The sequence below is a fragment of the Carassius auratus genome, chromosome 29 (genome assembly GCF_003368295.1).
Source record: "Carassius auratus strain Wakin chromosome 29, ASM336829v1, whole genome shotgun sequence".
NCBI classification, from domain to species: domain Eukaryota; kingdom Metazoa; phylum Chordata; class Actinopteri; order Cypriniformes; family Cyprinidae; genus Carassius; species Carassius auratus.
This window is the reverse complement of record NC_039271.1, coordinates 20,056,969-20,129,057: the sequence shown is the minus strand read 5'-3', so window position 1 is coordinate 20,129,057 and position 72,089 is coordinate 20,056,969. Positions and strand designations below refer to the sequence as shown.

The 72,089-nt window shown below is 39.4% G+C and overlaps 3 protein-coding genes and 1 long non-coding RNA gene across 5 annotated transcripts in view; all 4 read left to right on the top strand.

Annotated features, from left to right (window-relative positions):
* The window catches only part of LOC113048326 (gastrula zinc finger protein XlCGF57.1-like), a 17,028-nt gene extending 5,368 nt beyond the window's left edge, over positions 1-11,660 (top strand). The window contains exon 3 of the mRNA XM_026210098.1: positions 9,945-11,660. Within this exon, the coding sequence (XP_026065883.1) occupies positions 9,945-11,545 (1,601 nt within the window). The 3' untranslated portion in view covers positions 11,546-11,660. The remainder of the gene's footprint in view (positions 1-9,944) is intronic.
* On the top strand, positions 3,961-6,584 carry LOC113048335 (uncharacterized). The gene is made up of 3 exons (XM_026210114.1): positions 3,961-5,317; positions 5,416-5,502; positions 6,120-6,584. Exons 1-3 carry the CDS (start codon positions 4,858-4,860, stop codon positions 6,302-6,304), a joined length of 732 nt encoding a protein of 243 aa, XP_026065899.1. The 5' UTR covers positions 3,961-4,857; the 3' UTR covers positions 6,305-6,584.
* An 11,430-nt stretch (positions 11,661-23,090) lies between the features above and the next one.
* On the top strand, positions 23,091-24,379 carry LOC113048341 (uncharacterized). Its single transcript, XR_003276443.1, has 3 exons — positions 23,091-23,259; positions 23,638-23,784; positions 24,072-24,379. It is a non-coding gene; the product is annotated as an uncharacterized LOC113048341 (long non-coding RNA).
* Positions 24,380-56,998: 32,619 nt separating this feature from the next.
* Positions 56,999-62,554, top strand: LOC113048339 (uncharacterized). 2 transcript variants are annotated; one of them, XR_003276442.1, is made up of 6 exons: positions 56,999-59,260; positions 60,176-60,226; positions 60,445-60,682; positions 60,825-60,983; positions 61,125-61,217; positions 61,611-62,554. XR_003276442.1 is itself a non-coding variant. In XM_026210117.1 (3 exons), exons 1-3 carry the CDS (start codon positions 60,771-60,773, stop codon positions 61,944-61,946), a joined length of 642 nt encoding a protein of 213 aa, XP_026065902.1. In that variant the 5' UTR covers positions 60,697-60,770; the 3' UTR covers positions 61,947-62,554. The 2 variants fall into 2 exon arrangements, 1 of the variants encoding a protein (XP_026065902.1); XM_026210117.1 differs by lacking the exons at positions 56,999-59,260; positions 60,176-60,226; positions 60,445-60,682 and having other exon boundaries at positions 60,697-60,983.
* Positions 62,555-72,089: the final 9,535 nt, after the last annotated feature.

Here is a 72,089-nt window from a genome sequence, read left to right as displayed (position 1 = left end):
GAAACGTCTCTCGAGATGGGCAATGAGACCATCCAAATATGGATCCATCACCTAATCAAACACATGAAAAATCTCAGTAAATTATTAGTGTAAATAAAACCGTGCAACAGCTATATTTAATTAAGATCAATAAAGTCAGACAAAAGCCACATAATCATACCTGTGATTGAAACCTTTGCCAGTTGTCCTGTCTGACTCCTGCATTACCCCCTCTTCTCCCACTTTCCTGTTCAGCAGAGATGCAGAATGCACACAGTCCTGAAGGGTCTTCCAAATTTTGGGTCAACTTACTCAGGTGTGAGCCAGGTTAATGACCACCAGAATGTTTTTGCCCTTTATTAAGGCCAGGATGACAGGTACCTGGAAAAAATAAGCATATTGACTCACTCATGTGAAAATATTAATTGTGGGAACCTATATAAACAAAAATAAATAAACAAGATAAAACATAGCAGTTGAGTTACCTGCTCTTTGATTGCCAAGAACATGACGTGCTCCTTCTGAAAGAGCTTAGAGAGGCGTGCCAGGTGAGGGAGCACATCAGCTTGCAGATGTTAAAAGCTTACACTGTGAGTACAACTACCTCGCGTGAATGTCTAGCTGTCTGCACACAGATACATCTGTGGTCTCATCCATCTCCAAGCCTGTGGCTCGTGACTGAGAAATATCCCTCAATATTGGGTTTTCAATCACAGTTGCCAGAATTTCAAGCATTTCATCAATTATTCTATGTGATCTATAGTTGGTGCTTTTGCCAATCTAAGAAATGGAAAAGATGCTTGACAAGTAAATGCAGTATGAATTCTTTAATTTTATGCAATAAACTTTCTATTACTTGTCAATATAGGGATCATATAAGACAAATAAGAAATAAGCTAACAATTTACAAAAGAAGCTTACATTGAGCTTGTCAAAATAGGTGCTGCCCAAAAGATCAGCTAATTGCAGGAAGGCTGGATAGTTGGTGTGGTGGGATATTTCATGCTTTATTTACCCAGTACAAGCACTTGAACGCCCGCACCACAGCTTCATGTTGCAGAACAACTGTGGGCTCAAATGATGCAAGGACAGTGTTGCCTGAAATCAAGTGAATCATTTGTAATAAAGAATCAAACATTTTATTGATCGAATCATAATAAAATAAAATGACCTGCTATCAAACTTGGCTGTTCTGTGATGCTCAGATGACATATGTTTGTCAAGATTATCCTTTCTGTAAGACTGGCAGGGAGACTATGAATGGCCGGGTCTGATTTCCTCTCACAGCCGCTTGTTTCTGCATATTCGACAGAACATTCCTAAACCAAAAAAGAACCAAAAAAGAAAAAAAAACAAAAAGAAATCTTAAATAATTTAATTTTCATTCTTTATGTGCTATCTATCTATCTATCTATCTAATATATATGTCACATAAATTGGTTGTCTGGGAGGGTAATGCTTTGTAAAAGTAAAAAAAAATTGAACATATGATATCTCTTAACGCGTATGATCACACTGGTGTGATTAGAACTTTCAGGGCATCACGTCATCAACTGCTGAATTTAAATCCTCTTTCGCGCTTTGACTGGCGCAGAGACAGATCGGACGCGCCGGTCATATTATTATCAATATTCAGTGTTTTCAACCATATAATGCTTATTTTAGGTTTAAGACATTTAAATACACATAAGGACTAGCAAAACCATACATTTACAGTTTGTAAAATAATTGTATTGTAAAATACAAACTGACGCTGATGTTTATGGAAACGGCAATAATGATTCTTACAAATATAATCTGACTTAATGTTTTTATTGATATTGTAACAACTAGCAGTTGTTCTATAACGTGGGCTGACAGAGCTAAACTAGACTGTTATACTGTTACTAATCTAACGGCTAGCAGGGTGCTAGCAGGCTAGCAGGGTACTTCTGGCAATTGAAGGAGCATCTGGGCACAGTCCATCAACTGGCCAGGGAGGCTCTAGAGGATGCTGGAGCCCGTCAGAAGTGTGCGTATGATGCCCGGCCCCACAGGCCTACCCTTAGGCAAGGGGACAGGGTGTGGGTGTCCCCAGAGAAAGCGGGGGTTGTCACCCAAACTGACTCATCATTGGCAGGGACCTAGGGAGATTCTTAGTCAAATTTCAGAGGTGGTCTTCCAGGTCCAAATGCCCGGACGGGGTATATGGGTGGTGCTTCACAAGGATTGGTTGGCACCGTACCACCCTCTGGCCCCAGCTCAAATTCAGCGTGAACTAACATGGCGGCGCCCATCACCCAGTATAGATCAACTAACACGGTCTATATAAAACTGCTTAAGTTACCAAATATATTTACTTGCACAAATTTCAGAATTGGAATATCAGATATTACATAATATAGTAAGTATGTTTGCAAATATTTTGAATAAAACAGGAAGAAAGAAACAAAAGCGATCCATGTGTCATACAGATCTATTGTGGCTCTGTTGTCACGCATCGCGATGGAAACCATAAGGTGGTACACTCTAAAATAATGGTTGTCCAAAAAAACTCATGCTGGGAGCTCAGCTAGAATATTTTAAACTCACGTGCGAAAGGGTTAAAAAAATTTATTTAAATCTTTTTAATATGTGTTAGATGAGAACCCAGAATGTATTTACTTACTTACCAAGATCAGTCTTGTACAGCCAAGGGGAGTATTTCCCCTCTGACAGCCAAGCTGGGTCAAAACCTGTCATCCGGTGATGACTGGACTTTTGATGAGTGTCAGGGGCAGGATGCGCAGCACTTGGACTTGGAGAAGGAGAGTTACTCCTGCTGCTAGTCGGAGTACAGCGAGTGTTGCCATCTTCAGTTCCCTGTGAGCATTTAAAAATGCTAATATCTTTGTCTGGTTTTGTTTCTGTTTGACGCAACATTTTCCGCGTGTGTGTGTGTGTGTGTGTGTGTGTGTGTGTGTACTGTAGGGGTGCTCCGGTCACAATCGTTAATGCGCACCTCATCAGTAAAGCCGGTTCTCTAATCAGTGGTAAATTCCATCAGGTGCGTGATTTCACATGTTCAGCTGTTACTACACAGAGCCGTTGTTAACGGAGAAGATGTGCAAGTAAATGCTGAAAATGAACGTGGATTTCTCAGTTAACAACGGGTCCGTGTAGTAACAGCTTCTCTATGTGAAATCACGCATCTGATGGAATTTACCGCTGATTAGAGAACCGGCTTTACTGACGAGATGCGCATAACGATCGGCCGAGAGCACCCCTAGTGTACTGTATATGTTTTTAAAATGACACTGCTTTTAAAATATCTTAACATCAGTCAGACACGCATTATAATATGATAATCAAGTATTATTTAATGATAGAACTTTAGTAATTAGAAATTAAATTTTGATTTGGTTACCATGTATGAATGCATAGATATTTTAACTGAGCATTTTAACTGGACTGGTGCTGGTGCTTTGTTGGTCATTTCAGTTTTTCTGTAAAAAAAAAACTGTTAAAAACTAACAATTATAAAACTTAAAATATTATGATAACAATACTATTTCTATAATAAGCACATTATAAAACACAAATGGGATGTTCACACCAGACGCGACTTGCTCTAATAAATATGCGGACGCTTCAACATTGAGTTTTTTCCATTAATTCGCGCATGAAACACACTTCACAACTGACACGGATTCTCATCATTTGAGGGGCTTTTGCCAGCTGAGTTCATGCAACATTGTGATTATTTCAATATTGTGATTTCAACCAACATTTATTTGGATTATTCCGCATCATTAGCATGAATTGGGACATTCGCACCACCTCATTCGCCTGAATTACGCTGCAGGTTGTCTATTCGCGTCTTTGCATTGACTTAACATGTAAATCACTCACGATTAACACTTCATTCGTGTCTGGTGTGAACGCACCATAGGGATAAGCATGCTACTGGATTCATAAATATTAATCAGGTTTTGTACGTTCACTCGAGCTGATCTGCTGAGATCAAAACAGGGAAGATAATAGGTGCATGCCAGCCAATAAGATTGCCGTTTGCGCATTAGCTCAGTCTACTACAGGGAGACCCGACAGGTATGAAAAGCTGAAAAAAATCATAGGAGCTCCATTATTTTGACAGGAAAATACAACAAAGTATATGGTTGTACAACACTTATTCTGCATATTTGTGGTTCAACAATAGAACATCTAGTTTACAGAATCTGCAAGTAGCTTATGATGCAATTAGAATTTTACGGAAGAGACCTAGATGGCATAGAGCAACTGAAATGTTTGTGAGCAAGAGTTATCACTTTTAAAGCACTAATAGTAATTATCTAATAATGCGATTATTGTGGATCTATCAAATATAAGGGTTAGTACAAAGCATCGTGCTAGGCTCTCCGATGCGCAGCAAGAGCCATTAAACACAGATACAGGGAATGAGTAGAGTCACATTTCCAGCTAAATGACTCCCGACACATGTGGCAAGGACTAAGGACCATGTGTGACTTTGGAAATAAATCCTCTGCAGAGGTGAGAGCAGATCCGTCACTGGCTGACGAGCTAAACACTTTCTACGGCTGCTTTGAAAGCAATCTAAGCAGTGCGAGTCTGCCGATCAGCACGTCACGAAGCAGCAGTCAGAGCAGCGATCATCATGTAATCACTTTGTCAGAGGATGAGGTTCGGAGGGCGCTTAAGCGAGTGAATGTTAGGAAAACAGCAGGGGCCGGTTGCATAAACATAGTCATTATCTTAAGACTGTGTCTAAGAAATAGTCTGACTAACTAAAGTCACTGAAGAAAGACCATTGCATAAAATAAGCTCACACCTATCTTTATTAAGACAGTCTAAATCGCAGTGATTTGTGGGAAAAATAAGACGCTAAACAACTTAAACAAAATGGCCGACAGTTCGCGCTCGTCACAGTTTTCCTTTGCGGAAAATATTTGTATATTAGAGGAATACAATGCTGCTAAATCGACTCTAATGAACAAATTTAACGATTACAACGGCAATAGCAAAAAACACAAAGCTTGGACAACAATTACGGAAAGAGTTAACAGTGTCAACCCATCTGTCAACCGATCCGTCAAAGATGTTCAAAAACGGTTTAAAAATATGGTTCAAGAGGCAAAAAAGGAAATTTTTAAGCGAAAAAACCCAGCAACGGGGGGAGGACCATCTCCTGAATTGAAAAGGACAACGGAAATGATCATCGAAATATACGGAGACGAATCTCCGATGTTTTGGGGAATCCCGGGGGGGAAGGAGAGCGGAGTATCCGGGCGGACGTTACCCACAGCGGTGAAAGATACACAGTCTCATACCGCTGTCACATCAACCCCGCTTGGACAGTCTCGTGAGTAATAATGTTTCGATGGTTATTGTTTTTGCTTCATTTTAAACACTGTAGGTTACTGCTCTGTTTTAGATTGAGTAACACTTATTATCTTATAGTTGACTGCGAGGTGACACTGACATTGGTCTCTCAAAATGACGAAGCTCCTGTTACAAGCCAGGATGACCAAACAACACAAAGTGAAGGTAAGCTATGCTTTCAATCTTTAACCCCTTTACTATTCCTCACAACAATGTTTTTAGTTTAAAACAGATTAAGTGTTTAAGTAAGCAATAACGCACAAGCGGCTGTGCTGTAGCCTATTTATTTAGTCACGGCTGAAGGCACGACGCGAAGCGGACTTATTCAAGATGCAGCAAAGCATCGAGTAGGCTACTTTATTGCTTAAAACGGTTACGATAAAATACAAATATTATAAAATACAATAAGTGGACACAGGTTAGGGGAAATCACGTGCTGTGCAATCACTAGGCTAGTTGCTGCAGGACAGTGTTTTCAGATTATATATAATCAGACTACTTTTGTCAATAAAGACCATTTAACCTGTTCAATGTTTCACACATTTTCTGTGTGTTCACATAGCCTGTGACGCACAAAAAAAACAGAAGTCTATGCAGTGTCCCAGTTTACATAGCTAAGTAATTGTTTTGTGTGTTTTTGTCTAAAATGAATGAACTACAAAAGGGTGAAGTAGCATGTAGTGCATTTTATCAGAAAAAAAGTACAACAAAAAATACAGTGCCTGTTACTTTTCAAATTTTGCTAATGTTGTTCTTGTTCTTTTTTAAATTTATTTTTAAAGATGACGATTTGGACAGCACCCAAATGGCACCTGTGGGAAGTGGCTCACACACCGAGAGACAGAAAGATGCTCCAAGCAAGATAACCATGAACAATATACTTGAAAAACAATATCAAATATTAACACTGGAAGAGACTAAACTAAAATTAGAAATACAAAAACTAGAATTAGAGAAACTAAGCTAAAGTTGGAGCTACAAAAACTTGGACATGAACTATAGATCTCATCGAACATTGTCCAATAACTAATCAAACAATTGTCTATTTAATAAGTACTGGTATTTAATTTTGAATTTACATATGTAATGTTTACATACAGAATCTTTAGAGATATTTAAGAGATTTGAAGAATTTTAGTGTAAGTTAATGTGTAGTGATTTGAAGATTATATCATATTTCAGCTGATTGTACTGATACTATGCATCAAATAGTTTGTAAGTATAGTCTCAATTAATAAATTATAATATGTCCACTTAATTTAAAAGTATAAATTCTTTCATTGTTCTCAATCAAACTGAGAAAATGTTTTCTACAACCATCTGTCGAATGTAACGCCCAGATCCATCTTCCCCTCCTGCCTCAGTAATCTCCAAAGTGGTTTCTTCACAAATTTGGTCATGCTCCAGTCTGGGAGTGCAAGATCTCTATTAAATGGAAAATTATATTTTACTCATTTAATTTAAAATCATTGGGGAATATGTAGCTAGGAATTTTAATTACAGTTAAAAGCATATTTATTACCTTGCCATGCTGTGCAAAACAACGCATGCACAGATAATGTTGCAGACTTTTTCTGGTTTCATTTTGAGCTCTGCATGCAGACAATGAAATCTTCGTTTCAAGACTCCAAAACACCTTTCAATAACATTTCTTGTTTTGGTATGGGCTGTGTTGTACCGAGCTTGAGGCACACTGACTGGATTTAAGAAAGGTGTGAGTAGCCAGGGTTTTAGTGGATAACCAGAGTCACCCAAGAGCACACCATGCAATTCTCCTCTCTCAAATGCATCATGAATTTGGGAATTCACTAAAATTCTAGAGTCATGGGTGGATCCTGGCCAACGAGCAACACAATTGAGCACTCTTAGTTTGGCATCACAAATAGCCTGCACATTAATACTGTGATAGCCTTTCCTATTAACGAACAATGGCTCATGAGTTGAAGGTGCTTGAATCCTAATGTGTGTTCCATCAATGGCTCCAACTACATTTGGAAATCCTGCAATGTTGAAAAAATAAAATAAAAAGTGGAAGTCTTCCTGACAGTGCACAGGCAACCCGATGAATAATTCTTGATGCTGTAGACTTGTGTACCCCAATTAAGTCTGCAGCTGTGTTTATAAAACATCCTGTGGCAAAGAAGCGTAGAGCTAGACATACTTGTAGAAGTGGAGAGATGCTGAAATTTCTTGAAGTTTCAGGCCTCAAATGCTCCTCCAAGTCAATTGCTAGTTCTTGTATTGCATGTCTAGGAAACCTTAGCTTCTCCAGCAGTTCCTTTTCAGAAAGGGCTTCTAATGGGTTTGAACGATCTTTGAAAACTCTTTCTCTTCTTATTGCCCTTTCATAAAAGCAAATATTAAAATGTGCCATACCGCAAGACAAAGTCGGGCCACATTTGTGAATCTAGAGCACTTGACAGTTTATTCGTTTCCATGGCAACATAGATTGTAAAGGAAAGTTAGTCAAGTGGGAACCAGTCTTACTTTTTTGTCTTAAATTAGACCAGTCTGAAATATTATGCAACTGACTTAAAAAGTAAATACCAGTCTTAAAGAAAAAAATTAGACGACTAACTTGCAAGACTAGTCTTAAATAGATTTATGCAACCGGCCCCAGGTCCTGATGGGATTTCTGGCCGTGTTCTGCGGTCCTGTGCTGATCAGCTCGCTGGTTTGTTTACATCCATTTTTAATGAGTCTCTTGTTACATTGGTGGTTCCCACCTCATTCAAAAAATCTGTCATCATCCCTGTGCCTAAGAACAATAAAGCCTCTTGTCTGAATGACTATCATCCAGTTGCCCTCACGTCAATAGTCATGAAGGTCTTCGAGGGACTGGTTAAAAAAGTAATTTTCTCCTCCATCCCAGATAATTGGACCCTCTTCAGTTTGTTATCACCCAAACCGATCCACTGATGATGCCATCTCTCACATCCTGCACTCTTCTCTCACACACATTGACAGCAATAACAGGAACTATGTAAGGCTGTTATTTATTGACTATAGCTCAGCTTTTAATACTATAGTCCCCATAAAGCTAGCTTCCAAACTCATAGACCTCGGACTGAATTCTTCACTCTGTGACTGGATCCTTGATTTCCTCACCGACAGACCTCAAGTGGTGAAACTAGGCCAGTACACCTCCAGCTCCATCACCCTGAACATAGGAGTCCCACAGGGCTGTGTCCTGGGTCCCCTGCTCTTCTCTCTTTACACACATGACTGCGTGTCTTCGCACAGCTCCACATCCATTATCAAATTTGCTGATGATACTGTGGTTCTGGCCCTCATTCACAACAATAATGAGACCGCATACTTGGATGAGTTACCGGAATGCAGAAATTCAAAATCTGACATTTTCCAGAACACAAAGCACCAGGATCAAATTAATGCCGTGTTTCAGGCGACCCATAACCCGTATTTTCCTAACCTTAAACCTTAATCTAATTACCTGTCATTCACTCATTCACTGCTTAAAATGGCGGTTTCAGGTGGTTTGTCGACGTTGATGCCACCTTCACATAAAATTCAGAGGTATGAAAGGATTTTAGATTTCGTAAGCAAGACGACTATCATAGTGTTGTGGACAAGAACAAAGAATTTTTCATCTTGCATCAAAATTGTATTTATTTAAAATAATTGTATGCATTTGAAAATTAGAGATGGGTTCTGTTTTAATGTACCCAAGTGTACCTAAAATTAGTACTAGATCGAAGTACTCCGGGAGCTGACGCCACACAGCACGCGAAACAACAGTGGCAGCCCCTACGGATAATATTGCCTATGGATGCAGTGTTTATGCAAGTGGTACACGCTGAAAAAAAAAAAAAAAACGATTTTAGGACAATATAAGGTTGCAATAAAATTTATAATCTACCTACAATTTCTTGTGCTCAGGAAGTTTGGTGTGACTTGCCTGGAACGTAAAGCCATATCAATGTCAAATTCTGATAGTGTTTTCTGAGCTCACAGAATGTGGATGTCAAACGTCATGAACACTAAAGTTCTCTTTTACACATAAGTTTATGTTAAGGAGACAAAAGTTACAAAAACAAAGTCGATTATGTCTGTGAAGGTAAACAGCTGGGAAGAAAGTGCATGTGTATATTAGATCTTCATATAAGTGAGAGTAGTTTAATATACAATACATACTGCTGTCTACACTGTAAATATGAGTCAAACAATAAAATAAAATCTGAAAATCATAATAATAAGATTTTTAAATGCTGTAAAGGAAGGATAAATAGTGGACTGTTAACAGCTCACTCAGGGCGGGTCTAAGGTAATACGGTATACGGTTTTACTTTATTGTTGTATGTCTGTATTTATGTAGCACTATGGTCCTGTGAGGCACAACATTTCGTTTTACTGTATGTCCACACATGTAGCAGAATGACAATAAAGATCAACTTAAACTTGAGGATCCAAACAAAAAATGTGTGCAGAGCTCTTATGAGGGTTTTCATGAAGGGTAGTATTTGAGATGTGTCCTTAAGAAAGTTAAGAGTTTACAGTGTTCTGGGATTACAGGTCTAAACGTTTCATGTCTGTTGCTTTGTGCCGTTCAGCTAGTGTTGACTTGTTTTTGTTTCTCTTCACACTAGACCTGATGGCACTGAAAGAGGAGAGTCAAGAACTGAATGAAATGGAAGAGAAAAACCTCATGCCTGGAAAAGAATCTTTCAGTTACTCACAGAACCATAAAGCAGAAGCTAGAAATCTTAATACCCACATGACGATTCACACTCCAGAGGAGCTTTACGCCTGCAAACTGTGTGGGAAGAGTTTCTCACTAAAAGGGAATCTGAAGACTCACATGAGAATTCACACCGGAGAGAAGCCATTCAAATGCTCTCAGTGTGGAAGGACTTTTACACAGAAAAAAACCCTTACGGTCCACATGAGAATTCACCCCGGAGAGAAACCTTACACCTGTAAACCATGTGGGCAGAGTTTCACTCAAAAACAAGACCTTAAAGGCCACTTGAAAATCCACATTGGAGGGAATCTGTTTACATGCCCTCAGTGTGGAAAAAGTTTTATTCAGAAAAAAAACCTTGATACCCACATGATAAATCACAGTGGAAAGAAGACTTACACCTGCAAACTGTGTGGAAAGAGCTTCTCTCTAAATAAACATCTTAAGGCTCACATGAAAATTCACACAGAAGAGAAACCGTTCACATGCTCACAGTGTGGAAAGAGTTTTAAAGGCAAAAGAGGTCTTAATGTCCACATGAGAATTCACACTGGAGAGAAACCGTTCACCTGCTCTCAGTGTGGAAAGAGTTTTAAGCAGAAAAGAGATCTAAATGTCCACATGACCAATCACACTGGAGAAAAGCCTTACGGATGCAAACTGTGTGGGAAGAGCTTCAAGCAAAAAGAAACTTTTAAGACTCACATGAGAATTCACACTGGAGAGGATCCGTTTGTTTGTGATCAGTGTGGAAAGAGCTTCAGATGTAGAGAATACCTCAATCATCACATGAGGATTCACTCAGGAGAGGACTGTTTTATATGTCATCAGTGCGAAAGGAGTTTCACAGAGAGGAATCAACTTGAGAATCATGTAAAAATTCACATCGGGGAGAAGCCTTACATGTGTCATCAATGTGGAATGAGTTTCACAAATGGATTAAACCTGGAGGATCACATGATAATTCACTCTGGAGAGACGCCTTTCACCTGCAGACTGTGTGGAAAGAGCTTCACGATTAAAGGAGACCTTAATATTCACATGAAAGTTCACTTTGGAGAGCAGCCTTACAAGTGTCATCAGTGTGAAGAGAGTTTCACAGACAGGAATCACCTTGAGAGTCATGTAAAAGTTCACATCGGGGAGAAGCCTTTCTTGTGTCCTCATTGTGGAAAGAGTTTCTCACACAGATCAAACTTTGAGTATCACTTAAGAATTCACACTGGAGAGAAGCCTTTCAGCTGCCCTCAGTGTGGAAGGAGCTTCACAGTTAAAGGAAACCTTACACTGCACATGAGAGTTCACACTGGAGAGAAACCTTACAAGTGTCTTCAATGTGAAAAGAGTTTCAGAATTAAAGGAAACCTTAAGATTCACATGCGAGTTCACACTGGAGAGAAGCCTTACAAGTGTGTTCAGTGTGACATGAGTTTCACATATCACATAAGCCTGAAACAGCATTTGCTAAATCATTGTGAAAAGAATTTCTCGTTTTCCTTCATGTGACGAGGTTTTTAAAAAGGATTAATTTCAGCAAAAGTCTGTGTATTCACTCTGAGGAAAGACAATTTAATTGTGATCAATGCAATAAAATCAACACACTTATCCGTATGTGAAGTCATATAATGTGAGAGCCTGTTTATGTTCTTAGTCTGACAATATAAAATGCATATTCTTGAAATCGCAGCTGAATGTGAGTTTGAATGTCCACCTTATTGACCACTTATTTATTTGCATTATTCTATCATATTATTTACTACATCTCTTTATACAGGCTTTACCTTGAGCTTTATTATTTTATTTTATGCATCTTTACTGCAGAGAGAACACCTGACCATCTTTGCTATAGTTAAAAATTTTATATGGTTGAGGTAGACACCTTTTAATTTAGATTATGTAGAGGTATTGCTAATTGTCATAAATGTTCATTAGCTTTTCTGCAATGTCTTTGTGGGATGTTTTGAATGTGCTGTAAAAGAGGGATGTATCTGGGGATCGCTTCAGTTATTCAGAAAAAAACAAAAACCATGACTGTCCACGAAAGTACTTTCCACAAAAAAAGGGCATGCTCATGTTGGTATTGTTTGTGTCAACATATACAGAAGCAAGAAAAGGTTTGTGAGCACTACTGAACTGATTTGATGGCATGTTCAATAAAGACATTACATTCACAAAAATGTTGAAGAAGTAACTACCTGGTTGACCTGGATGACCCACAACTGATTTCTGAGTTTAAAAAGTCTCTTGTTTGTCCTTAAAAATTAAACTGTCCACGATTCTTCAGAACAATTCTCTTGGTCCTGCACATTCTTCTTAGGGTGCTTTCACACTTGGTTCACTTGCCTGGTCTGAACCCGAGTTCGGTTTCTCCCCCTGCCCCCGCTGGACTGTATTCATATTATAATATTTGAGTCTGAACCGCGGTTCGCTTGTGTCATCAAGCCAGCAGCTGTTTACCCTGTTGTTTGGTAACGTCAGCACAGGAGAAGGCGACAAATGCATAACATTACTCTCCGCACTTTTATGTATTATGTTTTTGAACTGTTCGTTTTGTTTATAAACCTTCGGTAGATAACGGCACTTGCGTCTGTCTTACGAATGTACTGAAAATGCTCTAAAGAACGTTGAGTTTTATTGGATCTTAGTGCTGCGTTTGACACAATTGACCACAACATTCTTTTGCATAGACTTGAACACTTTGTTGGCATCAGTGGAAGTGCATTAGCATGGTTTAAATCGTACTTATATGACCGCCATCACTTCGTAGCAGTGAATGAAGATGTATTATATCGATCACAAGTGCAGTATGGAGTACCTCAAGGCTCAGTACTAGGGCCGCTACTCTTCAAAGTGCAGTATGGAGTACCTCAAGGCTCAGTACTAGGGCCGCTACTCTTCACGCTTTATATGTTGCCCTTGGGAGATATCATCAGGAAACATGGTGTTAGCTTTCACTGTTATGCTGATGATACTCAGCTCTATATTTCTTCGTGGCCCGTTGAAACACACCAATTTGAAAAACTAATGGAATGCATAGTCGATATAAAAAATTGGATGACGAGTAATTTCTTACTGCTAAATTCTGAAAAAACAGAGGTGTTAATTACAGGACCAAAAAACTCAGCTTTTAATAAATTAGAACACTGTCTAAGACTTGATGGTTGAAAGGACCTCTACATCCCTGAAAGACAGTGGAGACCAGGACAACAAGAGCCCCAGATACATATCCCCAGTAAAGACCTTGTTTCAGAGGACCACCAGGACAAGACCACAGGAAACAGATGATTGTTCTGCACAATCTGACTTTGCTGCAGTCTGGAATTGAACTACTGGTTTCGTCTGGTCAGAGGAGAACTGACCCCCCAACTGAGCCTGGTTTCTCTCAAGGTTTTTTTCTCCATTCTGTCACCGATGGAGTTTCGGTTCCTTGCTGCTGTCACCTCTGGCTTGCTTAGTTGGGGTCACTTCATCTACAGCGATATCATTGACTTGATTGCAAATAAATGCACACTATTTAACTGAACAGAGATGACATCACTGAATTAAATGATGAACTGCCTTTAACTATCATTTTGCATTATTGACACACTGGGCCCTATTTTAACGATCTGAAACGCAAGTGTCAAAGCGCCAAGCGCAAGTAACTTTGTGGGCGGGTCTCGGCGCTGTTGCTATTTTCCCGGCGGGATAAATGGCCCTTGCGCCCGGCGCAAATCTAAAATGGGTTGGTCTGAAGTTATTCATTATTCATAGGTGTGGTTTGGGCGTAACGTGAAATAAACCAATCAGAGCGTCATCCAACATTCCCTTTAAAAGCAGGTGCGCAAGTTCCATTATGGATTGCTATTATTATGGTGTATTTACCTGGCGCACGCCAGGAGCGGTTCACAGCTGAGGAGACAGCTGATGTTCTTGTAAGAGCAGTGAAAGACAGAGAAGTTGTGTTGTATGGGGATGGGAGAATAATTAGCCTGAATAATTTGTAAGCTAGATTTATGCCTATTTTTTCACATCTTCGTGGCACACCACAATGATTTCCGTCATCTCATGTGTTAATATTTTTTTAGTGTAAGAATTTTTGATTTGCAAAAATAACTGTTGCATCTGTGTAGATTACATGAGCAAAGTGTATGCGCGTTGTGCATGCTATACATTATGGTCAAGCATGCACCCTTAAAATAGCATAATGAACAACGCGCAACGCGCCACTGACTTTAGACTAGTTTTTTCTGGTCAGTGGCGCAATTGTTTAATGGAACAGGAAAATAGCACCAGGGATTGTTTGCGCCGGAACACGCCTCCTTTTTTGCGCTGAACCGCCCAGGGAGCGCAAGTTCATTCACTAGTTTAGCGACGTGCTTCTGTGAAGGGAAAAGCGTGCTTTGCGCGGGTGCAAAATAGGAATGACACATGCGTCGGTGTACAAAGTCAATTGCGCTGGGTGCAAGATAGGGCCCACTGTTTTCCTAATGAATGTTGTTCAGTTGCTTTAACGCACTCTATTTTGTTTAAAGCGCTATATAAATAAAGGTGACTTGACTTGACTTGAAGGCGAACATAAATGAGATGTACAGCTCTCTGCTTGATAGCTCTAAGTAAAGTGAGTGAAAAACACACACAAACACACATTTTCATCAAATAATTTGCGGTTCACCTCCGTGATTTGGTACGATTGCGTTCACATAAGCAGCAAACCATATCAGAGTTCACATGAAGCGTACCCCAGACCACCGTTTTTAAGTGGACTCTGGTACGGTTCGCGGGTGTGCATCCGAATACGGAAGACAGCGTTCACATCATCCAAACGAATCGAACTCTGACATCAATCGAACCCAGGTGCGCACCAGAAGTGCTAGTGTGAAAGCACCCTTACAGATTAATACAATCAAAGTTAAGCTCTTCAAAACTTTATAATGGCAGTTGAGAGTGTTCCAGATTTTGAAGCAAAATGATGTGTGTCAGTCCATCATATAAAGTATTCCACATGACTCCAGGGGCTTAATATATGGAGTACAGTATGGAGTACCACAAGGCTCAGTACTTGGACTGTTGACTTTTATGTTACCCTTAGGTGATATCATCAGGGATCATAGTGTTAGCCTTAACTGTTATACTGATAAAACTCAGCTCTATATTTCTTTACTAGGATTCATTGATCCGATACTCTGGATCGGTATCGTCACCGATACTGGCATTTTCTGCGGATCGGGTATCAGTCAGTTGACATCAATCCAAATTCGTTATTGTGCATGTACTATTCTGTGTTATTGTTGAGACCCACAAAAGGCACAAAAACATTAGAAAGCACTAAGACATTTTAATGGACATATTTCAAGTGTCCTGAAGCTGTTCCATGTGAGGCACATATTAATATTGAAGTCATTAATATCATTAAGTGCCTTGCGCTGCTTATATAACTTTATTTTTATTTTTTATTATATTCCTTTATTTGTATAGTTGTATTTTATATTTGATCTGTATCTGTATTTGTAGGCTCTATTAGTGTTATCTGTATGCACCATGGGTCTGAGAGTAACACAATTTCATTTTTCTGTATGTATGTACTGTACATGTGAAAGAATTTACAATAAAGCAGACTTAACTTGATTAAATTCAAGTTCACATAAACTATGCTTTCCTCTGCGGCTGTCTGTCATCCTCCACATGTAGTGTTTGATTACTACAGTCAAAACCATGCAACTCTCTTCAAGAGCACACAGTAACCGAGGTTACTGACACTTCGTATCAATATCTCTTCCCTTTGTACTAGTTATGTCAAGTTTGTGAATGAATTGTAAATGAAGTGACCCCAACTAAGAAAGCTAGCGGTGACAGCGGCAAGGAACCAAAATGCCATCGGTGAGAGAATGGAGAAAAAACCTTGGGAGAAACCAGGCTCAGATGGGGGACCCGTTCTCTGACCAGACGAAACCAGCTTTGGTTTTTTGAGATCGAAAAATGCAGTTTTACAAATTCTAGAAATGTGGCTTTCTAAGGAAAGATTGCGATCAAATAGCACACCTAGGTTTCTAACTGATGATGAAGAATTGACAGAGCAACCATCAAGTCTTAGACAGTGTTCTAGGTTATTAAAAGCAGAGTTTTTAGGTCCTATAATTAACACCTCTGTTTTTTCAGAGTTTTGCAGTTAGAAATTACTCTTCATCCAGTTTTTTATATCGACAATGCATTGCGTCCATTTTTCAAATTGGTATGAATATATATACAAATATAAAACGTGAAAAGCAACGGTCCTAGTACTGAGCCTTGAGGTAGTGCTGCGTTCGACACCATAGATCATGACATACTCATAGATCGATTACAAAACTATACAGGTATTCAAGGGCAAGCTCTAAGATGGTTTAGATCCTACCTGTCCGATCGCTACCATTTTGTTTACTTAAATGGGGAGTCATCTCATTTATCATCAGTAAAATATGGAGTGCCACAAGGATCCGTCCTAGGTCCCCTTCTATTTTCAATATACATGTTGCCCCTTGGTAATATTATTAGAAAATACGGAATTAGCTTCCACTGTTATGCTGATGATACTCAGCTATATATATCAACGAGACCAGATGAAACTTCCCAATTATCTAAGCTAACAGAGTGTGTTAAAAATGTAAAAGATTGGATGACAAAGAATTTTCTCCAATTAAATTCGGATAAGACGGAGATATTAATTATTGGACCAAAAAACACTACACAGAATCTTGTAGATTACAATCTGCAACTAGACGGATGTACTGTTACTTCCTCTACAGTCAGAAATCTGGGTGTTATATTAGACAGCAATTTGTCTTTTGAAAATCATATTTCCAATGTTACAAAAATTGCATTCTTCCATCTTAGAAACATTGCCAAGCTACGAAACATGTTATCTGTTTCTGATGCAGAAAAGCTAGTTCATGCATTCATGACCTCTAGACTGGACTATTGTAATGCACTCCTAGGTGGTTGTCCTGCTTCTTCAATAAACAAGCTACAGGTCGTCCAAAATGCAGCAGCTAGAGTCCTTACGAGGTCAAGAAAATATGATCATATTACCCCAATTTTACAGTCTCTGCACTGGCTACCTATTAAGTTCCGCATCAGTTACAAATTATCATTACTTACCTATAAGGCCCTAAATGGTTTAGCTCCTGCGTACCTAACTAGCCTTCTACCACGTTACAACCCATCACGCTCCCTAAGGTCACAAAACGCTGGACTTTTGGTAGTTCCTAGGATAGCAAAGTCCACTAAAGGAGGTAGAGCCTTCTCACATCTGGCTCCCAAACTCTGGAATAGCCTTCCTGATAATGTTCGGGGTTCAGACACACTCTCTCTGTTTAAATCTAGATTAAAAACACATCTCTTTCGCCAAGCATTCGAATAATGTATCTTTTTAATTGTGAGTGTAGTTGCATCTGATCAAAGGTGCATTTTTATTCATTACCTTGGGTTAAACTAATTTTACTTTGTTGGATCAGCAGCTATGCTAATGATGTCTGTATTTTGTTTCTATGTTTTGCCACGGGATTCACATCCCGTGGTAACTAGGATTTACACAAGCTCCAGTCTGGATCCAGAACACCTGAGAAGAGATGATGCTGACCCTCAGAGGACCCCAGATGATGCTAACCCTGAATGAACAAACAGAACTAACAATTATTCCTAATTGTGTGACTTAATCATATAATAACTTAATAATATTGATAGTTCATCGTCTAGCTGACTACGTCTTGTATTATTATAATTTTTTAGTTTTTCTAAAATCCTGTCAAATGTGCACAAACTACTAGCTACTACTAAATATTGTAGAAACATAATTTTCTGTAAAGTTGCTTTGTAACGATTTGTTTTGTAAAAAGCGCTATACAAATAAACTTGAATTGAATTGAATTGAATTGAATAGTCCATACTGCGCTTGTGATCGATATGATACCTACGAATTTATGGCGGTCATATAAGTACGATTTAAAATATGCTAATGCACTTCCATTAATGCCAACATTGTGTTCTGGTCTATGCAAAAGAATGTTGTGGTCAATTGTGTCAAATGCAGCACTAAGATCCAATAGAACTAATAGAGAGATACAACCACGATTAGATGATAAGAGCAGATAATTTGTAACTCTAAGGAGAGCAGTCTCAGTACTATGATACGGTCTAAATTCTGACTGGAAATCCTCACATATACAATTTTTCTCTAAGAAGGAATATAATTGTGAGGATGTAGGAATTTAATCAACTATTTTCCTTTCAAATTCACAAAAAGTAAATTAATATTGCTCGTATAAAAGTAAAATTACCACTGAAATCAATAAAAGGTAGACAATACAGGTGCTGTATATACATTAGAATATCATCAAAAAGTTTATTTTACTAAATCTGTTTCTGTGCAGGTGTTTTGAGTTAATTAGCTGATTAGATTGTGGCACCAGGTGTCTTCAATATTGAACCTTTTCACAATATTCTAATTTTCTGAGATCCTGAATTTGGGATTTTCCTTAGTTGTCAGTTATAATCATCAAAATTAAAAGAAATAAACCTTTGAAATATACCACTTTGTGTGTAATGAATGAATATAGTATTTCACTTTTTGAATGGAATTAGTGAAATAAATCAACTTTTTGATGATATTCTAATTATATGACGAGCACCTGTTAATTTCTTTTAGAAAACAGATTTGTTTATTTTCTCCATGTATCTGTTATTCTGTATGGGGAGTTATGTTTGTAAATTGATTTTCCAATAAATGAAAATCTGTTTGTGAATCTGAAAGCTTTAAAGATGATGACACATTTCAGTACAAATTCCAAGCCATGTTTAATTAAATTTGAAACAACCACAAGCTTAATATTTATTGTTTTAATTCTTTAAATTAACTTAAAATTCTTCATGAGTTGAATCTAATCCTTTTTTAGAATGAAGATCAAGATACCTGACTTTAGTTATCACCAGGGCTGGGGAGTAACGATATTCAAAAATATGAAAATACATTTTAAATAAGGGGTAATCAGATTACAGTTACATCTGAAAAGTATTTTAGATTACCAGTGATTACTTTTATTTTTATGTAATTTATTAATTTAATATTTAAGTAAACCGTTTGGGTATTTCAACCAATACTGCGATTTTCTGTTGAAACATAAAACTGCGTGCAGCTCCTAGTGAGTGATACATGCTCATCATCACCACACAAACATTCTCCTAGAACTCACACTTTGCATTTAGTTAACAGATCCACAGATCCATACGAATCATGCATGAAATAAAAGCTTATAAAGTCAAACGATAGCTTTATGTGTTTTACAGATGAACTTGACTTCTTTATTCATTCGAAATGTTCAATAACAGATCATCTTTGTCTCAGTAATCCAAGTTCATGATCAGTTGATTCTTTTAAATCAATCTTTTAAAAGAATCATTTCTTTTGTTGAACTAATTCAGTGTGGGAACCAATTGTTCATGAACTGGACAGGGCTATACTAGTCTCTGAATGAATACATAGACACAAAATTATTTAAAAAATAATTGTCTCTGCAAGTATTCTCGTAAACACATTCGGTTATATCTTAAGTGAACATATACAGTGGAGAAATAAATCTCCTGTGCATTATTATATTGGATCTGTGCACTCGGTCTTAAAGGGGTAACAGCCTTTAAATACCTGCTGTTCCATTAGTGGCACCTGCTGTCAGAGAGAGACATTTGCATCTCATTCGCAAAGGTAAAATCTGACCATTCTGTTTTTACTTAATTTTTTACAAATTTTTATTTAGCCCCTTTTTTGGATAGTAATTCAAATGGTATCCTCTGGTTTAAAATATTTCTATAAGTTATGATATTTCTTTAAGTTGTATGATTTTTTATTTGATTTGATTTCAGTTTGAAGTTAGTTATTTATTTTAATTTCACAAAGAAAAATGCAGCATTTAGTCTTTTGTCTAATAATAAAAGGACACATTTTTATTTATAATTTGTCTTAAATCTCTTTTTGTAAAAAAAAAAATATATATATATATATATATATATATATATATATATATATATATATAAATAAATTGTGAGTTATATAGCATCAGAAGTTTATTAAATCTTTACATCCAGATATGCTTATTTAGTTTTTGCTGATCATGCTGATTTGTCCATACTAGGTTTAGCCAATGTCTATATTTTTTTTACAGGCTAGTTAAATTAATTTTTTTGGCTACCAAAACCTGAAAAATGCCTGCTACCAGGCATTTTGAAATGTTGTGAGCCCTGAGGTGTGTTTTCCAAAAGCATCATTAATAGCTCATTGCTTGTGACCGTGGGAAATGAGCCCTGTCAATTCTGACTCCGCGATTCTTTTGCAACTCTTTTCCACTTAAAGTTTGCTCCATTCATTAAACAAATCTATTGGAAAACTGTGCCAGTTGTTTTGGCTACTTTCATTATGTGTTTGGTGTGTCTGGATTCGTTTTGAAGCTTGGAATGCAGCATGAAATGGCACAGAATCCTATTCATTGTATTCAAATTTAATTTATATTGATTGGAAGATGTTGTTGTTTTGTTAATAGTAAAATTCTGTGGACAATTGATGTTGTTAAAAATAAAATGCAAAGAAAACAACTCTTATGGCTGGTAGATGTCAGAAAGCATAGAAACAAGACAAGCAAACACTCCGTGGGTGGTGTTATTAGTTGCGATCGCTTCACACTTTCTTACATTTAGATACAAGACGGACTTTCTTACAGCAAAATCTGTGACATCGATAGCTTTCTGAATCTGTTTTATCCTCTGAATCCAACCTTTATCATCATATAAATTTGTTTTCTGTATGTGAATTTCTTTTTTAACACTGTCATTGCATCTACACTTGAAAGTATAAAATCTGGCAGATCATCAGTTAGGATGGATATTATTAATGAAATATTCTGTAGGATGTATGAAATAAAAGCTAAGGGTATGTCTACACAATTCATTTTATGTTCCTGCACATGTTGGTGTGGAGGGAAATGAAGAAACTCTTAGAATAAAGCAAATAGTTCTACATACAGTATTGTTCAAAATAATAGCAGTACAATGTGACTAACCAGAATAATCAAGGTTTTTAGTATATTTTTTATTGCTACGTGGCAAACAAGTTACCAGTAGGTTCAGTAGATTGTCAGAAAACAAACAAGACCCAGCATTCATGATATGCACGCTCTTAAGGCTGTGCAATTGGGCAATTAGTTGAAAGGGGTGTGTTCAAAAAAATAGCAGTGTCTACCTTTGACTGTTCAAACTCAAAACTATTTTGTACAAACTTTTTTTTTTTCTGGGATTTAGCAATCCTGTGAATCACTAAACTAATATTTAGTTGTATGACCACAGTTTTTTAAAACTGCTTGACATCTGTGTGGCATGGAGTCAACCAACTTGTGGCACCTCTCAGCTGTTATTCCACTCCATGATTCTTTAACAACATTCCACAATTCATTCACATTTCTTGGTTTTGCTTCAGAAACAGCATTTTTGATATCACCCCACAAGTTCTCAATTGGATTAAGGTCTGGAGATTGGGCTGGCCACTCCATAACATTAATTTTGTTGGTTTGGAACCAAGACTTTGCCCGTTTACTAGTGTGTTTTGGGTCATTGTCTTGTTGAAACAACCATTTCAAGGGCATGTCCTCTTCAGCATAGGGCAACATGACCTCTTCAAGTATTTTAACATATGCAAACTGATCCATGATCCCTGGTATGCGATAAATAGGCCCAACACCATAGTAGGAGAAACATGCCCATATCATGATGCTTGCACCTCCATGCTTCACTGTCTTCACTGTGTACTGTGGCTTGAATTCAGAGTTTGGGGGTCGTCTCACAAACTGCCTGTGGCCCTTGGACCCAAAAAGAACAATTTTACTCTCATCAGTCCACAAAATGTTCCTCCATTTCTCTTTAGGCCAGTTGATGTGTTCTTTGGCAAATTGTAACCTCTTCTGCACATGCCTTTTTTTTAACAGAGGGACTTTGCGGGGGATTCTTGAAAATAGATTAGCTTCACACAGACGTCTTCTAACTGTCACAGTACTTACAGGTAACTCCAGACTGTCTTTGATCATCCTGGAGGTGATCATTGGCTGAGCCTTTGCCATTCTGGTTATTCTTCTATCCATTTTGATGGTTGTCTTCCGTTTTCTTCCACGTCTCTCTGGTTTTGCTCTCCATTTTAAGGCATTGGAGATCATTTTAGCTGAACAGCCTATCATTTTTTGCACCTCTTTATAGGTTTTCCCCTCTCTAATCAACTTTTTAATCAAAGTACGCTGTTCTTCTGAACAATGTCTTGAACGACCCATTTTCCTCAGCTTTCAAATGCATGTTCAACAAGTGTTGGCTTCATCTTTAAATAGGGGCCACCTGATTCACACCTGTTTCTTCACAAAATTGATGACCTCAGTGATTGAATGCCACACTGCTATTTTTTTGAACACACCCCTTTCAACTAATTCAACTAATTGCCCAATTGCACAGCCTTAATAGCGTGCATATCATGAATGCTGGGTCTCATTTGTTTTCTGAGAATCTACTGAACCTACTGGTAACTTGTTTGCCACGTAGCAATACAAAAATATACGAAAAACCTTGATTATTCTGGTTAGTCACATTGTACTGCTATTATTTTGAACAATACTGTATACCATTTAGTAAAGCAGAAGCTAAAGTATACATTAGAACATGTACACAATCAGTATGGCAGATTGGTGTAACCCAAATTTCGACCTCTGTCTTGAGGGCATTGGCTACGTGCTTAAAAGTACAGAACAGTCTGTTTCTGAAGGCCTCAGTTGAACTTTAGACCTTAGAAGACGTCTGCAGAAATAGAAGAAAACAAGCTGAGTATGTACATCATGTATTCAAATTTGAGGTTAATTTACAGTCTTCTGAGCAATGCTCAAATTCCAACAAGCAACAACTATCGGCTGACTGTTCTGAAATAGGGAACTGAAACCAGACTGCAGGGCTCATCTGATATTTTTGGATTAATCATTTAACACCTCTTGATATTTGCTGCAGAGACGGTTTTTAGTTTTGATCACAAGTTCCTTTGTTTCGCAGAGCTATAAGAGGAGGCAATGTACCCCTCCTGGTTTAGCTCAGGTTGAGTTCAGACTGGACCCTTCTAGCTGGACTTAGTCTTTGCTCACCTTCTTCTTTATCTTTGATTCCGGGCTCACTTGAATACTTCGAACTTCTCTCAGGTTTTATTCATCTCAGATATGATTATTATTATATTATTTGTTATTATATGAATATTATTATAACTTTTGACTTTTGATATACAGGTATTGTTGTATACTTTGTATTATTATTTGTAACATCTTGAGTACTTTTGAATATTATAATGCATTTTGTATTACTCTTAATTGGGCAACACCCATCATATATGGATCGCTTTTAAAACTATATTAATTTTGGGATTTGTATTTTCTATATTTAAAGCTGATTTTAATACTTACTAATCTGTTTGTAAGTTATGAGTTTTATTCTCATTTCCTATATTCTTTGAATAAATTTGCATACTAAATTACCACCCCCACCGTCTGACATGGATTGAGAGTAATTTTTTTGCATCACAGATATATTGGGGTGACCATTGAACAGGTGGATTTATATAAAAACAGCTGATGTGGGAAGAAAGGAGAGTAGGAATCGAAGAGAAGGAGCTATCATTACATGTCTTAGAATTGGGCATACTGGACTTAATAGTACTTTATATTGAATTGGTAAGCACCCAATTAGCAAATGTATACACTGTATTCAACAAGAAACAGGTAAACATGTATTACTTCAATGTATGATATATAGTATTACTTCAATGAGAGATATAGTCTTAATTCAGTCAATGAAGAAAGTTAAATACCATGACTTTTATTGGGGAAATCAGTTAACAAGATATATGACTATTTTATTAAGTTTATTTAAGATTGTGAATTAAGAGAATATTGAATATAATAAGGTTGATTTTTTTTTTTTTTTTTCTTTTATATGGCCCTTTTCTCCGCCATCATAGATACTGCATAAATCTTGATCCACACTCCAGTCCAGTCGGTGGTGGTAATGCACCTATGAGCTGGTTTGAAAACTGCCAATAAAACACCAAAGATGAAGAAGAATTTCTGCTTTGTGTGAAGGGAACCTTTAATTGGGTGTGGTGACATGATGTCATAAATCTGCGCCACACTCCTGCATCTGTGATTCTGCTGAAGAAAGGTTTGTTTTTAATCCTTTAAAGAGTTTAAATCAATACAACCCATTCAGATTTAAAGAGAGGTTTTATAGTGGAAATTTATAATGTATGGTTAAAATCTATTTAATAACAGGAATGAACAGATTTTCATAGGAAAGCACATCCACCTGAGTAACAAAAGAGATGCATCTCATTTCACTCTAGTATAGTGTAGCGGTTTGTTTACTGGCGAGTAAGTAATGATAGAGTTACAGAACTTTTAAAAAGTCAGATGAGATATGACTAAATAAAACGCTTGTTAAAATGATTGCGGAGGCCGATATAATTCGGTCAGTGCTCTGTTCTCCAGCTCGTCAATCGTCGGCCCCAAGTTGGTTCTCGACCGAAGGCCGATGCCGCGCTTATCTGTGTGCGCGTGCCCAGTTATTCATCTCTTTTAGCCACACACAGAGAGAGAGAGAAGAGGATAATCCCATCTGTGGCTTTCAGGTAACGTCACGATTTAACTTCAGCTCAATTAGACTAAAAATACTACTTTGTTAATTCTGTGACACTGAAAAGGTAGTAAGGCACGCGGTGTGTTTTATACAGTCTATGGGCAGCTGAAGAGACTGGCTCATTTTCTAATAATGTTACCGTTAACTTGTTTAGACAAGTTTTTTTTTAATAATGTTAACGCCAGTTTAATTGTACAGATAATAGCAAAATTTAATCTGTAAATGGTCTACTTTTTTTTGGATACAGACATAATAACAACAAAACTTTGTGCACTTATAAAATAAAGATAACAAACAAGGTGTGCTGTCTGCAGCCTGTCTCCGCTGATCTTCATTTACAAACAAGTCATTAAAATGAAGTGTAACTCAGTGAATACTCAACGAAGAGACATGAGAGAGATATCTATAAAAGCTTGACATGTCTACTTTTAAACTAAACAAGTGCTGCCGAAAACATATATTCTGAGATAAAGTAATTCATATGAAAACAATGCGATGTCTATTTTTCATGTGTCCCTTCATTATATCTAATTCGACCACGCCCCCGCGCCGGACACGCTATTCAGATTCTAATGTTAAATAAAGTTTTTATTTTTATTTTACTGTTTGCTTCGCGATGAGAGGAATAAGATATAATTCAACCCAAAATGTGATGTGGTTGAGGATTTGACAAATGGATTTCCTCAGAAAAAAGAATGAAGCACTTTATTCAGCAGAGATCATAAACATGAGTAAGTCTCCTTTTATTTACTTATATACTTGTTCTAGTTTTCACATAACGTGTAAACATTTCACTAGTTAGACTAAATGTATAAATGTATAACTGCTCCAGGTGTGTGTTCACAGTGTGTGTGTGTGTTCACTGCTCTGTGTGTGTGCACTTCGGATGGGTTAAATGCAGAGCATGAATTCTGAGTATGGTTCATCATACTTGGCTGAATGTCACCTCACTTTTCACTTTCAGCTCACTCATTAAGACAGTCACTTGCTGCCACCTACTGTTGCCAACAACAGTTTTATTTAAACAACAGTTATGCACAATCCATCTATGAATTTTGTTGATCATGATTTCATTTGATTGTTAATAGCCAGCATGTCTTTTCTTTGAATAAATGTATTTATTAAATAAGAACCTGACACATGAAGACACTGATATTTTTATAAAAAATATTTTGAAAAAATGTTCTTGCTCAAAGTTATTTCAGGGTTTTGATCTCTGAACTGAGAGAACACATCATGTTACTCTACAGTGATTCTCTGTTTGAGGGCATTTACAGTGTATAGGTATAGGGTCCAAACATAAGCTCAAGCCCAGGGTCCCCCACCCACCTAAGTCCTGTCCCGGCTCTATATCTCATTTCTGTTTGCCTTCAGCATCTTTTAGAGCATTTGCAGTACATTCGTAAGACAGGTGTAAGTGCCATTATGTACCGAAGCTTTGTAAACAAAACAGTTTAAAAACATAAATGTATGAAAGTGCAGAGAGTAATGTCGTGCATTTGCCAACTTCTCCTGTGCCGTTGTAACTAAGCACAGTGGTAAAGAGCTGCTGGCTTGATGACGCAAACAAACCGCGATTCAGACCCAAATAATATGAACGCAGTCTATTATAAAGATGGAGTTTAATAAAGAGGGGAGAGAAGACATGAAGACTGGAGAATTATTCAGTCAAACATGAAGAGACTGAGACAGACACTATTACAAAGATGGAGTTTATTAAAGAGGAGACTGAGGTCATGAAGATTGAAGAAACATTCACAGTCAAACGTGAAGAGATTGAGAGACAAACAGGTTAGTCAAGTCATTTTTATGTAGCAATTTATTCAATAATGCTTGTCAAAGCAGCTTTACAGTGTCCAACAGGAAAATATGTTGTCAACTATGGAAGAAGACAATAACGGAGTAATTTTCAGCTGAAATGTTAGTTTCATTCTTTTAAAGTCTTTCTTTCATCATTCTGCATCATGAATCTCTTTTTTTACTACACATAACATGCAAAAAAAATTAATGACGTCACAGATTAAATTATGAAAAACTATGAGTATATTGCCAAAACAAAACAATTACACTGTGTAACTGGAAAAACTGCTGACTACTCTTGTCTTACTCGGGTTCGGATTCATTGAGCGGCTACATGGTGTCCTGTCAGAACATTAGGTCTCACACCAGGAATGTATTTCAAGGTGATTTAGTGTTCAAAGATGTGTGTGGTTCTGTAAATATAAAACAGTATACAAATATGAGTAAACACACATTAACAGATCTTTATACAACAGCATTGTAAATTATATACATGTAATATAGATACAAATACGACTCAGAGCTCTATTAAATGATCGCATTACTGCTCTGTGTGTCTAGCTCATCAGGTGAACAAGCCTGAACATGTTCCCCAAGATGCGTTTTAAGTCAACTCATTGTTGCCTAATATGCAATATAACATTAAATAGTCTATAAAACAAAAAACACAGGAGGATCATACCATTTTCTCTACAAGGAAATTTGTAAACATAATATACAATTTGAATATTTAGGAGGAATGCTGCTGTAGCGGTCATTAATCTCTCTCGTGAACTTGTCATACAATGAATTAAGTAAATGTACTTACGATTAGTTGCACGCACACATATATCCACACAAACCTTAAATGGGCCACTTCTAACTAATTTAACTATGAAATATTAACTATAAACACTTCTACACATCCAGCCTCCATACTGTCTTGGTTCTCACTCTGTGGAAAGTTTTGGAACAGTCCAAATCCTGAACACAGGCGGGAGGGTTTGGAAGAGTTAACTTTCAAGGGATGGCCCTACTTACAGCTGCCCCCAAATTCACAGGGTGAATTTGAACAAGGCCATACTAAGGATTGGAATGTCATTCAGTCAAAGGAGGTAGGCAGATGCTCACTGGCCTTGGGTAAGTTCTGTCTTCCACTATGATCTCAGCTGATCTGACTCTTCCCAGGGAAAACTTGAACAATTCTTCCTACAGGCCAAACTGCGTGAGGTAGCTGTGGATCCACAATCATAACCGTTTCACCTATCCGTAGGTTGTCTATTTCTGACATCCATTTCTGTCCATTTGAAGGCTGGGTAGGTAGTTACGGATGGATTGCCTCCAAAAATGATCAGCTAGCAACTGACTATGTCTCCATCTCCATTGACTCAGAATCCTGGTATGTCATTTGGGGAAGTGAGGTGTCCTGCCGCCCCATCAGCAGGATCAGCAGTAACTGGGACAGTGTCAGCAAATGTCCGAAGATGTGTAACCAAGAGGTTTGGCATTGAGGACTCCCACAATTTCAATAAGAACAGTCTGCAATACTTCTTCAGTAAATACTGTGCTCAGAGTATCACTTGCAGGGCTGTTTTCAAGGACAGAATAGCTGTTTTCGGGGCATTAGGTGGATTGAATGTAAACTTAATTTGATGGCTTGCAAGTTGAGGTTGGAGCTCAGGATAAAGAGCAGTGTAGTAGGCATCCCTAAGTTCCCTTTCACAACCTTTGAAATTCGATCCCTGACAGGATTTCAAATGGTTTCCCCCCGTCGAGCAATGAAGCCAAGAAGGGCCATCAGCAATGGGTCACTGTCCATACTTCTGCGGAGATCAATATGCACTGCATGGGTGATCATACACTTGAAGATGATCCCCCAATCCTTATAATTTAGTCGTCCAAACATTATGAGATAGTGACCGAAGTAATCTATACCTGTCGAATAGAAAACTGGCTGGTGAATTCTGAAACTGGTAGGTGGGAGATCTGCCATCCTGATAGGTTGGGTTGGGGGTTCGGTCATTAGCCCACAATTTCAGCGCATTGGCATTGGTGATGTTTGACTGTTGCTCGTCCTCTTAATACCCAGTATTTCCTCCTGAGCTCCGCAAACACCCTCTCTGGTACAGGGTGATGCAAATGGTCATCGTAGTCTTTAATAATTAGTTTGGTGAGCGGGTTATGTGGGTCAAGGACAATGGGGTGAATGGTATCCTCAACTAATTGACTGATTTGTCGGAGGTGACCACCAACCCAAATGAGATTGGCTTTGATTTCAAGTGCAATATCTCATCAGGGAATGATTCTGCCTGGATCTGTTGGAAGGCTCTGAGCTCAGCTTCTATATAGTCTTATATGGAGTGAGAGCTTTCTGCTGATGGTAGTATAAGAGCATTTAAGTAGTCTGTGAAGTTGCAAAATTGATGAAGAACTGGCAGTGACAGAGCAGAGGTTAAAGGCCACAGAAAGTTGACCTTTTCGGCTCACTGTCTTGACTTACATGAGCTAATGGTGGCATCTCTCTCCAGCAGTCTGGTCTTTGTCAGAGGAATGCTGGGCCTTGGTTCCATTTGGTTTCTTTGTTGAGATCAGAGGCAGACTTTCCTCTTGTAATTGCATCTGCTGGGTTGTCAGATGACTGCATGTAATTCCAAGTATCAGATTCAGTCAAGTCCTGAACTTCTGCCACTCTGGTCCCCACAAAAAACATTAAAGCAATATCAATATTATAAAAGCCTTTAGCAAGGACTTTAATAAAAAAGGACTTTAGCAAGCTGTGCACCTGTGAGTGCAGCACACAGCTCAAGACGAGATATGCTCTGCCATTTTTTGGGAGCAACACAAGACCTAGTTGTTAAAAAGGCCACCTCCACTTTACCTTGAGGGTTCTCTGTTCTTAAGTAAGCCACAGATCCATATGCCTTCTCTGAGGCATCACAAAAGATGTGATGTTGCCTAATACTACTAGAGCAGTCTTGTTCCTTGCTGCAGTGACATCTGTTTAAACTGATATTCTGCAGATCTTACAATTTACTCTCCCAGTGTTTCCAAGAGTTTAATAGGTCCTCTGGCAGCCTTGAGTAATCCCACTCCTTTTATTTGTGCCACAACCTCTGCACTATCACCTTGGCTCGAGTGGTGAAGGGTACATTATAGCCAAGGGGATCATACTGGCTGGTAAGGATCTGATAGATGCTTCACATTGTGGGAACTTCACTGTCTGGTTTGCATCATTTGTAAGAGAGGGTATCTGATTGGCAATTCCAGTACAGGCCAAGTGTTAATTCCTGAGCTTCTTGGTGGCCTTCACTGAGCCAGAGTATGCTACTCGGAGACTGAATGTCAGATGGCAGATGGCTAATAACTGAAGGGTCATTGCTAGCCCACTGTCATAGCTCAGAGCCACCAGATGCTAGAAGGCTACAGAGTTTGTCTACAAGATTCTTGGCCATGTCAGGGGAAGCAAAGATCCGGAGGCACTTGTCCACAAAGAATGATTTCTCCACTGAAACTTGTGTGTCCTCTCCAGGCAGGAAGTGATCTTGAATGTGCTTCTTTTAAGCAAACAAGGCGCAACGTGGACTGCAAGTGGTTGCGAAAGGTAGTACCTGCTATTCATAGACATTGGGATTCTGTCTCTTTGCATGTCTCTCCAGATGTATCTCAGCAGAGGTTTATCTTATGGCAAGTGACGTACCTGATGAAACATCCTGCAGCTGTCACTAATGATGGCAACAGAGCAGTGTTAATTTCGTCAGCAAAGACGACGAAAAATATTCATTAAGAAACATTTTTTCTGCGACTTAGGCTACGTTCACACTGCAGGCTGAAATGACCCAATTCTGATGCGACCTGTATCTGATCTTTTCATGACAGTCTGAACGACACAGATTCAATCTTTTCAAATGTGACCCAGGCCACTTGGGTATGTGGTCCTGAATCCGATTTGTATCCGATCTTTTGAAATGCGACCTCCGTCTGAATGGCCAGGCCACATGTATCCGACCCGTACGTCATGTCATACGCTACAAACGTCATAATTCTGGATTGAAGTAGGCGGTAACGAGAAGATAAACAACAACCATGGCGGACAATGCGGACAAGTTAGCTATCGTACGATAGCACCCACCTGTTGCTAGCCAATACACTCCAACTCCAACGCGTTTCTGCACTGTTATGGGCCACCGCAGACATGTCTTTTCCCATGACAGAGTTAATCAAAGGCGCTCACAAACATAATCGAAGGTGGATCTGGTCATTCGAAAGTTACTGATGAATGCTGTATTAGTGAAGCCATTCACATCAGTATCCCACCACTCCTGGTTGCGACGCCGCACCCACACGTTTCTCTGTACCGACATTGCTAACACTGCTCCACAAAACGCCATGCCCAAAAACCTTGCTCTCCTCCTTCATTTTAAATTTCTTCTTAAAACGAGAAGATTGTAATTGTGCTGGCTCCGTTGGTGAAATAACTTTAATATTGCAAAAAGAGCTCCGCTGTTGACTACACTGTTGTTGACATCCATGTTTAACGTTAGCTTTGACTATCCGTGCACACCCCGTGCACATAAATGCTGTGTTTTCGTAAACTAGACGAGACTGGACTATAATGTTATTTGAGGACTACCGGACATTCAAAATGCATCCTATAGGCTATTGTCTTTCAATGTGTGCGTCCTTGTCACTGGATTGTGATCGGATAAGGGCTGTTTGCTTATATAGTCAGTATAGCAGCCACAATGGATAGACTTATAAACATGAACTATAGCGATCTGAAACAATGGCCTCAGCACCCGAAGGAGTAGGGATATGGTGACCAGACATCCCATTTTTCCCGGGAGTCACAATTCATTGTCGTTAACTTAACCCTTAAGGTGCCAGGGTTTTTTGGAAAAAATGCTGTATTTTGATTTCAAAAACTTATGGCTTCAAAGGACTTAAAGATAGAGATCTACTGTCAACTAGAAAAATGTTTGGCATGATCTAAAGTTTATGTGGGGTGTAAATATACTCATCTAATTTGCATAATATGACATCACCAGGGGCAGCCATCTCGAATTTCATGATATTCAGGAAATATTAGATATTGAATTGATGTTTGTGTGTGTGTGTGTGTGTGTGTGTGTGCCTTTTTTTATCCTCATTCCAAATTATAAGAAAAGAGGAAGCCATCAATAAAACAGTAGAAAATACTAAATTATTACTATATTACAGTGTTGGGTGTAACGCGTTACAAATTAACAAACGTTACTGTAATAATATTACTGTTTTCAGTAACTAGTAGTGTAAGGCATTACTCGTCTGAAAATGGTAATATTATTACAGGTTCCCCGAGCTAGTTACTTGCGTTACATTTGCCAGTAGCACCTTCATCACACACAAGGCACACAACACAGAGAACAGAAGGGAAGGGGAGGAGGGCGTGAATGGAACAGTGATTGGTCTGGGTTTGGCACGAGGTATCATTTACCATCACTGATTGGTCGACAGCCGGCAGCAGAGTGGCACGCTCAGACAGATGGGGAAAAATGGAAGCGTCAACAACGGCAAGCTTTTTTTCAGAGGAAGGTTCCCAGCAACAGAAAGCTAGTTTAGACGGGTGGAGATTCAGTCGTTTTGTAGGAGTGCTCCGATCACGATCGGCCGCTCGTTAATGCGCATCTCGTCAGTAACCGGTTCTCTAATCAGCGGTTTATTCCATCAGGTGCGTGAACCGTATCAGGTGCGTGAAACATATGTTCATACAACCGTGCTAATAAATGCTGAAAATGAACGTGGATTTGCGCATCTTCTCAGTTAATAACGGCTCTGTGTAGTGACAGCTGCTTTATGTGAAATCACGCACCTGATAGAATTAACCGCTGATTAGAGAACCGGCTTTACTGACGAGCAGAAATATAAGTGAGTTGTGTAAACAGTGATTTATTTGACTTCAATTATTTCTTATTAAACTGAAATCGAAAAGTAAAAAGTTTTTTTTGGAAAAACCACATCCTGGTGTTAGTCTTCATATGCTGCTGAATAGTGTTAACACGGATATAGAAAAATAAGGAGTGCAAGAGATTGATTCCTAATGTCAGTTTATTTTTAATTAATACTATAGTAGTTCAGTTCCCTTTACATCTTTAACTACCCGTTAATTTATCAATTGAATGGGTGACCTATCCTCATTAATAGAGCAAACATTTGCCCCCCCTGAGAGAATTGGCAGGAGCCGCCACTGATAAAGACCCTAAAGAACACTCCTCCTTTGTATGTTCTCCCTCCATCTGATGCATCTCAGGCAATCATAGAGTAATTAAGAAAAAAAGATGTAACTAGTAATATAACTAGTAATATAACTAGTTACTTTCTCCAGGGAGTAATAAAGTAAAGTAAGGCATTACTATTTTTGAGAGTAATATGTAATATGTAATATATTACTTTTTTGAGTAACTAGCCCCAACACTGCTATATTACTACACTATATAGTAGTAAAACGCAAGTGAACAGTAGCCTACTTTTTGATCGGTTCATCAGTAATATTCAGGAAATAATAGATATTGAAAGGGTGTTTTAACTTATTTCCAAGTTTTTTTTTTTTTTTGTATTTGATTGTTGACTTTGATGCTTGGAGGATTAAAGGTAGTGAAGGTGGGATAGGTTGAATCCATACAGTCCATACAGTATGGTTAAATCGTGCTGATAGAAGTGTTCTCTCTCACGCTTGCGCTTCACTTCCTCAGTTCTCATGTAACGTTACAGTGCGCGATCAGTTCTCAGCCCTCAAATACACCCAAAGCAGTCCAAATGTTTATCGTGTAGAGTATCTCTCATAAATACAGTAGGTTATGGATTAATTGAACGTGAACAGGTGGGTGAAAACTCAACATGTGTCAGTATTTCATACATGCCTTTTGACTTAAAAGGACAGCATTACAAATTAAATAGCTATCTGTCATTAATGTTAAACAAGTAATTTGCTCACTTTTCACTTAGAGGGATAGTTCACCCCAAAATTTAAATTGTAATAATTTATTCAAGATTTTCCAAGTTCAGTCCTTGATTCAAATTTCTCATAAGCTTAATTGATTTGGTCTAAAGGGAGAAGAATTAATGATTATTTTAATTTGAAAACTACATATAAAATAGCACATGGTGCAGAATGTATCAGTGTCAATCCCAGACGTGTTCGTACTGCTGCTGGCTCACCAGAGGACCCCAGTCGGACTGGTTCTATGGATGTGACGAGGTGGGGGCAATCGGAGCCAAGGAGATGAATGGGATGTACCTTGTCCAGCTGTTGTAGAGGTAACCCTGCAAGATGCTTACATTTCTGTTGCAGGAGACTGACTGGGTGTGTATGTTCTGCCAGATTGAGTGCTTTGGCTGTGAAGGCATTACGGATCTTGTAAGCTTTGCTGGGGTTAACAGTTTGGAACACAGTAAAAGTCACTGCCGCCCTGTGAGTGATCTGGGTATCCTGTCTCACTGTACGAAGTACAAGGTCCTCTGGCTCCCCCACAAGTTCTGCACTGCATCATTCAGAATGATTGGTCCCTTCTGATTCATCATCTAATATGGTGTAAGCCTCAATTGCCACATTGCCATACTTGATCAGAGCCTCAGTCACTTTGAGCAGTACTTTACTTCCCGAGTTCCGAGCCAAGTTCAGCTCATTCCTGTGCAGTTTTATATGTTGATAGATATGGCTTGACCTGTTCATTGACACTGACATCATGTAGTACCATAAGATACTTCAAGAAGCTCATATTCAAACCAATCTGCGAAGTCCACCAAAGTGGGAATAGAGACTTGCAAAGGGTGGGTGTGCCACTTGAAACTTGATCTGAGGTTCACTCAGGAGTCGCGACACATGTGATCTACATTCCAGCTCTACAGTAACTATGTGGCCAAGTTGCTGCAACATACTGACAAGCGAGCACACCTGTAGTCTGAACATCCTGAAGGTCTTTATATCTCCAGTGTGTATATTGGCTCAATCCATCAGCTCTGAGCTTTCACCTTGCACAGCTGGATGTGACAGTCTCTTAGTGGCAGATGGTGGCAACCTGGAGCGTGGAGCTGGTATTGGGCGGTATGGTTGTGGAGTCTGTAAGTTAGTTGCATGCACACATATATTGACACAATCCTTAAACGGGCCATTCCTAACTAATTTAACTATAAAATATTTACTATAAACACATCTACACATCCACCCTCTCACTTTGAAATCCAGAAATGCTGTTGTGTGTGGGGAACCCCGAGGACAAACGCGCACATGCCCTGGAGATTATCACTTGAAACGAAACAATATTCAATCAGAAAGCGAGATGGAAGACTGAAGTCATGGTGCAGCACAAAGTGAAATTGATGTGGACAGCAGAGATAGAGGATCAGCTTGTTGATTTATTTAAAGTTTAAGGCAATTTCAAAGAGAATAAGATCTCTTTTCCAAGAGAGACCTGAGAACAGCAATTATAAAAAACAGATCTGTGATTTTTTGTTTTTTGACCATTGGTCACCTCTAGCTCACTCTGTGACTTGTACAGACCAGTTCCCGCCATCCCCACGACTTCACCCTAACCCTTTTCTTTCTTTTTTTTCATTAATTTTCAGTGAAAATCATTCAAAACACTATCATTGCAATTTCTTTCTGCATATCGTCCACCATGTTTATGTCATGCTATGTGATATGTCGGCAGCCATATCACCCTGGAGCCCTAGACCGGTTTCCCACTGAAGCTAAGCAGGGCTGAGCTGGTCAGTACCTGGATGGGAGACTTCCTGAGAAAACTACGTATCTGCTGGAAGAGGTGCTAGTGAGGCCAGCAGGGAGTTCTCACCCTGTGGTCTGTGTGGGTCCTAGCGCCCCAGTGTAGTGATGGGGACACTATACTGTCAACAAGCACCGTCCTTCAGATGAGACGTTAAACCGAGGTCCTGACTCTCTGTGGTCATTAAAAATCCCAGGATGTCTTTCGAAAAGAGTAGAGGTGTGACCTCGGCATCGTGGCTAAATTCACCCATTGGGCTCTGACCATCATGGCCTCCTAACAATCCACAGATCCGCTGATTGGCTTCATCACTCTGTCTCCTCTCCACCAGTAAGCTGGTGTGTGGTGGGCGTTCTGGCGCAATATGGCTGCCGTCGCATCATCCAGGTGGATGCTGCACACTGGTGGTGGATGAGGAGATACCCCCTGACTATGTAAAGCGCTTTGAGTGCATAGAAAAGCGCTTGTAACAATACAACCTTTGTACTCATCGGGAAGAAGGAGGCGGGAACCGGCGCACAATCAAAATACATTTTAATAATCACAAAATAAATACAAAACGGCGCACCAGTCGTCCGCGAGAGGTTATTTTGTGCAAATAAAAACCAAAACATAAAATAACGTCCCAGGCCTGGTCCTCTCTCGTCCTTCACGGTCGTCACTCCAGTTTTATATCCTTCCATCTCCTACGTGGGACTCAAGACCGGCGGTGGGGCGCAGGTGCAGCTCATCTCCAATCACTACACCTGGCCTCACTCCTCGTTCCCACGCCTCTCGGCCCCGCCCCACTCGCCACATACCCCCATCGCCCCTCGCAGGCCGGGGGGTACCCTCGAGACTGCGCTCTACCCCCCCCCCCCTTCCCTCCGGGGGGGACCACTCACGGGGACCTGTAGGAACCTGGGGGTAGGACAGACGAGGCGAGAGAAAAGGAGATGGAAGGAGGAGCGACAAGGACGAGAGAGGGGAGAAAAAAAAAAAAAAAAAAATCCGGTTCCCAGACGCACTGCTGCTCGGCCCTCCACCAGCTGGGTGATCTCCTCCACGGTGCCCGGCGGTGGCACTGGACGGCCCTCGGCGGACGGCGCGACACTCCTCCGCCGCCCGATGGACGGCGACGGCTCCTCCGGTTTTGGGCAGCCGGCAGGAGTCCCCCGATCCCTGCCCCTCCGGATTCCTTCGCGGAGGCGGCAGGCTCCGGCCCCCTGGCGAACGGCGCCGACTCCTCCGCTCCCTCACGGACGGCAGCCGCCCCTCCATATCGTGGGCGGCCAGCAGCGAGCTCGCCCGTCCCCGGCAACTCGCTCCAGCCCACCGCCTCGAGCGTCCCTGGCGGCACATACCTCGCCAGCTCGAGGGCACCGCGGATTCACCACAGTGGCGAGGGATCTTCAGCAGCGCGTCCCTCCTTCTCCCGGGCTTCGGCACCACTGTAACAATAATAAAGCTTCATATACATCGGGAAGAAGGAGGCGGGAACCGGCGCACAATCAAAATACATTTTAATAATCACAAAATAAATACAAAACGGCGCACCAGCCCCTCGCGGACGACTGGTGCGCGCAAATAAAAACCAAAACATAAAATAACGTCCCAGGCCTGGTCCTCTCTCGTCCTTCACGGTCGTCACTCCAGTTTTATATCCTTCCATCTCCTATGTGGGACTCAATTAATTTCTATCACTTATTTATGTAAAAGTTTTTAGGAAAATGCAAACAATGAAATTTATTAAATTTACATTTGCTGTCTATATATTACTTTACATTTGCTTTAGTCATCATTGAATTATCTAAAAAAAATTATCAAATTGGGGTCTTGTTAATATTTTCTTTTCTTCTGCGCTTACTGATGAAAATACATTTTCTTCTCAAAATAATAACTTCAGGAAAAAAAAGCTTAAACACTTTCTGTTTTTGAGAACGGAAAGCATTAAGTGCTGTTTTTATTTATTTTTTTACATTTCTGTTCAATGAACATAGAAGCTTAACCATACTCTCATTAAAAAATAACTGCGGAGACAGGATTTGTCTAATGTGTTACAGATGAATGGCATATTTGTTCTGTCTTTAAGTAACCAGTTCTCCTGGGTCAGACTGTGGGTTATAGTCCTGCAGGGACTGTTTACTTGATCCCGCTTGTACTGAGTTTCTGAACATTTCTGAACATTCACACAGTGATTTCACTCCTGCCTGCACTGGTAACATTGCGACAGCTTGCTATTATCAAGTGTTTCTGAACCAGTGCTGCCTTGATGTTGCTGAGTTTGAGTGCTGCCTTTAATAGCCTAGATCAGGGGTTTTCAAACTATGGGTCGCAGAGTGGGACAAGGTAAGTCGCAAAGTCACTTAGCCTCAGATGGATTTTGCATTTCAATGACACACACACTCACACAGATCAGTCCAGTGCTTCATGATATAACAACATTATTTATGAAATGTTATATTGTTAGTGAGATTTTTGAATCACAATTAAGTCCGTGATTTAAAACATGCATTGCAGGTTTGGGTCTCTGACAGTTAATTATTAAAAGGCTCAATAGTTTCGCATTATTAAAAAGAAGAAAGCTCACTTTTGCTTTTTGGGTGTCCACAGGTGCATAAAAGTCTTAAAATGTCTTTTAATAATATTCTCCTTAAACATAAAAGTCTTAATGTCTTGCATTTGGATTTGATGGATCTTAAATATTTTTGGTCACATTAGTGCTAAAACATCTTCAGTCAGATGGACCTCATTACTGTCTACAATCATTGAACAGACCAATGATTTCTGCGGTGAGTTACTGTGTCATCAGAGAGAAGCAGTAAGTTAGCAGAATACAGAAAACAAGGTCGTTCAGGTGCGCAGTGAAGCTGTGAGGTAATCGGGTGGATTTGGTGCATCGGTGCACAGGTGTGTCTATTGATTAGAGCTTCCTGTTGGGCGTCCTCGTGAGCGTTCCTTTCAGTCACATCGATCCCTGACCAGGACTGTGATGTTAATCAGCATTGCGGCGTATTGCGAGAGTTTGAGAAATAGTCTTTGTTATGGAGAATGTGAAAAAGAGAGTATTGTAACCAATTCAATTCAAGTTTATTTGTATAGCGCTTTTTACAATACAAATCGTTACAAAGCAACTTTACAGAAAATTATGTTTCTACAATATTTAGTAGTAGCTTATGGTGGTGACTGTCAGTTTGTGCACGTATGACAGGATTTGTAGAAAAATTAATACAAGACGTAGTCAGCTAGACGATGAACATTATTAATATTATTAACTAATAACTATTATATAATGCAGTCACACATGTAGCAATAATTGTTAGTTCTGTTTGTTGATTCAGGGTTAGCATCATCTGAGATCCTCTGAGGGTCAGCATCATCTCTTCTCAGGTGTTCTGGATCCAGACTGGAGCTTGTGTAAATCCTAGTTACCACGGGAAGTAAATCCCGTGGCGAAACATAGAAACAAAATACAGACATCATTAGCATAGCTGCTGATCCAACAAACTAAAATTAGTTAAACCCAAGCTAATGAATAAAAATGCACATTTGATCAGATGCAACTACACTCACAATTTAAGAGATACATTATTCGTATGCTTGGTGAAAGAGATGTGTTTTTAATCTAGATTTAAACAGAGAGAGTGTGTCTGAACCCCGAACATTATCAGGAAGGCTATTCCAGAGTTTGGGAGCCAAATGTGAGAAAGCTCTACCTCCTTTAGTGGACTTTGCTATCCTAGGAACTACCAAAAGTCCAGTGTTTTGTGACCTTAGGGTGCGTGATGGGTTGTAGCGTGGTAGAAGGCTAGTTAGGTATGCAGGAGCTAAACCATTTAGGGCCTTATAGGTAAGTAATGATGATTTGTAACTGATACAGAACTTAATAGGTAGCCAGAGCAGAGACTGTAAAATTGGGGTAATATGATCATATTTTCTTGACCTGGTAAGGACTCTAGCTGCTGCATTTTGGACTACCTGTAGCTTGTTTATTGACGAAGCAGGACAACCACCTAGAAGTGCATTACAATAGTCCAGTCTAGAGGTCATGAATGCATGAACTAGCTTTTCTGCATCAGAAACTGATAACATGTTTCGTAGCTTGGCAATGTTTCTAAGATGGAAGTTTTTATAACATTGGAAATATGATTCTCAAAAGACAAATTGCTGTCTAATATAATATTCAGTTTTCTGACTGTAGAGGAAGTAACAGTATATCCGTCTAGTTGCAGATTGTAATCTACAAGATTCTTTGTAGTGTTTTTGGTCCAATAATTAATATCTCTGTCTTATCCGAATTTAATTGGAGAAAATTATTTGTCATCCAATCTTTTAAATTTTTAACACACTCTGTCAGCTTATATAATTGAGAAGTTTCATCTGGTCTCGTTATATAGCTGAGTATCATCTGCATAACAGTGGAAGGTAATTCCATATTTTTTAATAATATTACCAAGGGGCAACATGTTTATTGAAAATAGAAGGGGACCTAGGACGGATCCTTGTGGCACTCCATATTTTACTGATGATAATTGAGATGACACTCCATTTAAGTAAACAAAATGGAAGTGATCGGACAGGTAGGATCTGAACCATCTTAGAGCCTGCCCTTGAATACCTGTATAGTTTTGTATAGTTTTTCTGAGTGTTGACAATGGAAATGTGTACTTGTCACTAAAAATATATGATATATATTTATTCCCCCTGTCCCCTGTCCCCAGTCCCCAAACACCACACCACCGCAAATAGAATCTAATTCTGTGGGAAACACTGGAAACCACTTTTTCTAAAATTTTAGACATAAATAGAAGATTTGAAATAGGCCTATAATTTGCCAGTACTCTAGGATCTAGTTTTGGTTTCTTAATAAGAGGCTTGATAACCGCCAGCTTGAATGTTTTTGGGATGTGACCTAAAGATAATGACGAGTTAATGATATTGAGAAGTGGTTCTTCGGCTACAGGTAACAACTCTTTCAGTAATTTAGTGGGTACAGGATCTAATAAACATGTTGTTGGTTTAGATACAGTGATAAGTTTATTTAGCTCTTCCTGTCCTATAGTTGTAAAGCACTGCAGTTTATCTTTGGGTGCGATGGATGAAAATGAAGTGTTGGATGCGGTAGAATCTACATTCGCTATTGTATTTCTAATTGTTAAGTTCAGAGTTTGGCTAGATACCAGCTAAAGGCAAACAGGCTTCACAAAGGTTGCAGTGAGAACACAGTCATTTGTTTATTGGTACAGGTGCTGCTTAAATAGAGCATCACATGGCATGGACACATGACCAACACACCTGAGAGGAACCCACAATAATTGGGAGCATACTCATTTAACCAATCAATCAATTAACACTAATGTTATCTATTTTATCAGTGAAGAAATGCATAAAGTCATTACTATTTAATGTTGGTGGAATATTTGAACCAGTTGGCGTCTCGTAATTTGTTAATTTAGCCACTGTGCTAAATAAAAAACCTTGGATTGTTTTGGTTATTTTCTATGAGTTTGTGTATATGCTCTGCCCTAGCAGTTTTTAGAGCCTGTCTATAGCTGGACATACTGTTTTTCCATGCAATTCTAAAAACTTCCAAGTTAGTTTTTCTCCATTTGCATTCAAGGCTACGAGTTACTTTCTTGAGAGAGTGAGTATTACTGTTATACCATGGCACAGTACGTTTTTCTCTAACCTTTGTCAATTTGATGGGGGCAACAGTTTCTAATGTATAAGAGAAAATAGTGCCCATGTTGTCAGTCATTTCGTCTAATTCATTTGTATTTCTGGGTACAAATAGCAGTTGAGATAGATCAGGCAGGTTATTTGCGAATCTTTCCTTGGTGGCTCGAACAATAGTTCTGCCCAGACGGTAACGCTGAGACATAAATAATATCAGTTATACGCAGCATGCACGATACAAGGAAATGGTCTGTAACATCATCACATTGAGGTACAATATCTATAGCAGTAAGATCGATTCCATGCGATATAATTAAATCTAGTGTATAATTAAAACTCCAAAAGAGTTTATTAGGTCAGTAAACGCAAGTCCTAATGTATCATTTGTATTATCAACGTGAATATTAAAATCTCCCATGATTAGCGCCTTATCAACTGTAACTAGAAGGTCTGTGAGGAAATCTGCAAATTCTTTTAAGAATTCTGTATACGGCCCTGGTGGTCTGTACACAGTAGCCAGAGCAAGAGATACATTAGATTTCTTTTGCATGTCTGACACTGAAAATGCTTTCTCCTCCTTCATTTGTTGCTCCCTAATAAGGGCGTAACAATTGGGGGCTCGTTGAACAAAAATTTGGGTATGGATTTGTGCAAATTTATTTTGGAAAGACAATTGTCTTTGAAGGAGGATAAAAGGTAGGATATTTGAATTGAATATATTTGTATATTATCCGCCTATTTGTAAATTGATAAGTTGGAACGCTCTATTAGTTTGTTTGGTTCTATAACATAATTTGTTGGGAGTATTTAAAGAACAAACCTTCCGGGTAGGTTTAGTACGTGTTTGGGCACATATATATTTTTTATTTATGGTTGGCTTACCGATGTAATTGAAACATTTTCTCGGTCTCCGACGGAGGAATTGTTAGAGGGAATGAACAAAGAGCAATTATTAGAATTATCTGCGCATTATAAAATCGAGCTAACTTATAATCAAAAAAGGTCAAAAGACGGAATTAAATTAATCGAGACTGCGCTGTGTTATCTTGAAATCTTGAGAAGGAAATCTAGGGTGCCTGATTCAGCTGCATTGTCTGCTTTAAGCACTCTTGGTCCGATTGCTCTTTCTCTGTTCTCCAGAGCTGAGTTGTGCTTTAAGCCTGCCTATTCCGACTACCCTTACATTGCCTGATTTAAGCACTCTTTCATTTGAGCAACAGAAATAATTGTTGACGATACAATGTGACACTGAGTGTGAGAAGCGCCGATTGGAATGTGGCAAGGTACATTTGGATATAGAGTTGGAGGAAAGTCGACAACAATTAGATCACCAGCATTTACAGACTGAAAGGTGGCGACTAGATTTACAAGTAGAAGGTAAGCCGGTGGATGCAGGTTTTGATATTGGTTCGACGAAACTGAGTGTGGCATGAATTTGCGGCTGGTACTGCCATTTAAAGATCCTGTTCTATGTGATCCCATGTTTTAAACTTTATTTAGTGTGTAATGTTGTTGTTCGAGTATAAATAATATCTATAAAATTATAAAGGTCAAAGTTCAGTGCCAAGCGAGATTTTTATTTAACAGAATTCACCTACAATGAACGACCAGTTTGTTCTACATCCCCCTAGTTCCTGCAGTATAGACATCACTAAAACAGTTTTTTGACCCACATGAATTCACAAAAAAGGGGGCATGGTCTTTTTTGCGCTCCGGAGAAAAGGAAGAGCTGCGTTTATGTTTGTCGCCATGTCGTCGAAACGCTGTTATTTTCATCTCTGAGTCCAATCATCTTTGTTTGGGCTTCCCAGGGACGCTGTACTTTGAGATCAATGGTTACAATTTATGTTTAACTCTGTTCCTGAAAATTATAATCCACATGTAAAACTATGTGCAGCACATTTGGCTGAGGACGGTGAGTTTCCTCAATCTCAATCAGTTTAATGCCGTATTTGCACAAAGATTATTCTTGAAAGATGGAGTAGTTCCCTCTTTGTCTGGAGAAGGCGATTCGAAAAATCGAATGCGATTTTCATGCGCATCTCGTCAGTAAAACACTCCTGTGATTATAAGTACATCTCCAGCACATGCATTCTTTTACTGTCTATGGTTCTGATCAGGATTACCAGGTTTTCAAAACAAATCCTGCCCACTTGCTTCTCAAAACTAGCCCAATCACGTTTCCAGGAGGGCAGTCTGCGCTCAGCTGCTATGTAATCACAACACAGGAACCGGTGGCACAATCAGAACTCATTACGTATTTCTCAAGGAGGGACTTCATAGAACATGGAAGTCATCAGCCCATTTTTATGGCAGTGAAAACAGCGGTATACAGATAGGTGAATTGTGTGTATTTTTTTTTTTGTTGTGTGTGTTTTTACACGCAAAACATGGACATGTTATATTGCACACTGTAAACACAATCAAAGCTTCAAAAACAGTTCTGTTTGTTACAGTGAAAGTTCATAAGAGGATTTACTGTGCAGTTTGATCGTTGGTGTACAGCGGCAGATAGTACAACAATGGATAAGCTGAGAGAGTTAATTTTATTTGAACAATACAGAAATACACTTCCTTAAATTGTAGCTACTTATGTTACGGAGCATCAGGTTAAAACTGCTTCAGAAGCTGCACTGTTGGTGGATGACTGGGAACTTATTCATAAGCCCTATGTTGAAAGATTCAGTGAACATCAGGTTCATACACGGGTGATTTCTTCCATTGAAAAACATCAAGTGACTATGATAACTGCAATTATTGTCTGGGAAAAGGAAATTGGAAGTCGAATTGTCCAGTGCTTAAGTCAAAGAATTCAAGTGTAAAATTTGTTAGAGATTCCCATTCCGCGAAGCTGGCTGTTCTGGCTACTTCTGTTCCTGTATTAAATCAGGCTGGTATTTTGAAAGGAATACCGGGGGTAGCGCCCAAGAATGTACAGAATCACCAGAAGTTATTTGAACCATTTTTTTTCTAATGGTTTTGTGTCGCTTCCAGATGGTGTTGAGAAAGTAGCAGTGAAAATTCTCCAGGACAAGGGCTCATCCGAGTCATTTATTTTGGAGTCTGTGTTACCCTTCTCAACTGAGTCCCACACTGGTAGTTCGCTGCTGATTAGCGGAATTGGGCTTAATACATTATCTGTACCTCTGCATACAGTTGTTTTGATCTGTGACCTAGTGCATGGGGTGGTGGATCTTGGTATACGCCCTTTTCTACCTATTGATGGCGTTTCTCTGATTCTTGGAAATAATTTAGCCGACGGACGCGTTTGGAATAATGAATCGCCCTCTCTGGTTGTGACTAATGAACCGTCCTGTACTGATGGTCTGGATGAGAATGTGCAACAGTATCCGAAATTGTTTGTTGCATGTGGGATCAACCTAGAGCTTAATAAAAAAATCTATGTATGAAATTGAATCATGTTTTGTTTTGAAGGATTATCCCATTGTGGTTTCTCGGGAAGAGTTGTCAATTGAACAGCAGATTGATGAAAATTAAAACCATAATTTGAACAGTTTGTTGACAGCAATGAAATTTGTGACCGAGCAAAATTGATGGTATGGGAGATTCTGTCATTCAGGTCGTGATTCCTGTAAAATTTTGCTCGTTAGTGTTAAAAATGGCCCACGATCAGCTCGCTGGTCATGCTGGTGTTCAGAAAATGTATGACGGAGTTCTTTGCTATTTCTACTGGCCTCGTATTAAAAAAGGACTTTGCCAGTTTTATTAAAACCTGTCATACATGCCATCTTACCAGTAAACCGAACCTATCGTTGATGCAAGGTCCTCTGCGTCCAATTCCGGCTGTATGTCAACCATTCAAGCACCTTATTATTGATTGTGTCGGTCCACTTCCTCGCTCGAAGGCTGGAAGTGAGTACTTGTTGACAGTAATGTGTCAAGTTACGCGTTATCCAGCTGCGTACCCATTGCGCTCAATTCATACAAATCTATTGTGAAAGCACTCACTCAGTTCGTGTCTATTTTTGGGTTACCAAAAATTATCCAATCGGACAAAGGAAGTAATTTAACTTCGAAATTGTTGCGGCGGTGCTTTTCGAGCTGGGTATTAAACATATGTCAACCGCGTACCACGCCCAGAGTCAAGGGGCACTTGAATGTTTTCATTCTATGTTAAAATCCTTATTGAGAGCCTACTGTCTGGAAATGCAGCGGGACTGGGAAGAAGGTCTGCCATGGTTGATGTTAGCAGTCAGGGAAGTTACGCAACAGAGTATTGGTTTTAGCCCAAACAAACTAGTTTTTGCACACAAAGTCAGGAGGTTATTAGCTGTCTTACGTGATCAATAGATTGATTCAGAATGAACGGAAAACTTGTCAAAGTACGTACTTGGTTTCTGTCATTGGCTTTCATTAGCTGGGAATGTTTAAATGAAACTCAGGGGAAAATGAAAAAGTTCATGGGCACTCCAGCTAATGATCGTCACAGCAGGGCCATGGATAATTACACGATTCTGACGCCAGACCGAAGAAAGAGATCCCAAGTCTGTCATGTAAATCTCCTTAAGCCTTATTATCAGCGTAACCGATTGGTTTTAAAGCCAGGGGCACCTGTGGTGCTAGTTGACAGCTCCCCCCAGGCAGGTGTTCCACAGGAATTGATTGGTTTGCTTTCTGAGTTCCCGGAGCTGTTCTCGAATTTTCCAACTCAAACGACCGAGTTGGAGCATGATATCGAGGTGGGCAAAGCTGCTCCTGTCTGTCAGCGTTTTTACAGGGTTCCACTGAATAAACGAGAGTTTTAGAAAAGGCAGTCCAGTATTTTCTGGATAACAGATTAGCTAAGCCTTTATTTTTTCAGCTGGTCAAATCACCTTTATTTATAAAGCACTTTAAACAAAATACATTGCGTCAAAGCGACTGAACAACATTCATTAGGAAAAGTGTGTCAGTAATAGAAAGATTTAGACAGAGCGTGCGTGCGCGAGATTTCATTGTTTATAACACCTAATGGATTATTTTGTTACTGGGTCATGAGTTTTGGATGATACGAACGTGGTAAGTGATACATGGTCAGAAAACCTTAAACGTTTACACTTGTTTTATAGTCCTTCTCTCTCAAGTAAGTCTTATCTTGCTAAGTGTGAGTTTGCAGGAGCAACAGTAACATATCTGGGTAAGGTAGTGGGGCAAGGAAAGGTGCATCCAATGAGGGAGAAGGTGAGAGCAATAGATGAATATCCTGTTCCAGTCACTAAAAAGGAGTTAATGAGCTTTCTAGGTCTGGTAGGTTTCTACCGTTGTTTCTGTAGGAATTTCTCAACGTCGTTGCCCCTTTAACGGACCTATTAAAAGCTACTATTTGTGTTGTCTGAGTCTTGTCAGAATGCCTTTGAGTCAGTGAAATCGTTGTTATCTACGACACCTGTCCTAATGGCAACTCAGCTGGAGAAAACATTCAAAATTCAGGTAGATGCCAGTAAAGAGGGAGCAGGGGCAGTGTTAATTCAAGAGGATGATGTGGGGATTGAACGGCTGGTTTGTTTTTTCTCACGGAAGTTCAATAGTTATCAAAAGTTACCAAAACTTCTCCATAATTGAAAAAGAGGCACTTGTGTTAATTTTCCCACTCCAACATTTCGAAGTGTATGTTGGTGGGAACAGTTCACCAGTAATAGTTTATAGTGATCATAACCCGCTTACATTTTTACACTCCCTTAAAAATCCAAATCAACGGCTGATGCATTGGTGCCTGTTTCTTCAGCCCTTTCATTTAGATGTTAGGCAGGTGAAGGGCTTGGAAAATGTAGTGGCCGAAGCACTGTCTAGGGCAGTGGTTCCCAAAGTAGGGGTCGCGGGACCCCGGCGCAGGGGTCGCGAGATGATTTCGATATAGGCTTTATATATTTTTGTTTCAATTAATTTAACTCTTTCGCATCGCACGTACGAACACACCGGTGTGATCAGTCTAGGCTAGTCCCTGGAGTGTACGACCACACCGGTCAGTGCATGACGTGAAATTCAAATGTGCTCTCGCGAGTTGGCTGGCGCTGAGCCAGAGACAAGTGCGCTCAGAGCTGTCATCACAACTTTTCAGTGTTTTCAACCACATAATGTTTATTTTAGGTTTCAGACATATAAGTACTAGAAAAAACAATACATTTAGAGTTTGTAAAATACACACTGATGTCAAAGGAAGAGGCAATAATAATCTTTTTCATTATAATTAGACACATTTTATTCATATCAGATACACATTGTGTAAGTAACTTTAAAGTTTACTCCATTATTCTCCCAGTTCACCAGCCACTTACTTTTATGTATTTCGGGAGAAGTGGATGAATTCACGTGTTGTAAATCCAACAGATCTGATTCTCTGAACTGCGTCTGCGGCACAAACTAAGATGGCGGCGCCCATCGCGCATACAGCTCAACTAACGCGATCGTTATAAAGGTGTTTAAACAACAAAACACTTCCACTTGCATATATTTGACAATCGGAATATCAGCTATTTCATGCCATATCTAACAAATTTGTTAATATTTTGAATAAAAAAGGAAAAATGGCAAAAGCAGATCATTCATTCAGCTCTGTTGTTGCTGCAGTATGTCACGTGACAAGCAATGACGCGTCACCATGGAAAGCATAAAGTGACACATCTAGCGGATTAGCATGAGTGTGTGTGTGTGTGTGCGTGCGCACGGGTGTGAGCACGCGTGTGAGCAGCTCAGGCCGGTGACACACTGGATGGGTGGCGCAAGCGTCTCAGCCGCGTGGCGTGTCGGTTTTTAATTCGGCTCCCATGTTAACAGGTTAGAGCTTACAGACCGCCTGCGTGAGACGCGCGTCTCAGGCGCGGCTCGAGCCGCGCGGCAAACGCTTGCTTGCTAGAAATAGAACCGACGCCTATTTTTACCGCGACACGCGCGCGTGTTGGAAGCTTTTCCAGGCAAAATATAATAGGAAAATGTGTTTAAATGTCATTTTGTACACAAATACATATGAATTTCTGATATTTTGATATTTGAAAGTCTATAGGTTGACATAAATTCAGATATAAATGTAATTAAAGAAAATAATAATAATTATCGATTTTCAAATATTGCACCTGTCAAACATAATCTATTTCGCCGTCAATACTTTTGACGGTGTCCTTTATCAGTAGGTGTAGGTGTGTAAAAAAAGTATGTATTGTTGTAATGAAGACATGAGCCTGGTCTGTCAACGGTCTCCCTCTACAGCAGCAGCGCGCAAGCGCCGCGACAGGCACGCTTCTGGTGTGTAAAGACACAGAATCCGCCACGCTTCTGGGACGCTTCAGACACGCGGCGCTCACGCCACGCAGCCAGTGTGTCACCGGCCTCAGACTTACTCGACTGGTTCCTGATGGCAGAATAATGAACGAGTTCAACCCAACATAGCTGCACAGTTACTTTCCGAGAGAGAACAGGTGGATATCGAGCAGCTCATGCAGAATTGTAACACTGATTTTGCACGCAGAACAATAAAATATAACTTCGTGTGCTTTGAGACTGGGCATAAAATCGATTTGCTGTACATTTCACGCAACGAGAGGTGTTTTTTTTTTGGGGGGGGGGGGGGGTCGCGGGGCAGCAGCGCATTTATCATGGGGTCGCGGGCTAAAAAGTTTGGGAACCCCTGGTCTAGGGCACCCTTGTAGAACACTTTTGTAAGGTGTTGCCTTGGATTACGAGTTAATAGGTTTTTTTTTCTTTTTTTATTCTATCAATGTGGGGGAAGGATTTTGTTGGTAATGTGTATGTATAGGCCTATACTAAAATTATATATGTTGGTGCTGATATAAGCACTTAAGTATTGTTGGCGGAATCCTATTGGATTCCTTTTCTTATGTGGGGGGGGGGGTGTCACGGCTGTACTTTGTATTATCTTCTCTGCCATGTCTGGTGTGTGTTTGTGCTCCCCCTACAGGTGCACTGCTGAGCTGTGAGGTAATCAGGTGGATTGGGTGCACCGGTGCACAGGTGTGCCTATTGATAAGAGCTTCCTGTTGGTTCCTTTCAGTCACATCGGTCCCTGACCAGGACCGTGATGTTGATCGGCGTTGCGGCGTATTGAGAGAGTTTGAGAGGTAGTCTTTGTTATGGAGAATGTGAAAATAGAGTATTGTAACTGCCGAAAACACTTTCTCCTCCTTATTGTTGCTCACTAATAAGGGCATGACAGTAGTGGAATGGAAAAGTTTGGAAACCCTGGCCTAGATCACGGCAACTTAATGAACATCTCAGAGATATGTGGCTATCGAAGGTTTAGCCCTTAATTGCTTCCCCTCATATTTGCAGGACAGGACATGTTCAGTTAGGATTGGGACCTGTGGCTCATCATCTATAAATTTTTTGGGAGGGATACCCCCTAAGGATTCTTGGTCCAACTCCTTTTTATTTTACGTTTTGCCCCTGGAAATAATTCTTAAGAATTATGGAGTTAGCTATAATTTTCATGTTGATGACTTACAGACCTACATCTTTCCTTTGAGAATGATGACTGTCAATCTGTTTCCCATTTGACAAATGTTTCTATAAAAAAAAGCAATAATTAGAAAGATAATAATTTTTTTCTTAGGCAAAGTAACAATCTATAAAACTGAAGTTCTGCTCATGCAGTGGTAAAAACGATGCTGTATTTGTAAACATGTATTGAATCGAAAGACTTAGTAAACATTTTCGGTATGAATACGTGTACCGTTACACCTCTGGTAAATAGTCAAATTAATTTAGATGTTTTGACTGAAGAGTTGTTGCATGTGTATCATGAACAATTTTTCTTTTATATAACTAGTTGCATTTTACAGAGCATGTTATTGGTTATTAAATAAACTTATATTTAGCCAAATTTGCCCCTTCATTCAAGTCCTCAGTTGTGTCAGCACTCAGTTGTATCAGCACACCATCAGTTCTCCAAAAGAAACAGTTCAGTTCAGTCAGCTTCACGCATGCTTGTTTAGGGTTCTGGAGATTTGAAAACTGCTGTACCCAGTTCTTGAATGGAGATCCACTGTGTAGCACCTCCCTTAATGTAAGATGATACAATCTGAGGGGTCCAACAGAATTCGACTGGTACTAATAATAAAACCACTTCACCAAACAAATACATTTCTCTTTTTGGTTTTATTCCCAAGTGCACGATAGATAATCAACATAAATAACGGAGCATTTTTATGAGCATTTAAGGAAAGTCAATAATAAATGAAACTTATCATGTTAGTTCAATGTTAGATGAATCAGATGATGATGATGCTGCTGATGAGATGATTAAGATCCAAACGGTTATTTGAGGACGATGCAATGTTATAATCCAGTGAGACCAGTGAGAATGGAATGGAGATAAGCAGCACTGTAGATCTGTAGCAACAAACCAAGGTTGCTTATAGAAGATCCTGTGGTAAATAGTGCTCAAATGAGGAGAACACGTGCAGTATGGAACAATAAAGGTATCAAATGTCCAAAGAGTCCACTAAGGTCCAAAAAAGTCCTTCTATAAAAGAAAACAAATAGTGCACATCAGCCTTTGGAATTTCAAATAAACCATATATCACATTTGGAAGTCAGCAATCACACATTTTAAAGTCAGCATATACTCACGTTTGAGCGTAAACTTAAACAGTTCTCAAACAGAACTTGTGAGAAAGAAGGTAGCCAGCCATGTGCTCAACCATGAGGTTTCCCTCTACCAAAGAATCTGACTTGCTCGTCTATGATCGGGGCTTATATCCGGTAATCAATTACCTCTAGCACCCTCAAGCGGCTGCTAGTGGTAACATGTCCCAGATGCATCATTTACAACAAAAAAAACAATATACAAAACCAAGTAACGTTCTACACCGTTACATACCCCTCCCCGTGACCTTAAAATTTCCCATGGAAATTTTTTAAATTCTGAGTATGATAAGTATCTATCTGAGTCGGATCAGACAACATAGCCACCTTGTAATTAACAGGTCCTAGCTTTTTTTCCACTCTGGCTGGGCCCTTCCATTTAGGATACATTTTTGCCATAAAGGCATCATCTGCTCGAGAGAGGGGATGAGTTTTTACCCAAACTAAATCTCCCTCATCAAAGTTCTGAGTCCTTCTTCTCAAGTCATAATACCTTCTTTGTTTAGTTTGAGCTTTCTCAACATTCTCCCTTACTGACTCATACAAACTTTTTTGCCGTTCAAGGGTACTATATGACGGTTGATCAGGGTCTGGAGGAATCTGTAAGGCTCTCTGCAGAGGACCTTTCAGTTGTCGGCCTAAAGCTACCTCTGCAGGGGAATAATCTGTGCTTTCGTGCCATGCAGTATTTAGAGCGAATCTGAACTCATAAATCCACTGATCCCAGGTACGGTGGTTTTGTTCAACATATGTGGCAATCATCGTTTTTAGGTTCCGGTTGACTCTTTCCATGAGATTGGACTGAGGATGATATGGCGTGGTGAGTTTTTGTGTTACGTGCCATTGCTTACATACTTGGTCAAGAATGTTGGAAGTGAATTGCGTACCTCTGTCAGACACAATAAAAGCTGGTGTTCCCCATCTCGTGAAAATTTCCTCTCTTAATATTCGCACAATGGTAGCAGATTTGGCAGCTCTCATGGGAAATACTTCTACCCATTTTGAGAAGTAGTCCACTATAACCAGCAGATATTCGTTCTGTCGGGTGCTTCAGGGAAATGGTCCCATGATGTCCATTCCCAGCATATAACTGGGCTCGACTAGGGGTACACTTTGTAGGGCTCCAGCTGGTTTTAAGATGGTCGGCTTATGTTGCTGACATTTCTGACAATTCCGGCAGTGCTGCCATACATCTGTGCAAATTGAAGGCCAATAGGCGAACTCTAAAAGTCTCATCAGTGTCTTAAATTTGCCCAAGTGTCCACTCAGAGGATTGTCATGTGCATAAGTTAAAATTGCTTCCTTCAACTTTGCCGGGATGACAACTTGGAATCTCTGGCCTTCTTTGGAATCTGGTACACTCCTAAATAAAACTGCGTTCTTGAAAACATAGTGCGTTCTCTTCAAATCAGTGGATTTCTGGTTCTCTGCTTTAACCATCAACTCTTGACACTCTGGGTCTAGTTTTTGTTCTGTTGCAATTTGTGACAAATCCACTGGTAGATCACACGTGACGGGATTAAAACCGCACTTAGCTGGTGTATGTAACACCACCGCTGGTGACTCCACTGCATACCTCCTGGACAATACGTCAGGCACTACATTACATTGACCTCTTATGTACCTTACAGTAAAATGATACCCCTGCAGCCTTATAGTCCATCTTTCCAGTCTAGATGTTGGTTTTGGATGCTGGAATAGCCAGACTAGGGAAGCATGATCTGTGATCACTTCGAAAGCTCTACCCTCCAGGTAATGGTGCCACTTCTCTACAGCCCATACTACTGCAAGACACTCTTTTTCCGATGTTGAATACGTTTTCTCAGCACCTCTGAGCAATCGTGATGCGTAGGCAATTACTTTCTCCTGGCCATCCACCTCCTGCGTTAACACGGCTCCTAGACCCACATCGCTTGCATCAGTCTGTACTTTAAAAGAAGTTTCAAAGTTAGGTGTGTTTAAAACCGGTGCCTTAGTAAGTTCATCTTTAATCAGCTCAAATGAACGTTGGCACTCTTCAGTCCAATTCCACTTTGCCTCTTTCTTCTTCAGTGCATGCAAGGGTGCTGTTTTACTAGAAAAATCAGGGATAAAACGATGATACCAAGCTGCAAGACCCAGAAATCGCTGAACCTCCTTTAAGTTCTTAGGTGTAGGAAATGTCTTGATCGCATCCACTTTGTCTGCATTCATCTTAACTCCGTCTGCAGTGATGGTGTGTCCCAGGTAGTCCAGTGAAGGACAAATGAACTTACATTTTGTGAGGTCAAGAGTGAGACCGGCGGTGTGTAAACTCTGGATCACTTGCTTGAGATGGTGCTTGTGAGACTGGATGTCTGGAGAGTATAGAATGATGTCGTCGATATAGACCATGCAACATATGTTCTTGTGCTCCCTTAAGACTTGTGCAATAAGTCGTTGGAATGACGCAGCGGCATTTTTCAAGCCAAAAGGAAGACATAGAAATTCATATAGACCTGAAGCTGTGACGAAAGCAGTCTTTTGTACACTTGCAGGATCCATTTCGACTTGCCAGTAACCACTTTTTAAATCTAACGTGGTAAACACTTTGGCTCCTTGGAGAGAATCCAGAATGTCTGTGATTTGAGGCATGGGGTATGCGTCAAGGTGTGTTTTAGCATTCAGACCTCGGTAATCAATGCATAACCTAGATCCCTTTTTTATCCCTAGATCTTTTTTTATCTACGACTACCACCGGGGAGGCCCATGGAGAAGTAGAAGGTTTGATCAATTTTAATTGAAGTAACTCCTTAATTTGCTCTTCAATAAAATCATTCTTGACTTTCGAGACTCTGTATGGTCTCTTTCTTATAGGAAGTTCGTCAATAGTTTTAATCTCATGCTTGATCAGGCTTGTACGTCCTAGATTTGTGGTGCATACCGGAGGCCAATCATACAGGAGAGCTTTCAATTGACTCTTTACCTTGAATGCAGCATGAGAGTTTTCCACGACCTGGTCGATTAACTTCAACTTCTCATTGCACATCAACTCAACTTCTCCTTGGGCAGCATAAAATCGTACAGCAGGGTGCTTGATCGTCTCATTAAAACTGGGATGACTAGAGTTAGTATCAGGCAGAGATATACGTGAAGTATTAAAATCGATGGTGACCTTGGCTTCTTTAAGGAAATTCAAACCTAAGATGATAGGTACTGCCAAATCCTCATCCTTCATCACATAGAATGTGACCTCATGTTTTGATCCGTACATCTCACATTCCCAGAGTATTTTACCTTGGGTTTTTTGACTCTGGCCATTAGCAAGCATGAATGTCTGATCACTTCTGGTCAAGAGCTCATCCTTTCTCTTTAGTCTCTGCCATACTTTCTGCTGCATTAAAGAAAAAGTGCTTCCCGTATCAATGACAGCATTGAAGAATGAGTGATTTAAAATCAAGGGTGCTTGCAGTACATTATCACACTGAAAGCCAACAGCAGGATCAATCAGCATCACGCGATTAGACTGACTTTTCTCACCAGTAGAGCTCTTCTTCTGTTCTTCACTTTTCTCTTGATTCCACCTTCTCTTATTCTCAGTCCAGTCCCTCTCTATTTGGGTACAGAGACGAACCAGCTCATCAATGGTTTTCACCGTTCCTCTCAACAGTGACGCCAACCACGGATTGCAGCTTCTTAATGTTGCCTGCACTAATTCGGCTTCAAGCAACAAAGGGTTAATTTTTAGTGCCATCGCTCTATAGTTGAAAGCAAAGTCTCTCACCGATTCGTTGACCCTCTGTCGGTAATTTGCCAATTTCTGTGCAGCAACTTCCTTGTGGTCTTCATTCAAAAATGAGAACAGGAATTTTTCTTTGAATGAATCCCAATCTCGAATATACTGTTTCTCCGCTCTCCACCAGCTCTTAGCGGTTCCCTTAAGACTGAAATAAACAGGAGTTGATGTGACCGGTTGGATATCCTTGAACTGCTTCTCCAGCTGTTTATCACGTCGTTTCAAACAATCCACCATGCTCTTTGCTAGATGATCAATTTTGGCATAGCACTGTTGGTGAACTCGATCTATCTCTCTTTGAAGATGATAATTCATTCTGTCTTCATAAGCTTTTAGTTTCATACTCAAAGCCTCTGAGGTAACAAAGTCACTGATTCTGTGTTCCAGATCCACAAGGTGCTCTTCAATACAACTCATTCGTTGCACTTTTTCATCACTGCCGAATTGTAATTCCTCTTCTTGAAAATCATGAGGCGGAGGAGGTAAGGGTAAGGGTAAATCATCCTGTTTCACTCTATAGTCTGATGGCTCAACTCTACCTTCCTTTTCTTCCTCAGAATCGAAGTACAATTTGCTAAAAGTATCTATCAAATTTGCCACCGGATCCCTTCGCTGTATGAAAGCTACATCAGAAAAATCTGAGATCTGTTCCCTTTCTTCCATAGCAGATGATTGTTAGGAATATTTGTTGGTAGAGGGTTTTCAGTATCGTCGAAATTTATTTTTAATTACAAGGAATCCCACAAATGCTTAAGCGGGTCCCTGTTTGGGCGCCATTCTGTAGCACCTCCCTTAATGTAAGATGATACAATCTGAGGGGTCCAACAGAATTCGACTGGTACTAATAATAAAACCACTTCACCAAACAAATACGTTTCTCTTTTTGGTTTTATTCCCAAGTGCACGATAGATAATCAACATAAATAACTGAGCATTTTTATGAGCATTTAAGGAAAGTCAATAATAAATGAAACTTATCATGTTAGTTCAATGTTAGATGAATCAGATGATGATGATGCTGCTGATGAGATGATTAAGATCCAAACGGTTATTTGAGGACGATGCAATGTTATAATCCAGTGAGAATGGAATGGAGATAAGCAGCACTGTAGATCTTTAGCAACAAACCAAGGTTGCTTATAGAAGATCCTGTGGTAAATAGTGCTCAAATGAGGAGAACACGTGCAGTATGGAACAATAAAGGTATCAAATGTCCAAAGAGTCCACTAAGGTCCAAAAAAGTCCTTCTATAAAAGAAAACAAATAGTGCACATCAGCCTTTGGAATTTCAAATAAACCATATATCACATTTGGAAGTCAGCAATCACACATTTGAAAGTCAGCATATACTCACGTTTGAGCGTAAACTTCAGCATAACTTGAGCGTAAAGTTCTCAAACAGGACTTGTGAGAAAGAAGGTAGCCAGCCATGTGCTCAACCATGACGTTTCCCTCTACCAAAGAATCTGACTTGCTCGTCTATGATCGGGGCTTATATCCGGTAATCAATTACCTCTAGCGCCCTCAAGCGGCTGCTAGTGGTAACATGTTGTCCCAGATGCATCATTTACAACAAAAAACCAATATACAAAACCAAGTAACGTTCTACACCGTTACAACTGTAGCAGTACAGGTGCTGGTCTTATAATTAGAATTTCATCAAAAGTAGATTTCATTAATTTCATTCAAAAAGTGAAACTTGTATATAATATTAATTTATTACTCACAGTTTGATATATTTCAAATGTTTATTTCTTTTAATTTTGATGATTATAACTGACAACTAAGGAAAATCCAAAATTCAGTATCTCAGATAATTAGAATATTAATTAAGACCAATACAAAGAAAGGATTTTTAGAAATCTTGGCCAACTGAAAAGTATGAATAATGAAAGTATGAGCATGTACAACACTCAATACTTGTTGGGGCTCCTTTTTGGGCTAATTTACCTGAATTCCTACAGCAGTGCGCCTTAAATGGAGTAAATCAGTCTGTGGCACTGCACAGGTGTTATGAAAGCACAGGTTGCTCTGATAGTGGCCTTCAGCTCTTCTGCATTCTTGGGTCTGGCATATCTAATCTACGTCTTCACAATACCCCATAGATTTTCTGTGGGGTTAAGGTCAGGCGAGTTTGCTGGCCAATTAAGAACAGGGTTACGATGGTCTTTAAACCAGGTACTGGTAGCTTTGGGACTGTGTGCAGGTGCCAAGTCCTGTTGGAAAATGAAATCTGCATCTCCATAAAGTTGGTCAGCAGCAGGAAGCATGAAGTGCTCTAAAACTTCCTGGTATACGGCTGTGTTGACCTTTGACCTCAGTAAACACAGTGACACCAGCAGATGACATGGCACCCCAAACCATCACTGACTGTGAAAACTTTACACTGGATCCCAAGCAACATGGATTGTGTGCCTCTCCTCTCTTCCTCCAGCCTCTGGGACCCTAATTTCCAAAGGAAATGCAAAATTTACTTTCATCAGAGAACATAACTTTGGACCACTCAGCAGCAGTCCAGTACTTTTTGCCTTTAGCCCAGGCGAGATGCTTCTGACGATGTCTGTTGTTCAAGAGTGTCTTGACACAAGGAATGCGACAGCTGAAACCCATGTCTTGCATACATCTGTGTGTAGTGGTTCTAGAAGCACTGACTCCAGCTGCCGTCCACTTTTTGTGAATCTCCCCCACATTTTTGAATGGCTTTTGTTTCATGATCCTCTCCAGGGTGTGGTTATCCCTATTGCTTGTACACTTTTTGTCTTTTGCCAAAGTACAACAAAGAGTATGTTCCCTTGAGGTTAAAATACTGGCAACCTGATATACCTCCCATTCATTGCACCTACACAACTGGGCAAGTTCCACCTCTCCTTGAAGCCGTAGGTGATCTCCTGCTAATCAGCAGTCTTTGGTACAGGCAGAAATTAATTCACTAGGCTGTCCCAAATGGCCTTGGACACATCTGGTACAATGACTGGCACAGTGGAGATGCCCACTCGGTCACTTCTCAGCACAGGACACATGCAACAATCAAATGACTAGACGTATAGAAATCCCGTTAAAATGTTGAAAACTCTGTCTACTTTGCATAATTTGCCTTGTATCCAAAGGGCTGTGCTAATCCCATGTCCTGTGTGAAAGGGCCTTTAGAGATCATGTTGGCATTCAGGGGTTTAATCTTAGAATGGTCTTCTTCATATTTAAAAGATAGGACTTTTTCAGTTAGTCTAGGAAATTACCCATCAGTTGCCACTCTCATTTGTGGGGTTCCTCAGGGTTCAAACCTGGGACTGGTTTTGTTTTTCAAACAAAATGCTCCCTCTAGGGTCTATTTTTGAAAAACATGCCGTTAGTTATCATTTGTATGATGGTGACTCACAAATTTTCTGTGTGAGTCCAATTGATTCGAAATGTGAACTCATTTGAACAATACAGTCCAATTTGGTGAACTTGTACATTGGTGCACTAAAAACAACCAGTTCAAAAGATTATTTGATTGTGAAGCACACATCACTATTGCTGACTGGATTATTTTAGTTAAATCTTGGTAACTGTGGTGTCTTTTTCCCATCCGGAGCAAATGTAAACATGCCTGATCCATATTTGTGTTGGGACCCGAAGGATCCCAATAAAGTGCTCTACTGTGAGTTTTATGAGGATTTTGATAACTGCCAGTTTGAAAGTATTTGGGGCATGTCCTAAAGAAAGCAAAGATTTAACATTGATGAGGTTCTGAGATTACACTCTAGTTATATAGTGGGTATAGAATCTAGGATACATGTGGTTGGATTTGATGTTTTAATGTCTACAGGCTTTCATGTCTTTGTACCAATAAACTGGGGTTGACATGTTTTTGTTTCTCTTCACCCTAGACCTGATGCGACGGAAAGAGGAGAGTCAAGACCTGGATGAAATTGAAGAGAAAGATCAGTATGAAAAAATATTAAGATTTCATGACTGGGGGAAAAACTTTTATTTATTTGCAGACTCAAAAAACAGAAAATGGATGCCTTGAATTCCAGATGAGAGTTCATAATGGAAAAAAGCCTTGTGACTGCCAGCAGTGTGGAAAGAGTTTCATTCGAAAAAACAACCTTAAAAGCCACTTGAAAATTCATAGTGGAAAGAAGCTTTACACCTGCAAACAGTGTGGGAAGAGCTTCTCACTAAAAGGAAACCGTAATAGTCACACGAGAAGCCATGATGGAGCGAAGTCATTCATCTGCTCTCAGTGTGTAAATAATTTTAAACAGAAAGAGTACCTTAATGCCCATGGGACAATACACACTAGAGAGAAGCCTCACACCTGCAAAATGTGCGGGAAGAGCTTCATGCGAAAAGAACATCTTAAAATTCACATGAGAACTCACACTGGAGAGAAAGAAGCCTTACATTTGCCAACAGTGTGGGAAGAGCATCATGCGAAAAGGAATTCTTAATATTCACACACTGTAAATGCAAACATGCTATTTAATTAAAAATATTAATTCGACTTTAATCAGTTTTTATCAACCTGCTATTTACACTTGCTTTTATTAAGTTACTTGTACTTTGAGGTTGAAAAATCTTACCAGCTCAGTTTACTTGAGTTAGATTAATTTAGAAAAAGTAAGTTCATGATCTGTGGGCATGCGCAGATCAGTCCTCTCTACGCTAGACGGCGATATTTGTTCACCACTATGGCCCCTCCCTTCAATAGCTACTATTGGCCAGGCGTCCATGCTTACGTACCTGATTTGTACAGGTCATATCCCCTGACTAACCTTAACCAATCCAGGTGAAATGCCTAACCCCAACCAATCAAGCTGCTTCGTAGGGCGGGTCTTGGCGTGGCGGGATTCGTAAATTTGCAGAGATGTCACATCGTGCCTGCAACTGAACTGACCAGGTGGAGCTGGACCTAAACATCGCTTCAACTGGGCTTTTGTTTATCTTCATCATATCAGCGATTCTTGTGCTTGGCACACTCATTTGGTGAGTAAATATTTTAACCTTGTGCAGACCGTTTTGTTTCTGTACGTTAAATCAGCGTCAGTGTGTGCTTGCTAGTACTGATGTGTGTGTAGTAATGTCGGTTAAAGCTAGCAAACTAACATGGACATAACGTGGCTATATTTTGATGAAACTTGGTCAATACTTCATTATTTTTTCAATCCAAAACTTCCTATGTGTTGAAAATAGGTAACTTTAAAGACTAGTCACGTTCAAATTGAGGAAAAACTTTAGTGTAACGGTCGCGGGCGTGCTCGTCATGCGAACGTGCCCGCGCCCGCGCCCATCTGCCATGCCAGTAACTTTTGTCAAGTACTGACTAGCATGATGACAAACTGATCCCGGCGGTTTGTGAGTTTACTGAGCTTTATAACTGTTGTTTATAAACTCAGGCAGAACATCAGAACAAGTCTGGATGTATCATTTTATTTTAAGATAGGCTGTAAAGTTAATAACAGTCTTGTCTTTATCAAAGACAGGATTACCACTGTTTTTCGACATATGATTGGGGATATCACAACAGTCAACTACGTTAACTTTGTTATTTTATTTAACACTCAGCACTTAACACTAGTCGATATTCGTAGCTGTGCCGTTTCCATGGTTACCATGTGTAGTACCTAGATCAGACTCGGTACAGAGGAGTAGAGTGTCTCCCTGTCTGAAAATATTTTTACACTCCGTTTATCATAGCCTGTTATGAATGTATTTGCTGGCATACTCCGTGGCTTACATTATTCTTTAAGGTCATCTTGTACATATGTACATTTTAATACTGGGAACTGTCATTGTGGGTTATAGGCTTATGTTATAGTTTTCACATGTACTTGTATTTGAGTTGTGGTGAGCTATGGTTGTGTTAAAATGTTGTATTATTTTTTAATTGTCCCCTTCCAGGCTCAAGCAGATGGTGATCAATCCACACATAGGTAGTCCCAGCAGTAAAAGGTATTTTAAAATAATAACTGTATCATTATTGCATGCTAAAGTAAAAGTTATGCTTCCATCAGAGCGGTTGGATTACAACAAAAGAAAATAAAATTAAATCTTTCTTGTGTGTTAAAATTAATTCATCATTATAGTATATTTCATCATACAGAATATTTTGTGCATATTTTGAATTTCAAATATTTGATGTAATTAGTATTTCTGGACTGTCTCTATAGATACTGTGGGTTCGACTTATAGCCCATTAAGATGATAACTTCAGTGTTGCACAAGCACTGATCAGAAAATACCCCTTCCTCGCTGAGCCTGGACCACACAAATGGTATGGCTGGAAAAACAGCCTTAAATTTAAGATGGCCAATTATCGCACAAAGCTTCGAAAAGCTGGATGTGAGGATGTAGCAATCCTGGTTGAAAATGGTTGAATGATGGCCAGCACTCTTCACAGAGAGACAGGTAAGCTATTTTAATTCTCAACCAATAAAATAATGCAAATCAAAAATAAATTCAAGGTGTGTGGCTAGAAATCCAAACACTTGTTGGAATGTTAATACCTCTGCCACCTCTCCATCCCTACCCACCCCTCTCTCTACTTCAGGTGTTTGCTGAGTTTAATAGAATCGCCAGTAAGAATCTTGAGGGAGACTTTTTTGAGGCTCAGGACCAGTACGCACCACGTTTCATCGAACTCTTCAAAACAAAGAAGGGAACTGTTGGTCAGAAACTCAGGGAGCTGATTCAGCACATAAGCTGTAAGGTAAGTAGGTTCATTTTGCTTTTGATCTGTATGGTAGTTCATCAAATGAGCCGATTCAGACCAACCTATTTTATTTCCTGTCTGCTTGTGTCTTGCAAATTACTCTGTTAACTTGTCTATTCTCTCTCTGTGTATCATTAGACACCAGACGTGACAGTACTCCACTCTGTTGTCCTCAAAGGCATTCCCATTTTACTCTGTGATGAATCCAGTGAATTCTATAAGACCTGCTCTGTAAGTACTTGCACATAAGAAAAAGTTTGTCTAAATGAATATAAAACTATACCTGTGTTGACATAGAATATGTAATTCTATCCGCTCGATATACAATATACATTTTGTACAGCGACTGATGTATTTTGTATAGCAATACCTCTACAACTAATCTGAGAGATATGTAAACAGCCAGTAAATAAAAATAAAATTTTCCACATAAACGTTATACACATTCATTAATTTAAAATCTAAGGAGTTGGAGTCTAGGTTGAAAAGTTTTTGTTTGCTTTATTGTAACAATCCAGTGTGAAAACATATTTAAAGCCATATTCTCTGATAACATTACAACACTAAAAATAAATGTTTTAGAATAGCATAAATTGCAATGCTGAAGAATGTTTTTCTTTGTAGGATACAACGAGAGACGAGGCCCTAGAATGCATCACTGTTGGTGTGCTGACAGTTGTCAGTGAAGATAGTCCTCATGAGGGTCAAAGCTCAGTGGACCTCCAGCCCATCTCCACTGCCATCATTCTGGAGGAAGGTATTGTCATGGATCAAATTAAAAACTTGTCTCAGGCAGTTTGTCTGTTGTTTGGACTTACATATGTATTGCATTTGGATTACCCAAAATGCATGGCAAATACACTCCACTTCATTCAGACTGTGATGCTTGGACTGGGAAAGAAAAAAACTCCCATCAAAACTGTTAACTCTGAAGAACAGTCTTTTGGGTTAGAACAGTAAAGAGCCGTCAGCTGTCAGATAGCACTTTGTAAGCTTTGCAGCCATTAATGTTTGATGCTTTCATGCAACTGTTCACGCTAATTTACGATCTCATTTTGAAAAAGAAAAGAAAAAATCCATGGAAGTCTGTACCATGTTATGCAGGTATGCTAATGGTGGAAATAGAGCTGTTTGCAAAGTGTTGTTAGTTGTTATTAGATGATAATGACAGAAAATAACCTAGCAAGGTTGTCCTGTTTACATTTGTGTTTTTGGAAAACTTTTAATAGTTTTAATGTAGTACAAATACAAACCCCAAGGAGTGATTTTTATTTATTTTTTTTCTTTGTGGTGGTTTAATCTTTGGACTGTTCAATTTGGGAAACAAAAGCATTCGTTGTACTTACAGCTTTGATCAGAAATGCACTGATTTTTCCATGCACTGAAGTCCTGTAGTTATCAGGTTTTTACCTGTTTAATATTGGGAGACTCTTATTAGCTCACAGAAATGTGGTTTTATTTTTTATGTTTTTCCTTTATTTTCTACAGTTAAATCAAACAACAACTTTGTTGTTTAACCTCTGTTTGTACTTGAATGTGCATTGAATAAATGTTGTAATGGAGCTGAATCAACCCAGTGAGTGTTCTTTTAAAGTATATGTTTGTGGTGTGTTTGCTTTTATCAGATAGTAACAGCAAAAATAGATAAAGAGAGAAAAAAGGCCACAGGTTGGACCTAAACCTGGGCAGCTGCAACAAGGACCCATTCAAGGAAATTGGTTTCTTTAATTTAAGTGAACTTGAAAAAAGAGTGCGCAGAACTAAAAATGTTAAGTTGTAGGTATTTAGTAATTCTAAGTGGGGTTAAATTTATATCAAGCAATCCACACAACATGAAAAAATTAAGTTAACACAAATCATGTCTATTAAGTTACATGAACTTAAAATAAACAAGCTTTTCTAACTCACTAATCTTAAGCTTACTTTGCTTATTTTTTTTGAGGCAATGAGTTTGCATACTTTTTTTAAGTAAGGTCAACTAATTACATTTTACAGTGCATGAGAATTCACACTGGAGAGAAGCCGTTCATCTGCTCGCTGTGTGGGAAAAGTTTTAAACAGAAAAAGTATCTTAATGGCAGTTCACACTGGAGAGAAACCGTTTGTATGTGATCAGTGTGAAAAGTGTTTCTGCTTTAAAGCGCACCTTAAACTTCACATGAACATTCACTCAGGAGAGAACTGTTATATATGTCATCTATGTGGAAAGAGTTTCTCACACAGATCAAACTTTGAGAATCAAAATTTCTGTCAAAAACCTCTGCATGTAATAACCTAGAACACTGTCTAAGACTTGATGGCTGCTCTGTCAATTCTTTGTCATCAGTTAGGAACCTAGATGTGCTATTTGATCGCAATCTAATGATTAATGAAAAATTCATAACTCATTAATAGACAATCAATATATGTGATCAGTTTTTGACAGAAATATTGCCTAAGTTTGATGATCACATGAAATTGAAGTGAGACTGTACATGGAGCTAGACCAAAATTTAAACTAAATCCTGATAAATTCAGAAGCTCAAGTTAAAGACCGAATATGCATTAAAACTTCAACCAGGCTATTGGATTTTTGATGTTTGTTACACTTCTGCGTTTTGGGCCGGCGGATGGATTCTTACATTGTATTGATAACTATGCTGACTATGCTTTGCAATAACATTTTATTTTGGGCATCCATTAAGAGACAGCATTAATATATGTTCTCATACTCCTTGTGGGTCTGATGTGACCAAATTTAGTTAAATAACTGTATTTAAGTTCAGTTCTATTTAGTTCATATATTGGAGATTGTTGGTACTAAATAATATGTGCAATCATTACGATCCATTAATCACCATTTAAAATATTATATTTTCTAATATGCTTAGAATTTGTATTGCAGGCATTGAGTTTGCAAATTTGTTATTGATTTAATGACAATGTCCCAGGGCAGAAATATGGATCTAGGGTGCTCTCGGGTATGCTCACACTAAAATGACAAATGGGACACACTTCAAGATTAAATTCAAGATTCAATATTTTTATTCATCACATACAAAATTATATATAGCATATATAACCAGCAGTGAAATGTGAGTCGGGTCTGCTGCATGGACAGTGCAATTATTAAAGAAAACAACACAGATGAAAATATACATAAATATAGCTATGTAAGAAGTAAATAAAAGTAAACAATAAAAATATAAGAATAAAATATAAAAAATATGTATATTGTAGAATTAAATATAGAACACAAAATAATGTGCATGAAAGTAAACTGTAGTCTTAAATATTAAGATATACAGGAATGTACAATGTGCATTATACTGTAGTCTTAAATATTAAGATACACAGGAATCAAATGTGCAAAAAGGGTGACACTGTCAGTGTGTCTCTGTGAGGTAGTGAATGATGAATATCTTACTGATAAAGTGAACATTAAGTGGAGGCATGAGGATTTTAAGAGGCTGGTTTTGAGTTTAGGAGCCTGACGGCCTGGGGGAAAAACTCCTCCTGAGTCTCCCGGTTTTTGCCATCAGGCTACGGAAGCACTAACCAGATGGGAGCAAAGTGAAAATATGATTACTGGGGTGGGTGGAGTCTTTGATGATTTTAGCAGCTCTGCTTTTGCAGAGTTTGAGGTAGATGTCCTGCAGAAAGGGGAGAGCAGACCCTGAAATGCGCTCAGCTAAGGGCACAACCCTCTGCAGAGCTTTGCAGTCTTGACTGGAGCTGTTCCCATACCACATTGAGATATACTGAGTCAATACACTTTCTATAGCCCCAGAATCGAAAGTTTTCAGGATTGCTGGTGTGACCCTGAATTTCCTCAGCTGTCACAGATGGTACAATCTTTGTCTGGCTTTATTAACCTATGTTTGAATGTGAGTAGTCCAAGTCATACATTAGCAATGAATTACAGGAGCCCGTTTCTCTGTCATTATGCTGAGACGCTGAGGAAAGGCTGTCACAAGGCTGCTGGCCCGGATGGCATTCCTGGACGTGTGCTTAGTGTCACGATCATTACATGGAGTGCCCATGAACTTTTGTAGATGGCACTCCAATCAGGACCATTCCACATCAACCACCAGATGTCACTCGAACTCTAGCACCTCTCATCTGTTGCACCACACCCGAACTACATTCCCTATGAGTCACTGCATCACAATCACCCTGCCACACCTGCACATCATTCATCAGCTAATTTCCTTGCCACACCTGCACCTCATTTACAAACACATAAAAGCAGCACACTGACTCCCACTCTCTGCGAAGTCTTGATTTGCTGTGTCTGTCATTTCTGAGCATTTTCCTTGTGTTTGATCTCTCTGTACTTGACCTTTGGATTGTTTATACCGACTCTGATTCTCTGCTGCCTGCCCCCGACATCTGCTTGCTTCTGTTTTTGATTCTGGTTATCCCTTTATACCTGACGCCGTTGATGATCATTGCCTTTCTGATTCAATTTCATTAAAAATTCTGCACATGGATCCGAACCTCTCTGTCTCATCATTACACTTAGGGCATGTGCTCAGCAGCTTACAGGGGTCTTCACAGACATTTTCAACCTGTCCCTCACCCAGGCAACTGTGCCAACATGTTGTAAGTCCACATCCATTGGGCCAGTACCAAAAAATTCCTCCCCAATGTGCCTGAATGACTATTGCCCCGTAGCACTCACACCCATCATTATGAAGTGCTTCGAGAGACTGGTCCTAGCACACCTCAAAGACTGCCTCCCACCCACACTGGACCCACACCAATTTGCCTACCGCAGAAATAGGAGCACAGAGGATGCAGTATGCACAGTGCTGCACTCTGCACTCACACACTTGGACAATAACAACACATATGTTAGGATGTTGTTTGTTGACTTCAGTTCAGCATTTAACACTGTCATTCCCTCCAAGCTGGCCACAAAACTTGGAGACCTGGACATTAACACCTCCCTCTGCAACTGGATTATGGGCTTTCTGACCAACAGGCCTCAGCATGTTAGGTCAGGCCACAACCACTCCACCACAATCACACTTAACACCGGCGTACCACAGGGCTGTGTGCTGAGCCCATTCCTTTACTCCCTTTACACATACGACTGCAAGCCTGTGCATGGATCCAATTCCATCATTAAGTTTGTAGACGACAAGCTGTCTTCATCCATCCTGGTGAACTTCTACCAGTGTGCGATCGAGAGCATCCTGACCAGTTGCATCACAGTCTGGTATGGGAACTGCTCAGTGGCTGACCGCAAAGCACTGCAGAGGGTGGTGAAAACTGCCCAACGCATCACAGGGACACCACTTCCTGCTATTGAGGACATCCAGAGGAAACGCTGTCTACGTCGAGCTTGCAGCATTCTTAATCAATCAATCACCTTTATTTATATAGTGCTTTAAACAAAATACATTGCACCAAAGCACTGAACAACATTAATTTGGAAAACAGTGTCTCAATAATGCAAAATGATAGTTAAAGGCAGTTCATCATTGAATTCAGTTATGTCATGTCTGTTCAGTTTAAATAGTGTCTGTTTTTATTTGCAATCTAGTCAATGATATTGCTGTAGATGAAGTGACCCCAACTAAGCAAGACAGAGGCGACAGCGGCAAGGAACCGAAACTCCATCGGTGACAGAATGGAGAAAAAAACCTTGGGAGAAACCAGGCTCAGTTGGGGGGCCAGTTCTCCTCTGACCAGACGAAACCAGTAGTTCAATTCCAGGCTGCAGCAAAGTCAGATTGTGCAGAAGAATCATCTGTTTCCTGTGGTCTTGTCCTGGTGCTCCTCTGAGACAAGGTCTTTACAGGGGATCTGTATCTGGGGCTCTAGTTGTCCTGGTCTCCGCTGTCTTTCAGGGCAGTAGAGGTCCTTTCTAGGTGCTGATCCACCATCTGGTCTGGATACGTACTGTATCCGGGTGACTGCAGTGACCCTCTGATCTGGACACAGACTGGATCTGGTGGCCACGGTGACCTCGGAACAAGAGAGAAACAGACAAATATTAGCGTAGATGCCATTCTTCTAATGATGTAGAAAGTACGGTGTTATGTGAAGTGTTTCCGGTTCCAGTTTACCTAATTAATGCAGCCTAAAAATCCTTTAACGGATTTGGATATTAAAAGCATATTAGTATGTTATGTGTATGCCAGGTTAAAGAGATGGGTCTTTAATCTAGATTTAAACTGCAAGAGTGTGTCTGCCTCCCGAACAATGTTAGGTAGGTTATTCCAGAGTTTAGGCGCCAAATAGGAAAAGGATCTGCCGCCCGCAGTTGATTTTGATATTCTAGGTATTATCAAATTGCCTGAGTTTTGAGAACGTAGCGGACGTAGAGGAGTATAATGTAAAAGGAGCTCATTCAAATACTGAGGTGCTAAACCATTCAGGGCTTTATAAGTAAAAAGCAATATTTTTAAATCTATACGATGTTTGATAGGGAGCCAGTGCAGTATGGACAGGACCGGGCTAATATGGTCATACTTCCTGGTTCTAGTAAGAACTCTTGCTGCTGCATTTTGGACTAGCTGTAGTTTGTTTACCAAGCGTGCAGAACAACCACCCAATAAAGCATTACAATAGTCTAACCTTGAAGTCATAAATGCATGGATTAACATTTCTGCATTTGACATTGAGAGCATAGGCCGTAATTTTGATATATTTTTGAGATGGAAAAATGCAGTTTTACAAATGCTAGAAACGTGGCTTTCTAAGGAAAGATTGCGATCAAGTAGCACACCTAGGTTCCTAACTGATGACGAAGAATTTACAGAGCAACCATCAAGTCTTAGACAGTGTTCTAGGTTATTACAAGCAGAGTTTTTAGGCCCGATGATTAACACCTCTGTTTTTTCTGAATTTAGCAGTAAGAAATTACTCGTCATCCAATTTTTTTTTTATATCGACTGTGCATTCCATTAGTTTTTCAAATTGGTGTGTTTCACCGGGCTGGGAGGAAATATAGAGCTACGTATCATCAGCATAACAGTGAAAGCTAACCAGAATAATCAAGGTTTTTAGTATATTTTTTATTGCTACGTGGCAAACAAGTTACCAGTAGGTTCAGTAGATTGTCAGAAAACAAACAAGACCCAGCATTCATGATATGCACGCTCTTAAGGCTGTGCAATTGGGCAATTAGTTGAAAGGGGTGTGTTCAAAAAAATAGCAGTGTCTACCTTTGACTGTTCAAACTCAAAACTATTTTGTACAAACTTTTTTTTCTGGGATTTAGCAATCCTGTGAATCACTAAACTAATATTTAGTTGTATGACCACAGTTTTTTAAAACTGCTTGACATCTGTGTGGCATGGAGTCAACCAACTTGTGGCACCTCTCAGCTGTTATTCCACTCCATGATTCTTTAACAACATTCCACAATTCATTCACATTTCTTGGTTTTGCTTCAGAAACAGCATTTTTGATATCACCCCACAAGTTCTCAATTGGATTAAGGTCTGGAGATTGGGCTGGCCACTCCATAACATTAATTTTGTTGGTTTGGAACCAAGACTTTGCCCGTTTACTAGTGTGTTTTGGGTCATTGTCTTGTTGAAACAACCATTTCAAGGGCATGTCCTCTTCAGCATAGGGCAACATGACCTCTTCAAGTATTTTAACATATGCAAACTGATCCATGATCCCTGGTATGCGATAAATAGGCCCAACACCATAGTAGGAGAAACATGCCCATATCATGATGCTTGCACCTCCATGCTTCACTGTCTTCACTGTGTACTGTGGCTTGAATTCAGAGTTTGGGGGTCGTCTCACAAACTGCCTCTGGCCCTTGGACCCAAAAAGAACAATTTTACTCTCATCAGTCCACAAAATGTTCCTCCATTTCTCTTTAGGCCAGTTGATGTGTTCTTTGGCAAATTGTAACCTCTTCTGCACATGCCTTTTTTTTAACAGAGGGACTTTGCGGGGGATTCTTGAAAATAGATTAGCTTCACACAGACGTCTTCTAACTGTCACAGTACTTACAGGTAACTCCAGACTGTCTTTGATCATCCTGGAGGTGATCATTGGCTGAGCCTTTGCCATTCTGGTTATTCTTCTATCCATTTTGATGGTTGTCTTCCGTTTTCTTCCACGTCTCTCTGGTTTTGCTCTCCATTTTATGGCATTGGAGATCATTTTAGCTGAACAGCCTATCATTTTTTGCACCTCTTTATAGGTTTTCCCCTCTCTAATCAACTTTTTAATCAAAGTACGCTGTTCTTCTGAACAATGTCTTGAACGACCCATTTTCCTCAGCTTTCAAATGCATGTTCAACAAGTGTTGGCTTCATCCTTAAATAGGGGCCACCTGATTCACACCTGTTTCTTCACAAAATTGATGACCTCAGTGATTGAATGCCACACTGCTATTTTTTTGAACACACCCCTTTCAACTAATTCAACTAATTGCCCAATTGCACAGTCTTAAGAGCGTGCATATCATGAATGCTGGGTCTCATTTGTTTTCTGAGAATCTACTGAACCTACTGGTAACTTGTTTGCCACGTAGCAATAAAAAAATATACGAAAAATAATACTATACTGTACACTTTTTCCCATTTTCCAAAATTCATAAAAGGTGTTCCTTTATAGGTTAGCTCATTCTTTCAAGTCATATGTATTCAGAGTGACCCCTACTATCACTGTATTAATATTCAAGGCATTTTACTGTATAGTTTTGGAGAAAACTAAAAGCAAATTCCCGCAAAACATCAATCTCCATTGTTGCACTTAAACTTTTTCCCATTTTCAAAAATTCATATAAAGTGTTCCTTTATAGGTTAGCTCATTCTTTTAATGTATATGAAATCAGAGTGACCCCTACTTTCACTGTATTAATATTCAAGGCATTTTACTGTATAGTTTTGGAGAAAACTAAAAGCAAATTCACCCCAAACATCAAAATCCATTGTTGCACTTACACTTTTTCCCATTTTCCAAAATTCATAAAAGGTGTTCCTTTATAGGTTAGCTCATTCTTTCAAGTCATATGTATTCAGAGTGACCCCTACTATCACTGTATTAATATTCAAGGCATTTTACTGTATAGTTTTGGAGAAAACTAAAAGCAAATTCCCGCAAAACATCAATCTCCATTGTTGCACTTAAACTTTTTCCCATTTTCAAAAATTCATATGAAGTGTTCCTTTATAGCATTGCTCTCAAACTCAATTCCTGGAGGGCCACAGCTCTGCACAGTTTTGCTCCAACCCTAATCAGATACACCTGATCCAGCTAATCAAGGTCTTCAGGATTACTAGAAACTTCCAAGCAGGTGTGATTTGGAGCTGGTTGGAGCTAAACTCGGCAGAGCTGTGGCCCTCCAGGAATTGAGTTTGAGACCACTGCTTTATAGGTTAGCTCATTCTTTTAATGTATATGAATTCAGAGTGACCCAGACTACCACTGTATTAATATTCAAGGCATTTTACTGTATAGTTTTGGAGAAAACTAAAAGCAAATTCACCCAAAACATCAAAATCCATTGTTGCACTTACACTTTTTCCCATTTTCCAAAATTCATAAAAGGTGTTCCTTTATAGGTTAGCTCGTTCTTTCAAGTCATATGTATTCAGAGTGACCCCTACTATCACTGTATTAATATTCAAGGCATTTTACTGTATAGTTTTGGAGAAAACTAAAAGCAAATTCCCGCAAAACATCAATCTCCATTGTTGCACTTAAACTTTTTCCCATTTTCAAAAATTCATATAAAGTGTTCCTTTATAGGTTAGCTCATTCTTTTAATGTATATGAATTCAGAGTGAACCAGACTACCACTGTATTAATTATCAAGGGATTTTACTGTATAGTTTTGGAGAAAACTAAAAGCAAATTCACCCAAAACATCAAACTCCATTGTTGCACTAAAACTTTTTCCCATTTTCCAAAATTCATAAAAGGTGTTCCTTTATAGGTTAGCTCATTCTTTCAAGTCATATGTATTCAGAGTGACCCCTACTATCACTGTATTAATATTCAAGGCATTTTACTGTATAGTTTTGGAGAAAACTAAAAGCAAATTCCCGCAAAACATCAATCTCCATTGTTGCACTTAAACTTTTTCCCCTTTTCAAAAATTCATATGAAGTGTTCCTTTATAGCATTGCTCTCAAACTCAATTCCTGGAGGGCCACAGCTCTGCACAGTTTTGCTCCAACCCTAATCAGATACACCTGATCCAGCTAATCAAGGTCTTCAGGATTACTAGAAACTTCCAAGCAGGTGTGATTTGGAGCTGGTTGGAGCTAAACTCGGCAGAGCTGTGGCCCTCCAGGAATTGAGTTTGAGACCACTGCTTTATAGGTTAGCTCATTCTTTTAATGTATATGAATTCAGAGTGACCCAGACTACCACTGTATTAATATTCAAGGCATTTTACTGTATAGTTTTGGAGAAAACTAAAAGCAAATTCACCCAAAACATCAAAATCCATTGTTGCACTTACACTTTTTCCCATTTTCCAAAATTCATAAAAGGTGTTCCTTTATAGGTTAGCTCGTTCTTTCAAGTCATATGTATTCAGAGTGACCCCTACTATCACTGTATTAATATTCAAGGCATTTTACTGTATAGTTTTGGAGAAAACTAAAAGCAAATTCCCGCAAAACATCAATCTCCATTGTTGCACTTAAACTTTTTCCCATTTTCAAAAATTCATATAAAGTGTTCCTTTATAGGTTAGCTCATTCTTTTAATGTATATGAATTCAGAGTGAACCAGACTACCACTGTATTAATTATCAAGGGATTTTACTGTATAGTTTTGGAGAAAACTAAAAGCAAATTCACCCAAAACATCAAACTCCATTGTTGCACTAAAACTTTTTCCCATTTTCCAAAATTCATAAAAGGTGTTCCTTTATAGGTTAGCTCATTCTTTCAAGTCATATGTATTCAGAGTGACCCCTACTATCACTGTATTAATATTCAAGGCATTTTACTGTATAGTTTTGGAGAAAACTAAAAGCAAATTCCCGCAAAACATCAATCTCCATTGTTGCACTTAAACTTTTTCCCCTTTTCAAAAATTCATATGAAGTGTTCCTTTATAGCATTGCTCTCAAACTCAATTCCTGGAGGGCCACAGCTCTGCACAGTTTTGCTCCAACCCTAATCAGAT

Excerpts from the sequence above, each read along its gene's own strand:
- LOC113048335 (XM_026210114.1), top strand. The coding sequence starts at position 4,858 with ATGGCCGACAGTTCGCGCTCGTCACAGTTTTCCTTTGCGGAAAATATT. Across the intron at positions 5,318-5,415 it reads AACCCCGCTTGGACAGTCTC|TTGACTGCGAGGTGACACTG; the intron begins GTGAGTAATAAT and ends ATTATCTTATAG. Across the intron at positions 5,503-6,119 it reads CCAAACAACACAAAGTGAAG|ATGACGATTTGGACAGCACC; the intron begins GTAAGCTATGCT and ends TTATTTTTAAAG.
- LOC113048339 (XM_026210117.1), top strand. The coding sequence starts at position 60,771 with ATGTTAATACCTCTGCCACCTCTCCATCCCTACCCACCCCTCTCTCTA. Across the intron at positions 60,984-61,124 it reads TTCAGCACATAAGCTGTAAG|ACACCAGACGTGACAGTACT; the intron begins GTAAGTAGGTTC and ends GTGTATCATTAG. Across the intron at positions 61,218-61,610 it reads AATTCTATAAGACCTGCTCT|GATACAACGAGAGACGAGGC; the intron begins GTAAGTACTTGC and ends TTTTCTTTGTAG.